The sequence below is a fragment of the Urocitellus parryii genome, chromosome 11 (assembly GCF_045843805.1).
Source record: "Urocitellus parryii isolate mUroPar1 chromosome 11, mUroPar1.hap1, whole genome shotgun sequence".
Lineage (NCBI taxonomy): Eukaryota > Metazoa > Chordata > Mammalia > Rodentia > Sciuridae > Urocitellus > Urocitellus parryii.
The window spans coordinates 14,518,182-14,589,614 of record NC_135541.1 but is presented as its reverse complement, the minus strand read 5'-3'; the positions used below and the strand labels follow the sequence as shown (position 1 = coordinate 14,589,614).

Here is a 71,433-nt window from a genome sequence, read left to right as displayed (position 1 = left end):
AGGGTTTGCCTGGGAGTGGGGGAGGGTGGGGGAGGGGGGAATAATGGGGCACCTGATGGGAAATGGAAAGGCCACATACCTTGAGGGTAGTGGTCGGTCCCCACATTATGCATTGTCAGAACTCATTGAACTTTGCAGTTAAAGAGGGTGTTTGACTGGAGGCCTGCATCAAGGAAGTTGAGCTTTTTGAAAAATGTTTTTTTAACAGGCTCTCTTCTGCAAGCTCTGAATATAACAACCAAAATATAACCACTGAAAGAAAGTCCCCCCCATCTAAGCAAAACCATCTCTGGTCCTAAAACGGAGGCAGTGAGGGCAGGCAGGAGCATGATTCCCAGAACTTTTCTGACCCAGACTGCAGTTTGTGCAAACGTGAAGCCGGAGAGGCGGAGGGGTGTCCCATCCTTGTTGTCTCACCAGGCCAGGGCTGGTCCTCCAGCAGGCTGCAGCAGGCTAGAACTATTTCAGGCCCAAGGGCAACATCCTTGAGAAGTTATCTGGAAAGAGTGGGGAGATCACCATGGCAACCTGTCCCAGGCCCAGGCCTGGCAGGGTTCCAAGGCACACAAATAAAGCCGCTGGAATGTGGTGCAGGGCTCAGGGTGAAGTGACTAGAAAAGCTGCCAAGTTTCCATGAAAACCAACAGTTGAAGCCTCAGCTCCAACTGTAGGGAAGCTCTGTAGTAGGGAAGCTCTGTAGTAGGGAAGCTCTGGTCCTCATGGGGTGGGCCCAAGGTCAACACAGCACGTTCCTGGACACACAGAGCACACCTCGGGGTGCCACACACACGTGTGCATAGGCGCACACATGCACAATCCCTGTCAGAGGACGGGGGCACTGCTTCTGGAAAATGAGGTTTGATCTGAGGGTATAGCTCAGTGGTAGGGCACTTGCCTAGCATGCACAAGGCCCTGGGTTTGATTCCCCAAGACAGGAGAGGGAGGAGAGAGAGAGAGAGAGAGAGAGAGAGAGAGAGAGAGAGAGAGAGAGAGGCTGACTCTCTTGTTGAAATGAGAGCACTTGCTTGAAAGTTGATAACTCCAGTGCCCACCAGTCAGTTCCTAGTAACTCCAGGCAAGTTTCTGAAGGAGTTACCCACAAGGGCCACCCCCACACCTCCTCCATGTCTTTCTTGCTCCAGGGTCATCTTCTTCACCAGACCTTCCATGACCACCTTCAACCACATTGCAGCCTTCCCTTAACTCCCTAGTTCCTGCTCGGCTTAATTTTTTTTAAGGCACTTAGCACCACCTCACATGCTTCACATCTTGACTTTTTTTTACCATGTTTATTGCTCTATTGCCTTCGGCTCTACCAGGGCTGTGATTTTTGTCTGTTTCATTCACGGTCCACTGAAGCTCCTAGAACAGCACCTGGCATATAGTAGCTGCTCAAGGAATATTGTTGAGTGAATGCATACACTTCTCTGAACATCCACTTTCCCATCGGTAGAATGGGAATAGTTCCACCCTCACAGGCTTCATATGAGAATCAAAGAAGATTCTATGGGTCAAATGCCCAGCCCATAGCTGGGGCCCTAATGTCATTTCTGGTTTTAGCCTCAATCATGAGCAGACCCCTCATTCTCTCTCTTGAGCACCTTGGTCCACATTCCAGAGCATGATTTGCCTGGGATCTTACCTTCTACCTGGGTAGAGGGTCTAACTGAACCCTAACCCTAAATCCTACAAAACCACTGGATATTAAAGACAATTAAGTTAGATAGTCAGTCCACAGAAAAACTTCCTGTCTCCAGATATTTGTTAGGACACCGAGTAAAACTGATTTTTCATTAATAGAAAGCCAGGTCTTCAAAAATGTAAAGAAGAGCTGGCGTGGTGGGGTGCACACTCCTGTAATCCCAGCAACGTGGGAGGCTGAGGCAGAAGGATGGCAAGTTCAAGTCCAGTCTGAGCAATTCAGCAAAATCGTATCTTGAAATAAAAATCAAAAGGGCCTAGGGTATATAGCTCAGTGGTAGAGCACCCCTGGGTTCAATCCCCAGTACTGCAAAAAGAAAAAAAAAAAAAAAGGTAAAGATTCAAACAAGCAGGAAATGTTCAAGCCATAAAAGGAGAGCACAGGTCTTCTTGTATCCTGAACATGGCCGGGTGGTGTGGTGGGCACCACACAGGACTTAAGTCATTTTATTCTGCATCCACCTTGTAAGGAAGGATCTTAAAAATGAAGAAACTGGGCAGGGGTTGTAACTCACTGGTAGAGCGCTTGCCTAGCATGTGTGAGGCCCTGAGCTCAATCCTCAGCACCATATAATTAATTAATTAAAGTATTTAAAAAAAAATGAATGAAAAGAAACTGCTGGGTGTGATGGCCCACACCTGTAATCCCAGCAGCTCAGGAGGCTGAGGCAGGAGGATGACAAGTTCAAAGCCAGCCTCAGTAAAATCAAGGTGCTAAGCAACTCAGTGAGACCCTGTAAAAATAGGGCTGGGAATATGGTTCCATTATTAAGTGTCCCTCAGTTCAATCCCTGGTAACCCCCCCCCCCGAAAAAAAAAAGTAATAAAGGAACAGAGGTTGAGAGATTCATAAACGGGCCTGAGGTCTCCCCACATTAAGTGGGGAGCTTGGGTCTATTCTACAGGCAATTCTAACAATAAAAAAGCAACTGAAGGTGAGTATGTGGGATTGACCAAGGAAGGAGGAATTACTCCTTCCTGAAGTTAATCAGGGAAGCTCCAGAGAGGGGCTGACACTTGAGCTGGGCCTGCTGAGTGCTCTGGGCCTGTTTCTGTCTCCTGTCTGCAGAGGTTATCCCAGGCTTTGGGTTCTAACACATGACAGCAAATAGCACTTTCTACCCAGACAAGTTTTCCGCCCCGTCACATTTCCACAGGGCATTCCTTTGGGATCCTTGCATTTTATTTTTAGCCTTTTACACAGTCCCGTGGCCCGAGTTTGGCATGTTCTGGCAATGGCTACTTTCGAAGGGGCAGGAGCCTCCAGCACCACCTTTAGGAAGAGATCCTGGAAGTCTCCTGAGAACATGAATCAACAATGTCCAAGTTCATGACTGTGCCTAGCAGGATGGCGGGGTCAGCTTGGACCAGCACTTATGTTCAGAGGCTTCGCACAGGGAGCCTGATCAGCCAAGGGTGACCCATGCCACAGAGACCACAAATGCTGCAGATCCAGCCCTTTCCCCTCCCCCTAGATGGCTACTGTCACACACTCACCTGCAGGCTACCTCTGACCTCTTGAAGTCTCACCTGCTGGGAAAGAACAAGAGAAATCCTGGAGCAGAAGTCAGAAAACATGAATTTTGGCCTGGTGCTACCATAGACTTCCTGTAAACTCTAAGTTATGTTAACCTCTTTTGGCCTCAGTTCCCTTATCTAATAAATGTAGAGGAAGGATAGATTCAAAAACCAGGATTTCTAAGTCCTCAGTTATTCCCCTGAAAGAAAACAGCTTAGAGAGGTTTCCAACTATTTTCGATAGAAAAAATAAATTAATTTCTCTGATAAGTCCACAAAGATTAATTTCATAGATTGTGGTCAATCACAAGGGTACACTAGTATTCCCAGGTATTCAATCTTTTTTTTTTTTTTTTCTTTTTGACACTGGGAATTAAACCCAGGGATGCTTTACTACTGAACTGCATTCTCACCAAACTACATCCCTGGCCCTTTTTATTTTATTTTATTTTATTTTTTTTAATTTTGAGACAGATTCTTGTTAAGTTGCTGAGGTAGGCCTTAAATTTGTGATTCTCCTGCCTCAGCCTCCCCAGTTGCTGGGATTACAGGTGTGCATCCTGTGCCCCAGATATTCGAGAGACAGGAGGATCACAAGTTTGAGGGCATCCTGAGCAACCGTTTCAAAATAACATTTTTTTTTAAAGGGCTGGATGTAATCCCAAAGGTTTAGGAGGCCAAGGCAAGAGGATCTCAAGGTAACGGTCAGCCCCAGCAACTTAGTGAGCTCCTGTCTCAAAATAAAATATAAAAAGGGCTGGGGATGTGGCTTAGTGGTAAAGCACTTGCAAATCCCTGGGTACAATCCCCAATAAACAAACAAAAAAAAAAAAGAAAGAAAGAAAGAAAGAAAAGAAAAGAATGAATAAATAACTTGTGTTTGATGGTGAAGATCTTTCAAAATGTGAAACCAGTAGAGGATGCTATAGTTTGGATCTTGAATGTGCCCCAAAGCTTCATATGTTGAAGACTTGGTCCCCAGGATGATCGGTAGATGGTAGGGCTGAGCGGGGGTCCTTAGGTCACTGAGGACTTGCCCTTGAAGCACACTGTAGGACCAGGCTTCTTCCTCTTCCTGTTTTGTTTCCTGGCCAGGAGTGAAGAGTTTTGCTCTGCCATGAGTTCCCACCATGATGCGCTGCCTGACAAGGTCCAGAGCAACAGCCCAACTGATCACGTACTGAACCCTCCAAAACTGTGAGCCAAAATAAACCTTTCTTCTTTATAAGTCAATTGTCTCAGGAATCTGTCATAGTGAGGGAAAGGTGGCTAACACAGAGGAGAAGACAACAAAAAGAGACAGCCTTCTGTTTTCCTCAATGGATCAAGCACCCGAAATGTGCCAGTCACCACGAGGCACCGATGTCACGTACTAAAATGACCCAGCCCCTTCCTGTGGGCAGCTCACAGACTAGGGAGGCAGACAGAGGAGCATCACAGTAAGTGGCATCCATCCTCTGACGGGGCAAGAGCCAGGCTTTACAAAAGCATTCAGCAGGGGCACTATGTGAGGAGCTGGGGACAGCTTCTTGGGAGAAGGAACATCTCCCAGGTGGAAATGAAAGCCAGAGGTCAGGCAGTAGGAACAATGGGGCATTGCAGTCATTGAGAGTACCAGAAAAATCTAGGACAGGGTGAAGCCGTAAGGGCACAGGGGGGCGTGTGTATGGGGTAAGAGGCTTCAGAATCCATCTTGGGGTACTGAGAGGCCCCTGGAAGGTGGGTACACAGGGGAGTAACTGGAGCTGAAGAAAACTGCTGGAGAATGAATGGAAAGGAAACAACCCAGGAAGCGGGAAGACCATTCTAGAGGCTCTTGCAGGATCACAAGAGCCTGGCGACCGGGGAGAGAGCCAGTGGATTAGAGAGTGCTGCTCTCCTTGGGCTGCAGTGACCGAGGGCCACAAACCAGGCACCTGAAAACAACAGAAAGGTATCTGCTCCCTGTTCCAGAGGTTACAGTTCCCAGGTCAAGGTGTCAACAGGGCACCTAGGGACTCTGGGTAGGATCTTTCCTCCCCTCTGTGTATCTTCTGGTGGGAGCCATGGTCCCTGCATCCACATTCACTCCAGTGTTGCCCCTGTGGGCACACGGCCTTCACGTGTCTGATACAGGCACACTGGATTTTAGGTCCACCCTGCTCCAGTATTGCTGTCAGACCGTTCGGGCTACGGTCACAAAATGCCATCGAGACTGGGCTGCTTATAAACACAGGAATTTATTTCTCAGGCTGAGAAGTTCAAGATCAAGGCATCAACAGATTTGATGTCTGCTGAGGGTCCGTCTTCTCATAGGCAGCACCTCGCCACTGTGTCCTCAGTGGAGGAGGGGAAGAGCACTCACCCTTTCAAGAGGGCTCCACTCCCACCACCCAGTGACCTCCTAAGGCTATCACCTCACGGGGGGGGGGGGGGGGGGGGGAATATGTCAACAGATGAATTTGGGGAGTAAGTATAAACGTTCAGAAAATAACGATGACTTCCTCTTAACCAATTACATCAGCAATGCCACTTCCAGGTAGGATTGTTTGTGAGATACTGGGGGTTAGGATTTCAACGTAAAAATTGGGAACCAAAATTCACCTCATAACAGAAAGATTTAAGAAATCGTATCAAGAAGACTCAGAGATTGGTTATGTATGGGGGGAGGGACGATTAAAGACTAGAGGTCAACATTCCCAGAAACTCGAAGCTGATGTGTCATTTGGCCACCTCTGACTTCAAAGGAGGCTGAGAAACACATTATTTTTAGCTTCTTAGAGAAGACACTCTCCAATTTCTGAGTAGATGAAGGTCAAACACACTGACCGGGAAACATCAGAAGAGAAGGAGATTTCAAGGAGATGCATCTTGGATGTGGATCAACTTAGGAATTTGTTCAGTTGCAAAAACTAAAGACCCTTGGGGCTGGGGCTGGGGCTCAGCGGTAGCACGCTTGCCGGGCATGTGTGAGGCACTGGGTTCAATTCTCAGCACTGCATATAAATAAATAAAATGAAAATCTATCAACAACAAAAAAATTTTTTTTAAAAAGCCCAAGACTGAAACAGATATGGACTGACTCATGCATCTCCAAAATTTCAGCGTTTGACATTCTCTTTTTTTTCAATATATTTATCTTTTTTTTTTTTTTTTTTAGTTATAGGTGGACACAATACCTTTATTTTATTTTTATGTGGTGCTGAGGATTGAACCCAGTGCCTCACGCATGCTAGGCAAGCACACTAGGTGAGCACTGTACCTCTGAGCCACAACCCCAGCCTCCTCCACTCCCCCCACCCCTATTGACATTCTAACCCTCACTTAGCAGGTGACTGCAGGGTGGCAGAATACGCTACCTCGAAATATGTCACTTTGGCCTCAGGATTATTTTACTTCTTGAGAAACAGCAGATGCCAGAGGCGTGCTCCCAACCCCCTTTTCTTCTTAAAAGCAGGAGATGAAATTCCCAGGAATGCTTCTCTTTGTTCAGCCCAGTGCCTGGCCACTGTCCTGGGTCGTCCCTTTCACCTGGACCTCCCGTGCGCGTGTAAAACCTGAGTGCTTTTCTCCTGCTGAACCACAGCAAGCTCCTCTCGTGGGCCTGCCCTTTACTTTTGTTCCAATGGGACTCAAGGTTCAGAATCTGCATGGTGAGAAGGGACGTGAAACAGAAGTTGGAATCATTATAATTAACCTGAGCATGTGGGAAACCTAGGAGAGGCTGAATGTTACTATACACAGCTCATGACACAACGAGGCTGAGCTAGGTGTTACAAAAACAGGCAGCAAGGTTTGGGCAGAACAGTCTCCAACAAATTCCAAATAACCAATACCTGGTTCATGGGTAGTAGCTACCATGCCAAAACCCCATTTTCCCCTCTCTGGGATTTTGACCCATGAAGCAGGGAAAAATTATTCAATTTCTCTCTAGGGATAATATAGTTTGGATTATATCCCCTTTAAATGTGTATGTTGTGTTCAAACCAGTACCTTAGAATGTGACCTATATATGGAAATAGATCTTTTTTTTTATTTTATTTTTTTTAAAGAGAGAGTGAGAGAGGGAGAGAGAGAGAGAGAGAATTTTAATATTTATTTCTTAGTTTTTCGGCGGACACAACATTTGTTGGTATGTGGTGCTGAGGATCAAACCCGGGCCGCACGCATTCCAGGCGAGCGCGCTACCGCTTGAGCCACATCCCCAGCCCTGGAAATAGATCTTTTTTTTTTTTTGTTCTGGGGACTAAACATAGGGGCGCTTAACCACTGAGCCACATCCCCAGCCCATTTTCATATTTTATTTAGAGACAGTGTCTCACTGAGTTGCTTATAGCCTTGCTAAGTTGCTGAGGCTGGCTTTGAACTCTTGATCCTCCTGCCTCACAGCCTTCTGAGCTGGATTACAGGTGTACAACCCCCTGCCCCCCAGCTAGAAATAAGGTCTTGATAGAGATAATTTGATTAAAATGAGTTTGTTAGGGTGAGGCCTCATTCAATATGACTAGTGTCATTATAATAAAGGGAAATTTGAACTCAGACACACACACAGGGAGGATGTCACATGAAGACAATGGCAGAGATCTGCAAGTGAGAGAATGCCAATTGCCAACAGCGCACCAGAAATTAAGAGTGAGTTATGGAACTTTCTTTTACAGCCTTCGGAAGGACCAACCCTCTGACATCTTAATCATGGATTTCTAGCCTCCAGAACTGTCAGGCTATCAGCTTCTATTTAACCCACTCAGTCTGTGTTATTTTGTTATAGCAGCCATAGGAAACTAATACAGAAGGCACATGCAGCAATGAGATTAAATACGATTTCCTAGGAAGGTCATGTTGATGCAGAGAAGAGGCAGGAAAGGAGGGAGAAGGCTAGTACCTGAGTCATGTATTGAAGGGAAAGTGTCTCTTCCACAGTAGAAGAAATGAGGGAGACCTCATTGGAGATGACCTAGGTGTTGACTGTCTGAGATTGGGTGTCTCAGAAGCCATCTCTTAGATGAGCATTCCTGCACAGTGAGTTATTAGAAAGTATTCCAGAAGCTGGGCGCATACTGTAATCCCATCAATTTGTGAAGCTGAGGCAGGAGGATTGCAAGTTCCAGGCCAGCCTCAGCAATTTAGTGAGACCCTAAGCAATTTAGCAAGACAGTCTCAAAATAAAAAATAAAAAAGGCTAGGATGTGGCTCAGTGGTAAAGTGCTTCTGGTTCCAATCTCCAGTATAATATATATATATATCTCCTAGGAAAAACCTGTAGTGAAGTGGAATAAAAAACCAGGAAGGTAGAGAGGTCAAGCAAGCATACAATGACAGCAAAGTCCCCTGAAGGGTAACTGACTTGGGCTCATCCTTCAGGGGAGTCTCCTGCCTCAATTGCCCAGGTACTTAAACCCATCAGTGAAAGGGTAAGAGCCGCCCTGGAGGAGAGGGAAGATGTAAATTGGAGCCACTCTGGTTCTCTGAGTTTGGGGACCTAAGGACAATCCACAGACAGGGACAGAGTGCTGGCTGCGGAGAGTGAAAGCACAGAGGAACTGTGTGCCCAAACTATGGCTCTGATGGCCCCTACTACCCAGATGCCGGCCAATGGGGATTGGCAGGACACCAGGTTAACACATAGGAGGTCCTATGGGACATCTGAGAATGAAGAAGATTTAAAGGATGAAAGAGAAAGTTGATTGGAAGAACAACAGGAAGCTCCCCAAGGGGATAGTTTAGAAATGGTTCAGAGGCATCCCTGAAAAGAACTCCTGAGCTTGGGCATTTGAGAAGTGGGCACCTAGGCACATCTTCATGAGAGAGCGGTTGAGAAACTCAGAGAAGTTGGGTGTCTGCTGGACAAGGAGGTAGAGGGGAGCTTCTAGGGAGAGCTCGCATTCCTGATAAGCTTGGTATGGGGTGAGGCTGCAGCAGGTGCAGTGGAAACTTGAGAGGAGCAAAGCAACAGGAAGAGGCAACATGGAGCAGAATGCAGAGGAGGGTGTGGAAGAAGACAGATGGCGGGGAGACCTGTGTTTTGGAGATTAAAGCAAGGATCTGAGGATTGTGGGGGAAGGCAGACTCAACAGGCCACAAAGCTTCCACAGAATCCAGGAAGTATGTTGGTGGGAAGGGGAGAAGTTCAGAACATTCTGGAAGACATTGGTCTTGTCCTAAGTTGGTGTGCTTTGGAAAATGCTTTCATCAAGGCAAACTGCCCAGTGATCATCCTATCTAGTCGCCAGGACTCTATTGGCAGTTGGATACAGCAGGAAGCTGAGAAAAGCGAGTGGATATGACCCAGCCCTCCAGGAACAACCAGCAATGGCCAGCAGTGGCTGCAAAGATTTGTTTCTAGTGGAATTGCATAGCCTGAAAGTCCCTGGGCGGGAGAAACCATGTTTACTCAGCTCTGAAACTGAGCTGAATATATCAGATTCCTACAGCACACACTAGATGTCACCTCACTAAAGTGTTTGTTGATGAAATAAATGAATAAATGATAGATATGTTTTATATTATTTGTGATGGCAGTTAGCACAGCCATGTAGCAATGTGGAGTATTATAGAGTGATCAAATTCAAAAGAATAAATTTGCTTTAAGACTGATCAATAGTCACCCCCACTCCCCTCCAAAATCCTTGGAATAAAACTAAAAGAGGTAAGAGGTGGCAAATGAATAATATATTGATTGTTGGGAAGAAATGAAGACTGATTACATGATGGGGAAATATTCAAGGTAAACTGACATTTTCAGTGAAAACCCTCTTCATTTGGTGTGTTGGGTTTGGAACTCAGTCTGCAGTTACTCTAAACTACATTCCCCAAGGGGCCCAGTAAAATACTAGACCTTCTATTTAACACAATGAAGCAAATGCAACAAAACATAGTGAAGACATTATCATTAAGGAAAAGTATTAAGTAAAAAGTATTAAGTAATAGTAGTAGTTTAAAAGTTGCCATCTGAATTATGCAGCTATTACTCATGTTAATAAAATCCTTTAGAGACATGGTAAGATGCTTTGCAAGTAATGCTAAAAGAAAGACAAAGAAAAGCCAGATTTTTAAAAATTGTATAATATTCTAACTGAGCACAATACTGCATGCCTATAATCCCAGCAGCTTGGGAGTCTGAGGCAGGAGGATTGCTGGTTCAAAACCAGCCTTAACAACTTATAAGGCCCTAAACAACTCAGAGAGACCCTGTCTTTAAATAAAAATGTTAAAAAGGGCCAAGAATGTTGCTCAGTGGTTTAGCACCCCTGGGTTCAATTCCTGGTATAAAAGAAAATAGAAAAAAAAGTCTATTTTGATACTAGGGAATGAGGTTGATCAAATTATGTTATGTGCATGTATGAATATGACATAATAAATCCCACTATTATGTATAATCATAATGCACCAATACAATATTTTAAATATATTCTTTTTGGGGGGACATCCTAGGGATTGAACTTAGGGATGCTTTACCACTGAACTGCATCCCCAGCCTGTTTTACTTTTTTATTTTGAGACAGGGTCTTCCTAAGTTGTTGAGGGCCTCACTAAATTGCTGAGGTTGGCCTCAAGCCTGCAATCCTCCTGCCTCAACTTCACAAGTCATAAAGTATATCCTTAAATTTTTAAAAACATTTATAATACCTCAATTCTGGAAACTCTAACAAAATATTGTTAAGAGAATTTAAAGAAGACTTAAATAAATGAAGATATACCATGCTCATGGACACAAATAATATCATTGGAGTTCTTTAGTTACCTTAAAACCACGAATCCCTTCCTCAGGAACTTATTGTTTCAAATGGTGGTTTACATTTCATTTTAAACATCTGAAAAGTATAAACATTTTACTGTTCTTTCTTGAATTTGATTGATTTTAGGCGGGCTCACCAAAAAAGAATATTTTTGAATCTGCAAAGGAGATAACCAGAACCTTGACTGTGGGACTTTTTTTTCTTTTTGGTACCAGGGATTGAACTCAGGGGTGCTCAACCACTGAGCCACATTCTCAGCCCTATTTTGCATTTTATTTACAGATAGGTTATCACTGAGTTGGTTATCACTGAGTTGTTGAGGCTGGCCTATATTATAGGGCTGTAGATTATATGGGCTGTAGATTATAGGGCTGTATTACAGATAAGGCTAGTTTTTTTTTTTTTTTTTTTTTTTTTTTTTTTTTTAGTGCTGGGGATTGAACCCAGGGCCTTGTGCATGCAAGGCAAGCACTCTACCAACTGAGCTATATCATCAACCCTTAAGGATAGATCTTTAGGATCACTGGAAAGTTAACTAACTTTTAACATGAAAGATCACTAACAATATTCATGCCCAGTATTTGGAGTCAGACTTAAGAGTGGCATCTAGCAAGAGACTTCAAAGGGACATCCAGAAGGATGGAAAGAAAGCCTGGTAGTATCCTAGAAGCCAAATGAAGAAATTCTGTAGGTACCAGACTAATCAAGATCAAGAAAAGGAAAAAAAAGAGTAGATATTTTTTTTTTAAAGAGAGAGTGAGAGAGGAGGGAGAGAGAGAGAGACAGAGAGAATTTTTAATATTTATTTTTTAGTTCTCAGCGGACACAACATCTTTGTTGGTATGTGGTGCTGAGGATCGAACCCGGGCCGCACGCATGCCAGGCCAGCGCACTACCGCTTGAGCCACATCCCCAGCCCAAGAGTAGATATTTTAGATAGAATAGATTAATAATGGAACTGGTGACAAGAATATTAGAAAGAACAAAAGAGGGTGTAAGGGTCTGGCGAATCGTTGGAGAAAGAGACCACAAGTGACCAGCTTCATGCAATGAGCAGGAGGGAGTTTATTGAAGAGGATCCTAATTCAGCGCGCTAAGGCTCAAGGCTCACTCAGGAAGGGAGAGCGGCCCAGAGCCCAGAGAAGAGGTCAAGCAGAGCTTAAGTACACTTTCTGGAGAGGGCGGTGGGCTTTGCATCATCATGAGGCGCGGGAAATTTGAACAACAACTCTGAGATGTGATTAGCACATTCATTGGCGGGAACAGGTCGAGCAGGGGTGATTGGTCACTCCTAAGCAGGGTACACATTCAAATTGATTGGTTCCGGCCCTGTGACAAACTGCACAGGGCCCTAGGCTAAATGGCCAGTAGGGCGTTGTCTTAACAATCTCAGGAAACTGGGTGTAACAGAGGAATTTAATAATACCTAATCTTTTACATTTTAATTCAAGCTTTCCAGCTTAGAAACTTTATCCTTTCAAGGGGAGGTAAAGGATAGAAAAAAATTAGTAAATTCAGGAAATCACTATCAACCTGGGACATAAGAGCAAAAATGTTTCCAAAAGTGCTGAGAGCCATTGCCAAGTAGGAATGAAGCATGGAAATTTCCTTGCCAGCGTACCCCATGTTGCTTAGAGGAAGGACTCGTGGAAATGGACATTTGAAGTGACATTGCATGTATGTTTGAGAAAGGTGACCCTGCTCAAGGACCAGGGTGGATCCGGGTTTAAGGAGGATCCTACTGGATTAGGGCGGATCAGGTTTTAGGGCGTATCCCGCTCCTTGGGTTTAGGGCGTTCCTGGTTTAGAACAATCTGGGTTTAGGGCGGTTCCAGGTTTAAGGTTATTCCTGCTGGGAATAGGGCGTATCCTGCTGCCTGAGTTGCCAGTTGAGTTCTCGTGGAATTCAGAAAGTATTTGGGATTCAAAGCCTGGTGGAGTACGTGAATTTTTTGGCAGAATGTGAATTTCCCTAGAACGTGTTTGTAGAGGGCCGGCGTGAGTTCGGGAATAAAGAATTGCTGTTTGAATCTACAAACCTGTGAGTGGCTCGTGATTTTGTGCCCAGCTAGACTGCGGCACAAAAGCTCACAGGCGGAGCTGGGGTTTTGGCTCATCGGTAGAGCACTTGCCTAGCACCTGTTAGGGGCTGGATAGGATCCTCAGCACCACATAAAATAAATAAATAAAATAAAGGTATTATGTCTAACTACACCTAAAAGAAAAAAAAAATGCGGGCTGGGGATGTGGCTCAAGCAGTAGCGCGCTCGCCTGGCATGCGTGCGGCCCGGGTTCGATCCTCAGCACCACATACCAACAAAGATGTTGTGTCCGCCGAAAACTAAAAAATAAATATTAAAAAAAAAAAATGCTCAGAGGCACAGTGTCCCTAAGGCTTCTGTTTGCCATTGGAGTTCAGGTGTCTGAGCAAGAACCTAGGAGCCTATATTTCCAAGTCACTGTTCTGTCCCTGTGGCCCACTAGAGCCAATTCGGTCATCATCATTTACTTCTGCTGCCAAAGAGGACACCAGAATCCAGAGGCAGAAAGGGAGTGGATCCTCTCCTCCTTGCATTTTTTAGTTATCACACCCACGCCTTCGGTGTGAACCTAAACAAAAGCCAGCTCACAAGGGAAACTGGGAAATACAATTTGACTTTGTCTGATACACAGCAGAGTGCAGAAAGGGCAGATGGGGGCTGAGAGCAACTGACAAGTGAGTAGCAGGCTCCCCCGGCATCCACATCCATCTATATTCAGCGTCGCACAACAACTGTAACAACTTCATGCTTTCCCAACTAAGAACAGGCGACCATCCCTCCCACAAAGACCCATTCGCCTCTCCCCCCTCCCCCCCGCCAAAAAAAAATGAATCCATGCAATATTTCTCTCTGGATGACTTAAATCCTCCTGAGCCCCATCTCAATCCCATTTGGATAGTCTGAATTGGAGTCAGACACCCGCCTTGTCTTATAATGTTCTTATTCATAAACCTTTCATGTCTCCCCGTTGTCTTCAGAGAAATGATTAAACCCCTGCTCTACTTTGGAAAACCCCCCCTAGGCCACATGTTAAGGCTTGGCCCCTAGCCTGCAGCGCTGCGGGAAGGCGGTGGCGCCCTTAAAAGGCGGGGCCTAATTGGCAGTGAGGTCACGGGGGGCGTGCCCTCGAAGGGGATCTGCAACCCTATCCTCTCTCTTTTTGCTACCCAGCCACCTTTAAGTGAGGGGGTCCTTCCTCACCTGCTCTCGCCATGATGTCCTGCGCTGCCCCCACTCTTGCCACGATGTCCTTTGTTGCCACAGGCCCCAAGGACCGTGGGCTGAAACCTCTTAAGCCCTGAGCCACAATGAACCTCGCCTCTTTAAATGTTGACAATATCAGGGTTTTGTTTTGGTTTGGTTTGGTTTTTGTCACAGAGACAGAAAAGGACACAGCCCTGTCGTTGGAGACCTAGGGACCTACCCAGCTAGACTGAACTTCTTTTGGTAACTTCTCACTACTGAAACGACATGCTCCGTATCCTGTTTCCCAGACACACTTCCTAGGGTTCTTCCTCTAGGTCGTTAGGCTTTGTCACCTTCTTCACCCACAAGGCCTTCCCCATCTCTTCTTTTGACTCCTCTGCTCCAGATCCGCGGCTGTCAAGGCCTGGCTCAGGGTGGATTCCGCCACACTGCCCTCCCCCAGAGTCGCCAGCCCTCTCCACGAGGCTCCCTGGGGTGGCTTCTTCCTGGCATGGGCACAGCACGCTGGGACACGCAGGGCCTCTCCCGCATATCCATCTACTGACCACTGTCTGGCTGTGGAGCCTGGGGAAAATGAATCGGCAATATGCAGCTGGCTATTAATTTGAAGCCCAAGGCACTTAATTCCCAGCAACAGCAACGGCTTCCTGTGGCCTCCCATAGTGCCCACGCAGGCTCTGCTTGATTCTGAATTATAATTTGAAGCAATCTGTCATTTCCCCATTGCAAACTTCAAAGGACTTCAGCAGGCCTCCAGAGACACTGTTCTCAGATTACTTCCAAGCTAACGACCCGCTAAACCACACAGCTTGTCAGCTAATGTCAGGACAGAAGCAAACAAAATGCTTTCAAGGGTTTCCTTGAACAGGAATTGTTCACCCTGAGAAAATTTGAAGTCGCTGAAAAGCAAAGACCCAGAGCTAAACAATTTCTGCATAGGCATCCTGGGATTGTTCCTGACAAAGATTAGAGGAAGCAAAATAGTTGTACATTTTTCTTTTCTATAGAGGCTTTATGATGTGATTTACAGGGCTGGGGTGTAGCTCCACAGTAGAGCACTTGTCTGGTTGATGAGAGGCCCTGAGTTTGGCCCTGAGCATTAAAAAAAAAAAAAAAAAAAAAGCAATTTGCAGTGCTAACTCCTGCCAGCAGTGAATATTGTTCTTAAACAAAAAAGGAAATTAGCAAAGAGTCTATAACCTGGAGGTTTTATTCTGTCCTGAATGAATCATGGCACTTTCTCTCACTAGATCTTCGGTTTCCTTAACTGAAACATGAGAGGTTTGAACTAGATAGATAATCTCCAAGGGACCTTCTATCATAAAATCCAAAACCACCTTTAATGGCTTTCTGCTCTCCTTGTTACAAAACATCCAACTATTCACTGAAGACCATTTATTGCCTATCAAAGTAGGGGTCACCACATACAACTACTAGAGTTGTGCACTGGACAAATCCAGAAGTCCCATTCACAGTATAATCTACATAAACTAAACTCCTATGTTGTGCACAACCAGACAGCCATAGGTAACAGTTCTGATTAAGCTCAATTTCATACACATGTAAGGTTTCATCTTTATTTTTTAATACCCATTATTTCTTGAACTTGTATCTCTACAAACAGAGATGAAACTACTGCTAGGCGTGGTGGTGCACACCTGTGATCCCAGCAGCTTGGGTTGCTGAGGCAGGAGGTTCAAAAGTTCAAAGCCAGCCTCAACAATGTAGAGATACCCTGTCTCAAAACAAAAAGGGCCAGGAATGTCACTCAATGGTAAAGCACCCAGATTGAACCCAGTGTGTTCAATCTTTGGTACCAAAAAGGGGGGGGGGGAGAAAAAGAAACTACGTTCTACAAGATTTTTAAGCAAACTACAAGCCAGCAAAACATTTGCCATGAAAATAACTGGAATAGTTATCCTTACCATAAAAAGAATCTTCAGACTCCTAAGAAAAACATTTACAAAAAATGAGCAAAAGAAGAAATAGAAGTGGTTGATAAGCCAAGAAAAGCCATCATATTCATGAGCAATTGTGTAAACATAGATTTGTTTGGTTAGTTTGTTTGTTTGGTACCGGGGATTAAAACCAGGGGCACTTGACTACTAAGCCTCATCTTTAGCCCTTTTTATTTTTTGAGACAGGATCTCCTGTTGTTTAAGGTCTCGCTCATTGACTGAGGCTGGCTTTGAACTTGGTGATTCTTCTGCCTCAGCCTCCTGAGTGTTGGGATTTTAGGCATGCTCTACTGCATCTGTATCAAGTTTAGTTTTAATATTGAAAGTTGGAAACAGTCAAGCATTGAACATTCAATAACAGATTATCTTTTTTTTTCTATTTTTATAGAAATTGTTTTTTAGAATTTTGGTAAAGTACATATCACACACAATTTACCATTAGAACCATTCTAAAGTGTACTCTCAGGGGGCAGTCGTCTTTATAGTATTATGCAACCATCACCTCTATCTGGTCAGAACTTTCTTGTCACCCCAAAAGAAAATTTCTTGCCCCTGTGTTCTTTCTCCCCAGCCTCTGGTGACCACCAATCTGCTTTCTGTCTCTGTGGATTTTCCTGTTCTGGATACTTCCTATGAATGAAGTCATATAACACAGGTCCTTTGGTGTCTGACTTTGTTTCACTTAGAATAACTTTTTCAAGGTTCCGTCCTGTTGTAGCATGTAACAGAGCTTCGAATCCTTTGTGGATGAATCATACTCCACTATATGACTACACCATATTTTATTTAACCATTCATTAACTGATGGCCCTTTGGACAGTTTTCACCTTTTGACTCTTGTGTATAGTGTTGTCATAAACATTACGTCCGGGCTGGGGATGTGGCTCAAGCGGTAGCGCGCTCGCCTGGCATGCGTGCGGCCCGGGTTCGATCCTCAGCACCACATACCAACAAAGATGTTGTGTCTGCCGAGAACTAGAAAATAAATATTAAAAATTCTCTCTCTCTCTCTCTCTTTCTCTCCCCTCTCTCACTCTCTCTTTTAAAAAAAATAAATAAATAAATAAACATTACGTCCAAGTTTTTATTCAAACCCTTGTTTCCATCCCTTGGGGTACACACCCAGGAGTGGAATGGTTTTGTCATATGGTAATTCTGTGCTTCACTTCTTGAGGAACTGCCCAGCAGTGTTCAATACCTGCCTCCCACTGTCAACGCATGAGGGTTCCGTAAATTAACATATTATTACATGCCTGGTGTGACAGTGTGTGCCCGTTGTCCCTCAGGAGGCTGAGGCAGGAGGATCCTTGAGCCCAGGGGTTAGAGACCAGCCTGAGCAACACAGCAAGATCCTGTCTCAAAGGGAAAAAAAGGTTGTTGCCCACTTTGGCTGTGCCAGATTGTCCCGTCATGAATAAAACAAAGTCCCTGCTGCTACTAAACTTACTTAAGAGAGGACTTGCCTCCCATGCATGAGGCCCTCCCTGGGTTCCAACCCAACACCACAAAAAAGAAAAAGAAACTTACATTCAACAGGAGAAGTCAGGTAATGAAGACAAAAAAAGAAAGATTCATCTTTAGATTTTTTTTTTTAACTTCTTAAAAAATGTAAAACCCATTCTTAACATTAAAACCATACAGAAGCAGGCTGCATTGGATTCTGCCTGGCTATACTTTTCTGACTCTGGTATAGACTCCCACTTACTAACACTGGTCTAGCTGCTACAAAAAATCAATGCTGAGCCCCTATACTATTCCTCATGACCTGTCGCAACTGGCCCTTGTCAGCAGAAAGAGGTAGAGTTATTGTTCTGTTTTGGGGACTATCTTTACCCTTTGGCCAACTGCACAGCAGGGGATGAGGACAGAAACTCTGGCCTGAGAAGGAAATAAGGGAAGCAGAACTTCTCTCTCAGGGTGTCCAGCTGGTTCTAGAAATCAAACTGACATTAGACAGCTAAATAGGAGAAAAGCACACAATTTTTTTACATAAACATAGGCGCCTCCACAATATAGATTTCTCCTACCCTTGACCCCCACCTCAAGTGAGAAGAATGTTTTTTTCCTCCTACTTCAGGAAGCCATCTTTCATACCAGAGTTTCCTCTCTGGCTTTGAGGGAAGGTCAGAGAGCCCCACCTGCACCTGATGCTTTTCAAGTGCCTTTAGCTCAAAATAAACTTTATGCAAAAGAGACATTTTTTTGGGGGGGTGGTGGCATATCCTACCACTTCCAAGGCATGGTGACCAGGAGCTCCCACCACTACCAAGTAAGACATCAAGATTCACAGGAGTGCCAGGCACAGTGGCCCACACCTGTAATCCCAGCAGCTCAGGAGGCTGAGGCAGGAGGATCATGAGTTCAAAGCCAGCCTCAGCAAAAGCAAGGCGCCAAGCAACTCAGTGAGACCCTGTCTCTAAATAAAACACAAAACAGGGCTGGGGACGTGGCTCAGTGGCTGAGTGTTCCTGAGGTCAATTCCCGGTACCCCTCCCCGCAAGAAAAAGATTCACAAGAGTGACAGGAGGTAGTGAGGATAATGGAGAACTGAGAGCATGAATACCAGTTGTGATCCGAGACCAAGGGCAGCTATGGGAACTGCCGTTCATCCCACTAACCTCCCCCTTCGAGGAGAGACTCATGGGACCCACCCCCGGAGGGACTGCTCCCCAATCATAAAGAGAAGTGGACCTGCATGGAGCAAGGCGTGAATTCTGGCTGGCTCTTAGGTATCCCTTCAACAAGAGCCCGACCAGGAGGTGTGTAGTCAGCTAAGAGCACTGCTGCGGCATCTTTGGGGTCCACCGGCACATTTGGACTGGGGCTATGCTCCTCCCTGGCAGCCCAGCCAGAGATTGAGGGGGTCCTGGGCCTGGCATTCCTACCCAGCCTAGGACTCCTCACTGGGTGAGCTGCGCTGAGGGCTGCCTCTGAGTTGGTGAAACCTCCTTAGAGTTGTACCAAACCCTGAGGGTCCTGCACACTCTTCCTTCCTCCCCTCCTCTCACAGGTCACATCTGGTCTGAAGATCTTCCCTCCTGTCTCCTGTTCCCTTTCCCCTTTTTATTTCGTGGGCATGAACCTCAGTAGGTCTCCTGAATTTCTTTCTCCCTCTGGGGAATTGCTTCCCAGAGGACTCACCACCATGCAACCTGGTAACTCCACCTCTAGATATTTACCCAGGAGAAAGGAAAGTAGGAATCCACAGAAAGACTGCAAGGACGTAATGAGAAGCTTCATTCACAGCAGCCCCAAACTGCAGACAAGCCAAATAATGTCCAGTACCAGGTGAGTGGATAAACAAGCTGGAACACAGCCCTATGCGTCAGTCAGAGTTGCCCCAGAGAAACAGAACCAGCAGAATGTAGAGATAGACATAAAGAGATTTATTATAAAGCCAGGTTCAGTGGTGCACACCTGTAATCCCAGAGACTTGGGAGGCTGGGGCAAGAGGATCCTAAGTTGGAGGCCAGCTTCAGCAACTTAATGAGACTCTGGGCAACTTAGACCTTGTCTCAAAATAAATAAGAAGGGTCGGCGATGTAGCTCAGTGGTAAAGTGTTCCTGAGTTCAATCCCCAACACCAGAAGAAAACATGAGAAAGGAAGAGATTTATTACAAGAAATGGCTCATGCATTTATGGAGGCAGAGAATTCCTGAGATCTGAAGACAGACCCAGGGGAACCATGGTGTGGTTCTTGTCTAAGGACAGTAGACTCTCAGCTCAGATAGAGTTCCCCTTTCTCAGCTCTTTGATTCTATTCAGGTCTTCACTGATTGGATGGGGGTGACTCTCTTCCACTGATTCTAATGTTAATGTCCTCCAAAAACACCCTCAAAGACAGAGAGAAATGTTTCACCAAATGTCTGGGAACCTAAGGGCCAGTCAAGTTGACACATATAATAACCACCTCTCTATACATTGGACCACTTGGCAGTGGAATAAATTAAATGAATGACAGATATGTACAGATCAATGGATGGATCTTATGCATGTGCTGAGCAAAACTCAAAAGAACAAAAATACTGTATGATTTCATACATACAAAATGTCATGAAAGGTTAAAAAAAAACATAATAAATGAAAGTATATTTGTTGTTCCTTGGGGCCACAAGTAGAAGGGAAATTGAGTGGGACATAACACAGAGGCTTCTGGGGCAACAGGAATATCTCACATTGCTTTAGGCTTGGTGGACTGGTTTGTAATCCCAGCTGCTGGGGAGACTGAGGCAAGAGGATCACAAATTGGAGGCCAGCTTGTGCAACTTAGTGAGACACTGTTTCAAAATAAAATTTTTCATAGGACTGAAGTTATAACTCAGTGGTAGAGCACTTGCCTAGCATGTTCGAGGCCCTCGGCCCAATCCCAGTGTAGGGGAAAAAAAAATCCTTATTTTTATCGAGATAGCTTTTACCCAGGTATAGAAATTTCAAAACTCGGGGCTGGGGATGTGGCTCAAGCGGTAGCGCACTCGCCTGGCATGCATGCTGCCCGGGTTCGATCCTCGGCACCACATACAAACAAAGATGTTGTGTCCGCCAAAAACTGAAAAATAAATATTAAAAAATTCTCTCTCTCTTGGGCTGGGGATGTGGCTCAAGCGGTAGCGTGCTCGCCTGGCATGCGTGCGGCCAGGGTTCGATCCTCAGCACCACATACCAACAAAGATGTTGTGTCCGCCGAGAACTAAAAAATAAATATTAAAAATTCTCTCTCTCTCTCTCTCTCTCTCTCTCTCTCTCTCTCTCTCCTCTCTCACTCTCTCTTTAAAAAAAATTCTCTCTCTCTCTAAAAAAAAAAGAAATTTCAAAACTCTTTGAAAGGTATGCTTGAAATGTATGCAAGCTGTCATATGCAAACTACAGTTCAATAAACTTAATGTTAAAATATCTAATTTTAACTAAACTCATCACAAAATGTTTAAGGGCCTTTACAAATTTTCTTCAAAGAAGCTGTAGTTTGAAGTCAACATGAATATGTAGTTCCAACAACTGGCTGCCAGTTGTCCCAGAACAAACTCTCCTACACAGTGGTGTACAGCTGGGGTGTGTCCCTCCCTTTTCTGGGATCCTATTTCCTTGCCTCTAAAGGGGGGTGGAGGGCTTGAACTAGATCTGTGGCCTTTTGGACTACAGAAGGTCCCAAACAGGTATGGGAGGAAAGCCCCCCAGGGATGGCTTTATAGATTTGGTTTCTGATAAGAATTTATATAAACCAGCTCTGTGGCTTCGAAAACGACTAAACAGGGTGACCTCTAAAGCCACATTCTATGACTTCTCTGGCCAGTGGCTTGGGCTTTATTGCACAATACAAGTTGTTACATGTCAGCCTAGATAACCAGTACCCCTTGGCAATTCTGTAATATCTTTTAACACAAAAGTTCTTGCCCTTTTTTCCAGCCCCGCCCATTCTCTAAACCCTCCCTGATCCACTTTTTAGGAAGACCAGGGAGACGTTTCAGGGCAAGTCAGAATCAAGCTCCAAAATCAGATTATCTTGCTCCACCTAGGTTCTAGCACTTTGGAGCTGGGAGCCATGGCTCTATTTTTTTTTTTTTTTTTTGGGGGGGGGGCAGGAAAGTACTGGGGATTGCACTCAGGGGCTCTGGACTCCTGAGCCACATCCCCAGCCCTGTTTTGTGTTTTATTTAGAGACAGGGTCTCACTGAGTTGCTTAGCGCTTTGCCATTGCTGAGGCTGGCTTTGAACTTATGATCCCCCTGAACTGCTGGGATTATAGGTGTGCCCACCAGCACCTGGCCTGGCTGCGTATTTTTTGCTCATGGAAGTGACCCAGAAGAGAAGGGAAATCGATGATGCAGGAGAAAGAGGAGTTTAAGGGGAACAGTGCTGGGGAAGCAGTTGGCCTTCCCTGTCAGGGACAGTCCCTCTCTGCAAGAAAAGGACAGGCAGAGGACGAGGGGCTCCCGCCCTGGGGGTGCTGTTGGTGGCAGCAACAGGAGCTCCTCTGCCCCTGTTTCTATTTTCTTGATGAATTTAGCTGAGAATGAAGAGGATGCAGAGAGCCTTGGAAATCTGAGGCTAGAAAGAAAGGAAAGAGAATCCTGGGAAACAGGAGTGATTGGACTAGGGAAATGCCCCAGAACCTTCTGGCTGTGCTGAGCCCTCACTTGGGACTCGTGCCCATAAATGTAAAGTGAGAGGCCAATTCCTGTGATGTGGGTTTTCTCAGGCTGGAGACAGGCAGGAAGACAGTGGTGTGACGGGAATGAGGCTTTGCTGGGGCAGGGCCACCCGGGGACTGGGAAGTCAGAGAGTGCAGGGGACCTTGGCTAGGAAGCCATCATGGCCCCTGTGGTCTAAGCTGGATACCAGGGAGGTGAGCACTTGAATTTGACTGCACTCACTCCCTGCTCCTGCTGTCAGGGAAGGGGAAATCAGTGAAACTTGAATTTTTGTGTTTGTTTCAAACAGTCTCTGACCCCAGGCCTAGGGGCACTCATAAAAGGAACAGATGCCTTTCAGTAAACCCAAGACAATCCTTTGTACTTGACCTGTGGTTACCCTCTGAGGTTGGATCCTAATCACCATAGGCAGTTTAGCGGTATTAAAACTAACCATATTAGGGGCTAGGGATGTGGCTCAAGCAGTAGCGCGCTCGCCTGGCATGCGTGCGGCCCGGGTTCGATCCTGGGCACCACATACAAAACAAAGATGTTGTGTCCCGATAACTAAAAAATAAATATTAAAATTCTAAAAAAAAAAAAAAAAAACTAACCATATTAAAATTGGTGAGTGACCGGAGCACAATGGCATCCGCCTGTAATCCCAGCAACTCAGGAAGCTGAGGAAGGAGGATTGCAGGTTTGAGGCTAGCCTCAGCTACTGAGCAAGAACCTCAGCATCTTAGTGAGACTCTATCTCAAAATAAATAAAAATCAAAAGGACTGAGCCTCTGTGGAAGAGCATCCCTGGCTTCAATTCCAAGTACTGGGGAGGAAAATGGCAAAGTGAACTATGAACTATGGAAACCTAATTTAAAATAACTTGTTTACAAATAACATGTTCTTTGCTGATGCAAACACACCTTGAAAACACAGGAAATCTCTTATCTTTTATCCCCTGAACCTTATATATTATCAGAAAGCTTCATAGTGTCTTTTTTTAATTATTTATTTATTTTTTTAAGAGAGTGAGAGAGGAGAGGGGGGGAGAGAGAGAGAGAGAGAGAGAGAGAGAGAGAGAGAAATTTTAATATTTATTTTTTAGTTCTTGGCGGACACAACATCTTTGTTGGTATGTGGTGCTGAGGATCGAACCCGGGCCGCACGCATGCCAGGCGAGCGCGCTACCGCTTGAGCCATATCCCCAGCTCTTCATAGTGTCTTGAAGACTTTTTTTCTTCTTTATAATGAAGTCATAGTTCCTACTGCAAAGTAGTGAAGATTAAATGAGACAATGCAGATAAGATAGTTAACACAGTATTTGGTATGTTAGTTCTTATTCAATGTTACCTTTTATTTATCATCATCATCCCCATTTCTATGTAAGTCAACAATAGAAGCATGACATGAAATGTACCCTTTTAGTCTGCTCAAAAAATCCTCCCCTTCTTTCCTCCTGCTAATAAGCAGAACTTTGATTTTGTTGAGGGTAACGGTGGTTAGCTTCTCTTGAGTATAAACTGGGTCATGAGGCTCAGTTCTGGTCAATAAAGTATAAGCAGGAATTGTTGGTGTTCCTTACATATAAGGGGTAGATGGTGACTGAGCACCATGTACCTTTTGCACCCTGTTCCTATTCTTTCTCTTTTCCTGGGATATAGATGGGACACCTGCTGCTCCAGTAGCTATCTTGTGACAACAAGGCAATCTGAATATAAACTCCAGAACAGAGCTGATGAAGACAAAACAGAAGCTTGGATGGAGACTGAGCTGCCATACTAGTCTTGAACTCTATTTTTGATTTCTCATTATTCAAAAATAAACAAACAAACAAATAAATCTATCTCCTAATTTTATTTAGACCTGTTTCCTCTTCTATAAAATAAAAAGAATAACAATAATATAGCTTATAAATTTGTTGTGAGGATTAAATGGGTTAATATATGTGACTTAAAAAAAAACAAGGCTGTGCACAGTGGTGCACACCTGTAATTCCAGAAACTCAGGAGGCTGAGGCAGGAGGATCTCAAGTTTGAGGTCAGCCTCAGCAACTTAGTGAAGCCCTAAACAACTTAGGGTGAAATAAAAAACATAAAGTTCTGAGAATGTGGTTCAGTGGTAAAGTACCCCTGGGTTCAATCCCCAGTACCAAATAAATAAATAAATAAATAAATAAATAAGGAAGGGTCAGGCACAGTGGTACATGTCTATGTTCCATTGACCTGGAAGGCTGAGGCAGGAGGATCACTTGAGTTAAACCCAGTTTGGGCAGCAGAGCAAGACATTCTCCTTCTTATTTTTTGCAGTGCTGAGAATGGAAGCCAGGCCCCAATGCATACTAGACAAGCACTCTACCACTGGGCTACAATCCTTGCCTCTTAAAATAACAATAACTGAAAGCTATGAACAGGATGGCCTCCAAAGCCATAGCCTCCCACTACATCTTGGATCGCCATCCTCGCCCTTTGGGTAGAAGAATGCCTGGCATCTATGTTACCGGGCTGGGTGGTTTCTCAAGTTCTCCATCAGAAGAATCGGATAAAGATCCATTCCCCATAGGACAGACTCTTCATTGGGATTTCTTGTTAGAGAAAAGAGACACAGCATTGACCTTGAACGTGTCTAAATAATTCTGGACAAAGAAGGGAGCTGGTTTTTCTTGCTGTGTGAGGACTGTTGGGGTGGGCTGGAGGCTAGAGATTCTAATTGGCTTTGGGCACGTTTTCTAATGCAGGTCCTAGGCAAGTATAATTTCATACTTGTCTAGTATGCTTGGAGAGAGAGGGGGTCCATCCGGAGGTGCATAGTCTGTCTTTGCCCTGTGATAAGGATGTGTCGCTGCAGCTGCTAAGAGAACACATAGTTGGGGCGTGGAAGAAAATGCAAGTCGTGCCACCAAGAAGTAAAGGGCCCTGGGAATGTGCTGTGTTGGTGGCCCTTTTCTGTCCTTTGTGTTGTTCCTTGGATAGCCTCCATGGTGCACCTGGCTTCTGAGGCTCATGGGCTGAGAGTGAGAAGGGAGGGAGGGGTACCCCTCTCTCTTAGTAGCCGGCAGCTAGTAGCTAAGGTCCTGGGGTGCATTCGCCCTTGGAAGGAGCTGTGCCCTTTAGTTCTCCGTGTTAGCTAACAGGATCAAGACTATTATTCTTCCAGGATTTTGTTGCTAGAAATTGAACTCAATTGATAGTTGATACAGCCACTATGAACCCATTATGTCCCATTGTCCCATTTAAGGAACACCTAAAAACTTAAATTAAGCAACAAATTTACCACTTATGGTTACTTTGAAGTAACCCTGGTTTTAGAATTCTGTTGTTTAGAGAAAAGTAATAGGTGAATGATTAGCGATAATTAATAACAGTAATAAAATTGATAACCATAGTCATATTAATAATGATTATTTAATAATTATATCAATGAACATTATATCATTAATATTAGTGATGATGAATTATATAATAAGCTGCAGGCTATAATTTCAAATGCATTTTAATTTACCTGTATCAATGTCATTGAAATATTCATAGAATTTAAAACTTGGGACTTCGGGGCTAAAAATTATATTTATTAAACTATTTAATGGCCAGGGAAGATATTTTTCTTTTCATCTTTTTATTGAAAAATATGGGACACTTCTAGAATTTGCCATCAATCTTGGGTAGGAGCTAAGCTAATCTTCTCTGTATAGTTCCAACTTTAGTGTATGTACTGCAGAAATAAGCACGGGAAGACATTTTTTATAAATATGGTTGGGGAAAACGACAAAACTGTACATGTAGTATGATTTGAATTTTAACAATTATGTAAGTGTACAGAAATACATCCAAAACACATATTAGTAATTAGCTCTGCGAATATGATCACAGGTGATTTTCTTTTTCTTTAAATTATTCATTCCTTCTGGGCACAGTGGCACACACCTGTAGTGCCAGAACTCAGGAGACTGAAGCAAGATTGCAAATTTGAAGCCAGCCTCAGCAACTTAGCATAGGCCCTCAGCAATTTAGCAAGACCCTGTCTCAAAAAAAATTTTTAAAGTAATAATAATATAAAGGGCTGGGGATGTAGCTCTGGGGTAAAGCACCCCTGGTTTAATTCCCAGTACCAGAGGGAAAAAAAATTGTTTTTAATTCCCCAAATCTTAACAATAACCATATAATACTTATACCTAGGAAAAATCTTATTTTGAGACTTAGGGCATCACTAAGTTGCTGAGGCTGGCTTTGAACTTGAGATCCTGCTGTCTCAGTCTCCAGAGCCACTGCCATTACAGGTATGCGCCACCACATCCAGCTACAATTCTGTTTCCTTGCCACTAAAAAACATGTAACAAAATACCAGAGAAGATTAGCTCAGCAAGCCCTTCCTGACAGCCCTCTGTTTTAGAAGTTAAAAACAAAACAAAGAAACCCATTACCATTTCCTTCATATTGCAATCTGCAACTACTTTAGTTGTTTACCTGCTTATTTTCGGTTATCTATCCCCTAGCAACATAAGTTGCATGCTGTTTATCACTGAATTTCTGGCGTCTAACATAACATATGACAATTAAAAGGTAACAATAAATATTTTAATAAATTACGTGCCAAAGCTTCTGGGGAAACATCAATGTAGAAACAATAGCTCTGCTACAGAGCTCTATACCACCTGTGTCAAGTCACTTAATTGCCTTGGATACTAATTGATGCAAAAATAATTCTTTTATGGGCCTTTATCTAAAACAAAAGTTCATTTAGTTAAAACTTGAGTCCCTGTTATCTGCTTGGTCCTGGCATGCCAGGGATTTTCTAACAAGAGGCCCCTCCCTCGTGTCTGATAAGAGTAGGAATAATTCTCAGGAGTTCTCCAAAGTGAAAAGTAGACTAAATATTATTTGCATTTTTCATGCTCATATTCTCCACAAATGCAGAATGGAGTTTTTCAGAGGCTACATATGATGTTTGATGAAGGGTAGTGGAATGTGTGTTACCATGGCTTAACACATTCATTTTAAATTCAAATTCGGTAATTGTAGATACAACAAACCCTTAACATGGGGGGAGGGTGTGCTGGGGTGTAGCTAAATAGTAGAACCCTTGTCTTGGGTTCAAGTCCCAGAACTACAACCAACCACCAGAAAACAAAAACAACAAAAAAAGAAACCTCTTTGGGGTGTTCCGGGTGTGAAGGAGCCCAACAAGTTTGAGAACCACTACAACACAGGAACTTTGCACACCCAGGAAGCCATTAGCAGCCAATACAGTCTACATGATAACAGAGATTAGAACGTAAGGACTGGTCGGCCTAACGTCAGGAGGAAACTGCGGGGATAGGTGGAGACGACAGAGAAAGGTGTGGGCTGCACGCAATCCAGCACCGCTGCGCGGGGAGTGTGCCCAAGACTGCAGACAACAGCATTCACCTAAGTTCGCACACTCAATACAAGCGATAAATTTCGTATCTTGGTGGTCAGGAACCCAATAAAAGCCTAGGCATAACAGGGCAGTCTCTCTGAATTTTAAAGCTAAAACCTCTGTCCATTTAGTAATAACTGTAAAATTTGGCCTAGGGGCCAAGCCATTTGTTTCCTGGGGGAGGAGAAGGCGGTGCAATCCAGTAAAGGCGGGAAAAAGAATCACTAAAGAAAGAAAGAAAGAGAGGGCTGGGAAGGGAGGGGAAGAGGCTGAGCTAGAAGCCAATGAACGAGACCGAGGCTGCAGCTCGCGCTCCAGCCCTCCGCATGCGCAGGCGCACGCCTGGTAATCTCGCGGGAAAGAACCGTTGCCGGGCCCGGCGTTGCGCCGTGGTGGAAAGAGGAGTGGAGGCGGGAGTGAAGTCTCGCGAGAAGAGGGTGGTTGCCGTAGCGGAGTCCTCTGGCTGTGTGTGTGTGTGTCTGTGTCTGAGGAGGAGCCGCCGCCGGAGCCGCGGACGGTTTGCTGAGCCCGTTACTGCCTCTGGCCAAGACTCGCGCCGCCGTCATGTCTCGCTACCTGCGCCCCCCCAACACGTCTCTGTTCGTCAGGAACGTGGCCGACGACACCAGGTAGGTACGGGGCAGGTATTCCGGGCCTGCGCGAGGAGGCCGCGGGCGCACGCCGAGGACCGAGCGGCGGCGGGCCGGGGAAAGGGCGGGGTGAAGATGGCGGGTCCCGCGCCCGCTTTGGCGCCCGAACTAGGCCGCGCCGAGCGAGGCGGCGCCCTGGGCTGTCGGGCCGGGCCGGGCGGCCGCAGGGCGCGCGGGATGTGCGGGCCGCGTGGCGGCCCGGCCCCTCCCCCGCCGCGGTGGGCCTTCAGCCCGCGCCGTCCGCGCGGCCTGCCCGCCGCCCGCTGCCTGGGAGCTCGGTTCCGCGGGGTGCACGCCCCCTCGCTCAGCAGCCGGGTGGGTTGATTTATTTTAATTAAAAAAGAAAATTGCATTGAAATAACGGGATTGAGGGAGAGGAAAGCATTTGCTCTCCATTTTCCCCCGCCGCTGTTGTGCGTGTATTTGTAGTGTTTAGAGACTGGGCTTAAATAGGCTTTGTTTTCAGCAACCCCCTTAATTGCTTCGAATTGCCTAAAGAATTTTTTTGGAGAAGCTATTATTACATGAGGATGTTTAATATTTGACAAATAACCTGCAAACAAAGTGTTTTTCGGTTAGCGTTTTTTGATTTACTTTCTTCTGTCTTAAAAATGTAGGGGAGAAAAGCAGTAATTCTTTTAGCATCTAGAAGAATCTCGCCTTTGTCATTTTCACAATGTTTAAAAGTTGTTTTTATTTGAGGCTTTGTTTCTGCCCCCCACTCACTTTATCTACAACTAATTAATTGACTCACTATAATTTGGGGGTAATTTTGTTCGATATTTTCCAGAGTATTAGAGTTGATTTGATACCGTTTAAAAAAAAAAAAAAAGAAAAGAAAAACCAAAAACCCAGAGCCTTACCGCTCTACCTTTTGTGAAAAATGAAGGCTGTAGATTTAAGAATTCTGATTGTTTCCTTACATGTCTTTTCTGTTGTGATGTAAAATAATAAATGGACTCATAAGCTGCATTTATCTTTCCAATGCTTGGATCCTGGCTTTCCTTTATCAAAAAGATATTGCCATTACATTTTATGTATTACAGTTGGCTTTTTTTTCTTCTTCTTTTGTGGTGCTGGGGATTGAACCCAGGCCCTTGTGCATGTGAGGCAGGCACTCTACCAACTGAGCTATGTCCCCAGGTCCTACAATTGGCTCTTAATGTCAAAATTTAGAAAGCTTGTCTGTTTCAGGTCAGTTAGGGCAGGGATACAACTGAGACCCAAAGGTCACACAGTGTTACTAATAACAGTTCCTTATGTTAAGAATATTGGCAAATAATTGGGCATGAACATAAAAATTTGAGTTCTTTTCATGATGTTTTAGGTCTGAAGATTTACGGCGTGAATTTGGTCGCTATGGTCCTATAGTCGATGTGTATGTTCCACTTGATTTCTACACTCGTCGGCCAAGAGGATTTGCTTATGTTCAATATCCTTTCTTCAGATGCTGATTAGTGAGGGGTGTTGAAGTTTGAAATTCAAGTTTATGTAAGTGGTAACATCTAAAAAGCAGTTTATTTTTGTCCTCTAATAAATGTCTTATGTCTTCAAATTTTTGAAAATTAATTCTGACTCACATTGCTCTTACTATTTTCTTATTAATCCAAAAATAGTTAAATATTTAAATTCCCATTCATGATGCTGAAACTCAAATCAGTGATTATAATGTGTGATTTAAATTTGAATACACTCTGGTTGCTACCACCTTTAATGTAAGTCAAATTAAAAGTTAATATGTTCTTGTGCTTAGCAATTAAAGTTTAGTATTCTTGTTTGTTAATTTGAATCACTTGATCAAAAACAAATTGTATAAAAATGAGGTAAACTTCTTTAATATTGTCCCCTAATTTGCTGTCCTCTGTTGTTACCTCAGAATGTAAAGCTGTACAGTTATGGCGACCCCAAAGAGAAAGCATGAAAGAACCTTTAGAGTAGAATTCAACACTTAAGGCAAGTAGACAAGCCAAAGACCTCTTAAGGATCAGGCTTGAAGAGAAGGGAGAGTTTGGGAAAAGAAAAAATACAGAAAAGCTGGAAGAAGGACAAGCCTAATGGGAGACAAAGCCTCGCTTTATCTACAAAGGGGGAAAAGGTTGTTTTTCAAAGTTAAAGATAAAGCCATCTGTCATATTTGGCCAAGCATCTCATGACAAGTCCTTCTGACAAGCACTTAAAGAGTTAAAGGTCAAGATGAAGTTGAATGATGGCCAAGATTAAAGGAGTCATACCTGATGTATCCTACAGAATAACTTTTCCTTTTTCTTTTCTTTTTCTTCTTTTTTTTTTTTTTAATGGTTTATAAGCAGTTAATTTTCAAAAGTTATTTTGGTTTGGTCTAGTGACAAAACCTGTAACTTGATTTGTGTGGGCCTTTGATGTTGTGATTGTGGTCTTGTATAAATGCACTCTCTCTTAGCTTATCAAGTTAAAGTGTAACCAGATGTAACATTGTTAAGCTTAAATTTGGCATATTTTGGTTTTGGACCAGGTGGTCAGAGGCTCTTTGAAGTAGCATGAATTTCTGGGCTCAAGCCACAGAGCCCTGCTTAAAAGGGAGACAAGTGCATGCATTGGGAACTACCTAGAAACAGCTCTGGTGGTCACATACTGTCAGATCCACTGGAAACACCTTATAGATTTTTAAATGGCTTCTGGGAACATACAAATTCCTAACTTCTGGAGCTTAACTCTGAAGCTTGCAGGCCCTGCACTGCTTTAGCACATATGATCAGTTAGCCTTGAATGGGTTGCAGAAGGCCTTCTCCCTAGTATGGATACCTAACCAGGATGTATGGGAAATCTATCCTTGACCCAGAGTTTCAGGTGACTTTGCTTCTTCCCTTCAGTGAAATCATCTCCCTGCAAAAACAAAGGTTTGGGCTGTGGACTTGAGGTCAGGAAGAATTCTTACTACTAAAATATTCAGTAAGTCCCTTAGAACTTTCTAGTTAGAGTCCTAGTAAGTATTAACAGGGAAAAGCCAAAGCTACTCCTGAAGGGCTAGCAAGTGTGGAACTTAGTTGCAAAACTGTTAAAGAGAAGATATATCTATATATGGATGGCTTGGTAAATAAAGGTAGTGATGCATTCTGACTTATAATTTTGATCTGATTTTACGTGGCTTGGGATGGTGTGAAAACCAAGAACAGCAGTACTTTTGACTCAAGTGGTGATATCTGAGCCTTTAGAAAAGTGTGGTTATACAAAGGAATTGAAAAGAATGATACTTTTTTAAATACATGTTCAGTTAAGTCTTGACTATGGTCTTAAAATAGTTAAAAAAGAAATACATCTCAGGCTTATCAGTTTCATGTTTGGAAAGACCCTGAAGTACAAATTTCTTAGTAACTGGCATCAGAGTGATACTTGGCTGCCCCTCCTGCTATGCTCTCTCCTATCTGACTCTTCCCAATTGGCCTTCTCTTCCTATCCGTGGCTTAACAGGAGCAGTGTAGAACCTTGCCATCCAGCCCATAATTTTTTATAGCCCTTTTTAAGTTGTTAAGTATTCTCTCTTGGGGTGGCAAAGTAGAAGTAGAATACCCCTTAGCGAGCTTATTCCTTTTGATTAGTTTGGATCCCAACTGCATTAACCTTGAGGAATGTTCATTTATAGGTCCTGAGTCTCTTCATCAGCCTTTTCATTTTGAAATGCCAGGTTATTTAAAAATTGAGCAAACCTCCTTCCATTTAACTTACACACAATGGCCCCAGGAAGAGAGATCTGGGGACCCACTACAGTCCTTATTAATTCCTTTCAGAACACAGAGAAGTCTAGTAAGTCTGAGGCAGACCATTTCATCTGAAAGTACACTCATTATCAGTCTTGAATATGTCACTTCAGGAATGTTTTAATTCTAAATAAGCTCTCCAAATCTTGTGTGCTAAGGTTTTCAAATCTAAGAAATAGAAATGGACATACTTAAGGACATTTATTTATTTACTTACTTAATTACTTATTGATGGGGTAGAATGATAATCCAAATCAAAACTTGGCTCCCTTTCCAAACCTTTTATATCAAACACTGCCTTGAATGTATATTTGACTTCTGTTCGAATAATGATTTTAGAAAAGGAGCTACATTTGAACAGAATAACTAGCCCTCAGAGTTCTGCTGACATGAGTGGGAAAGACATAGCAACTTAGCTTCTCAGATCAAAAATGAATACCAGCAGATCCTATTTGACACTGGTAAATGTTATCTTGAAATTATCAAGTTGGAAATAAAACTACTTTGCAGGAAGCTATATATTTAGTATCATGGCTGGGGCTTTCCAGTTTAGGAATCCTTATCATGTTCTGTTTTTTCTTGATAGCATGCTTTTACCATCTGCATGGATGTAATATGCATTTGGTATAGTGATTGTTTTGAGTATTGCTTGACTGTCTTGATACCTACAAGTGGTTAGCAGCCTGTCTTCCTAGTGCAGCTCAAGGAAGACAACTATGTGAAATAATAATATTAGATATAACTGGGGAAAAATAGCAATATACATTTGAAATTATGCTTTCATCTTTTCTAAGATAAGGCATATATTGCTTGCTTACACAAGAACTATTGGCCTTTTCCTTTTTTTTTTTTTTCCTTTAAAACAAATATGTGGAAGCTATTTTGGTTTCAAGAAATTTTTGGCACCCAGGATAGAATCCACTGGCTTGTTTTTCTTACTCTTTCTTGTTTTATAAAGTTAATTCTTAAAACTCTGGGAATTTTTTAATAGGATAACTTGGTGATTTAGCTCTAACAGATCTGATAACATGTATTCATGTGTTTTTTCTAAAAGATTAGCTTTAGAAAATCACAAGTACTTTTATGTTGTAAAGCATATTAATGGCTGAATCAGCCTAAGTAACAAGTAAGATTTGGTTGGTTTTTTAGAATATTAGGACATTATGAATTGTTCCAGACCTACCAACTGAACTTTGATTCATTATCAAAGTTTGCAAAATTTCCCAAGCCCCTTAACATTTAGCACATTTGAGGATGTTCGTGATGCTGAAGATGCTTTACATAATTTGGACAGAAAATGGATTTGTGGACGTCAAATCGAAATACAGTTTGCACAGGGAGATCGAAAGAGTAAGTACCATTATGCCTAACATAAGTTTAAATCATTTCTAGAAAACCATTGTTGCAATTAATATATTCTGTTCCAACCCCAAAAGATCAAAAGTTGATCAATACTATCAACTGTGACATACTGGGAGTGAAATTGAGAAGGATAAAAATTTATAACATTTTGGATCTCTTGAGCCATTTTCTTCGTTGTAGAGATCTTCAAAGGGGGCTGAGGTTGTAGCTTAGTGGTAGAGTGCTTGCCTAGCACATGCAAGGCACTGGGTTTGATTCTCAGTACCAAAGGTATTTTGAAAAATGAAGCTTTAAAAAAAGATCTTCAAAGTATAATTGTTATGTGAGTGCATGGCTACGGAAGTGAACTGATAGACTGGGAGGGGCTATCCAGATTAAACCTAGAATAGATCTTATTTTAGTATTCTGTTTTTATTATTATGGAAGGCATATACCAGGTTTTAGCTGTATTTCAATGAGGTAGGAGTATAGACTGGGGTGAAGTAGACTTCCTTGTGGCTGAACCATTATTTGATCCTGGAAAAGATACTAGAGGATACAGATTAAGGTAGCTGCTAAAGGGCTGAGGTTGTGGCTCAGTGGTAGAGTGCTAGCCTAGCATGCATGAAGCTCTGGGTTTGATCCTCAACACCACATAAAAATAAAAAAAAAAAAAGATATTGTGACTACCTAAAGCTGGAAGAAAAAAAAGCACTTAGGTAGTCATAAGTTGTTAATTCTCTTGTTCTGGAATGGGGTGATAGGTTCCTAGATAGTCCCTGTTTTTTATATATACATATACAATCATACATAAAGTTTCTATGTAGAATTGAGTGAGATAAGAGTTGAGGGCCGAAGATATAGGTATAAATAAGGCATAAGCCAAGGAAATTATGGTGTCATTTTTCCATAAAGTAGTCTTGTGATACACATCTTTGAAAATAAATACCCAAGATTAATATTTATAACCTTGACCAAACCCCAAGAAAGAAAAAAAGGCTCCATCAGTCATCTTTCAGATCTGCATCTTACCAAAACTAAAGGGATCTCTAAGACAGATTGCAAAACACATTATTCCTTTGTTTTGGTATTAGAGAAGGGAATGTGGGCTTGTTTTTTCCCCCCCTACAATTTAAGGATGTAAATAATAAATTTCAAATGTTTCTGAATATTTGTGTTCTGTGTATTTCCTAGCACCAAATCAAATGAAAGCCAAGGAAGGGAGGAATGTGTACAGTTCTTCGCGCTATGATGATTATGACAGATACAGACGTTCTAGAAGCCGAAGTTATGAAAGGAGGAGATCAAGAAGTCGGTCTTTTGATTACAACTATAGAAGATCTTATAGTCCTAGAAAGTAAGTTTGTACAGTGATCTGTTTTTAATAAAAAGATGTGTTCGTGGTCAGGAATGGGGGCATGGACCTGTAGTCCCACCTACTGGGGAGGCTGAGGCAGTTGGATTGCTTGAATACAGAAGTTCAAGGCCATCCTGGGCAATATAATGAGATCCTGTCTCAGAAACAAAGAGGGTGTGTTCGTTAGCATTTTTATCTTTTTGTATGCTTTATGTGTTGAGTACTTTGTTGAGACTAAAATAGTGTTTTGATTGAAAAGTTTTAAGACCTATAAGTAGACATTTGTCACTGTTTGCTTTTTCTGATATGCTTTTTAGCAGTAGACCGACTGGAAGACCACGGCGTAGCAGAAGCCATTCCGACAATGATAGGTAAATAACTTTGCTTTGAAAAAAGACTCATGTTTTTCAATTCAGAGTGAACTTTTGCTCTAAAAATAACAAATTTGATTAATATAGAATCTAATTTTTACTCTAATTGTATCTCTCCTCTGTTTTGAAAGATTCAAACACCGAAATCGATCTTTTTCAAGATCTAAATCCAATTCAAGATCACGGTCCAAGTCCCAGCCCAAGAAAGAAATGAAGGCTAAATCACGTTCTAGGTCTGCATCTCACACCAAAACTAGAGGCACTTCTAAAACAGATTCCAAAACACATTATAAGTCTGGCTCAAGATATGAAAAGGAATCAAGGAAAAAAGAACCACCTAGATCCAAATCTCAGTCAAGATCACAGTCTAGGTCTAGGTCAAAATCTAGATCAAGGTCTTGGACTAGTCCTAAGTCCAGTGGCCACTGATAGTATAAACCATGATAATTTTTAGGCATGTATCATTCATTTACTCATAGTTTGGTATACTTAAATTATCAGGAATACAATGTTGCAATGATGCGTAAAAAAACACTTGTTAGTTTTCCCTGTACCAGGCAATGGTTATAATTAAAATGATATGCTGTTGAGAAGCCACTCTTAAGAGTCCAGTTTGTTTAATGTTATGGGCAGCTACCAATTTGTGGTGTCTCTGTATATTTTTGTAAAGATTCTCATTTTTTTATGCTTGAAGTATTTGGTGGAAAGATGTTGGTTGACCATAATTTGCAACATTGTCTTATTAAAAATAAACTTTCATATCCATATTTGGTAGAACTGTTAACCTAGAAATGTAGCTTGCTAATAAGATGGAATGATACAAAAGTGAAGTTGTAGCCACAGTACAACACTGACTGCTCAGACACATTTAGGTTCAGGGTGGACCTTTATGTCTTGTCAAGATGTCTAGGCCCGTGATAATAGTTTATTTATGATACAGTGTGGAATAGTTCTTTTGTTAACCCCACTGTCTTGGGGAATGATGCCAACTTGGTTAAGTAACATTTTCAGGGAGATTAAGTTTTTGACTGAAACATGGAGCCTTCACTGCTTTTTTTTTTTTTTTTTTTTTTTTTCCTTTCTGGTTTCTATGAAGGTTTGGAACATGAAAACATCAGAAAAGCTCCCCTTAAAATTTGAGCAGGTCAATGATGACAAATAATTTTTAAGGGGAAAAGAATGTTCTTAATATAGTTACTCTAAAATTTAAGAGGCATTGTTGCTTGGTTTTCTTACTGCTGTTAGGTGCAAGTAAATTGTTTCAAAGTAGGGGTGTGTGGGTGTGTGTGTGTATGTACACGTGCGTGTGTATAGCATAAAAGAATGAATTTTGATGCTTAGAGCCATCGTCTTGTGCATTTGTATCAGAATTAGCTTACCTCTTTATGAGGGACGCTTGCTCTTCACACCTCGGTTTGTTTAATGTGAGGCAAATTGAAAGAGAACACTCCCATTCTAGGCAGATGATTCTGTGGTGCCATGAAATTTAAAATAATTTTGGAAAAAGGGTTAGTTTTAAGCAAGAGCCACCTCTTGAGTTTTTGATTATCAATGTCATACGTGACTAAAAATGGAGAAGTAATATCATTAACTATAATTTCTAGTATTTCTCTGAATGATCATTTGGAGGCAATTAAAAGTGACTTGAAATGTCCAGTCTCATTTCAGAGTAAAAAGCTAGCATCTTTTAAAATCTCAGATTGCTTGCTTGCAGAAGTAAGAAGTATTGTGGGGAAACAATTCCTTTAGAGGATTATTTTCTTCAACTTTGGTTTTAGAAATCTAGGCCTAGCCTGTAAAGAACAAAAGAGATGGTTTTTAAATACTGTTTGTGGAATGTGTTTAAAGGATTGATTCTACAACCTTTGTATATTTGATAGTATTTCTAACTTTCATTTCTTTACTGTTTGCAGTTAATGTTCATGTTCTGCTATGCAATCATTTATATGCACGTTTCTTTAATTTTTTTAGATTTTCCTGGATGTATAGTTTAAACAACAAAAAGTCTATTTAAAACTGTAGCAGTAGTTTGCAGTTCTAGCAAAGAGGAAAGTTGTGGGGTTAAACTTTGTATTTTCTTTCTTATAGAAGCTTCTAAAAAGGTATTTTTATATGTTCTTTTTAACAAATATTGTGTACAACCTTTAAAAACATCAATGTTTGGATCAAAACAAGACCCAGCTTATTTTCTGCTTGCTGTAAATTAAGCAAACATGCTATAATAAAAACAAAATGAAGGAAATAATGATTAACTGGAATTATTATAGTATTGGATATGATTCTAAAATAATGAAAACAGTCCTTTGTAGATTTAGGGATATTTTTATTCAGTGTTGCACTAGGCATAACTTTCTTTGGAAATGATAGGACTTATCAGAAGTCTACATCTTTTACATAGTATTTAAGGCCTCCTTGTGTATGTCATTCATGATTGCTCATTAAGCCTCTTAACCTAAGAGGTTTTTTGATAATGTTAAGATACATATTAAAATTAAATTTGGGCCTGCTAGTTTTAAATTTATACTTTCATTGATGGCTGGATCAATAATTCTCTCCCCCCCTTCCTAAACAAGATACATTGGGCCTTATGTTTATGACATGATTTTAAATCCTTTTTCATTGAATGTTGGTGAGCATTTATTAAGTGATAACCACTGTGGGGGAGTAGTGCAGGTGTTATGTGGGTTGAATTCTGGCTACTTTTACATTGATAGCAGGTAATTTATTTTATTAAGTATTTACCACGTGCCAGACACTGTTCAAGGGGCTGTGTGTTGATTCATTCACTCTCCACAAAACCCTATGAGAAGAAAAATGCTCTTATTTTCTCTATGTCACGGATAAGGAAACTAAGGCACAAAGAAAAGGCAGTAAAGGACTAGTCAGGATTACATTTAAACAGACTATAATTTGAGAGAAGTTGGTTAGAGCCTATGAAATTTTTCAGTCTGTTTAGAATTAGAAGGCCTAATGTTTTAATTTCCTTTGTTAATTTATTTTTAGACTCAACACCAATTTCTTGAGAAGCTTTTACATTATTTATTAAATAGCTTACCTAACAGCTTCACAAGGATTATACTGCATTTGAACTCATGATAGTTAGGATCTTACTTATATGTAGTGAGGATCTTTTTGTACCAGTGAGCTAATTTTGGGTCACATCATTGATGGGTTTCACAGTTATTGAGAATCTTCTGTGTCTGGCACTGGGCTTAATATTGAATAGTCATATCAACACACAAGTGAGGGCTAACATTTCACCTCTTTTTACCTGAGACCCCTCTGCATTTTTTAAAGCAAAGTAAGCAAGAAGAAAAGAGATAGTGCTACATAGAGTATGAGCTCTTAAGTTACAACCTAGGGGAGAGACCTGGGAACTACTGTACTATTCTCTTGAAAATTTGACCCAGTAAGCTGCTACATCCAGTTCAACTAACAAAATCCTGTATACCACAGAGAAGAATAAAGAAAACCAAACTGACAAACATCCTTCTTTTATTTAAGACCAAACTGCAGCTGGAATACCCAGTACAGTTCTGCTTACTACACTTCAAGAAAGATCTGAAAGCGGAAAAAGAACCAAAGAAGGGCAGTTCAAGCGACCAAAGGGTGGGTGGAAGGTGCTGCAGTATGAATACTGTACGAATATTTTGACTCTGGTCTGAAAAGATAAAAGAATTATCGAAAACTACATGGAATAATTGAAGTCCCTTCGAGTTTGAAAGTAAGCATTTTAGGACAAATAAAAGGAAATTCAACTTTGTACTTGTGGAAACTAATCCCTAAATATGAACAGGTTTATATTGATTCATGGGTAACAGGTCCATAATAAATTATTGGAAACTAGGATGTCTGAATATCAAGGAAGACAGCCATAGTCTCTTACAGTGCCTCTATTGGTCTGTCTCAAACTGAATTGGGTGGGAAAAGGTATGGTCCAATATAAACTTTTTCTTGGTTATCTCTTAAAAGTCAGTTCCATTTATGCCATTATTGGCACGTCTTGCCTTTGTTTATTCTGGTGCCAGTGTTTTCTGCTTGTTTGGTTTGTTGCCATCTGAGTTTATTTACTTGTACCACATGCAGTTTACATCTTCTTTAACCACTCTCTTTCCCAGGTAAATTCCAATTATACTTGACATCCAACTGAGAGGGCCCATCTCTTCTCACCTCTTTCATAGTATGTTCAGCAAATATTTATTGAGCCCTTATCAAGGGCAAAGCATTGTACTGGATAATTGGGGAAAGAATGGATAATAATTCCTTTATTCAATAAATGTCTACTGAGCACAATCTAGTGAATTGTTATAATATGGCCTCGTTGTTTTGAGGTGTATTATAACAATATTTTACACCATTCATATCCTAATATAATTATAAAGCCCAGTACACTATCAAAGATAAGTAATTTTATGGTTTTCAGCCTTTTACAAGTACCTATTTGTTTGCATCCCATTAATACAAATAATGAAAAATGTTTTAATTTGTAATAAACTGATTTATTGTGTAGTGACTGTTAATATACTAGTTACTAAATTGTTAACTCTGCCTCAATCACACACATAAGGAAGTAATCCCAAAAATAAATATTTAATTTTGCATTAGCTATAAAGGAGATCCTGGGTGCTATAATTAGATTATTTGGAGGCAGACAGCTGTTACCCCAGCTGATTTAGTATGTTCTGTAATTGAAAAAATGTTCACCAAATTATACTTTTAGTCATTTACGTGTACATCTTACAGGGGACATGTTCTGTGTATAGTGAATAAATACCTTTATAGTGTCACAAAATGTTTTGGATTCCTTAGTTCCTTATTAGGATATAAAGTTTGTCATTGATTCCCTCACATTTAATTTTCATCTTGAAATCTGGAAATGGAATTTAAGCCTTTAAATTTAGAAGAATTTTGAAAATATGGTAGACTATAAAAGCCTGAAAGGAGGTCTAAAATTGAGGTATTTTTATCCCTATAGAAAATTTTGTTTTAACTTGCCCAGGAACTTAAATTTCAGGTTAGAGTCCATAAATTCTGACTTGATTATTTTTTGTTGGAAAATGTTCTTAAAGCAGCTTTATTTTCAAGGAGATAAAAAGTGATAATGGAATTTAGAGTTTGTTTCAAGTAAAGATTACAGATTTGAGTTCTTGTACCCTTACATAATTTTATCATTAGTGTTGAACATTGAATTGGTAATTCTTAGAGGTCCTGTGTGATCTTTCAAAACAGTATCTGTGTAGTTCCTGCGTGTTTTTGTCCTCTACCTCCCTCTCCATTTCCTTTTGAATTGATGGGTTCCAGGGAGTAGAATTAAGTTGCATATTTGGTTGAGATTTTTCCCTTTACAAAAAAAAAATAATAATTAGTGGCCACATAACCTCTCTTATTTTACTAGTCTTTGATTTTGTTTTGTTTATAAGTAATGACAGTACTGAATAGCATTTTAAATGTGGTAAAACAAAAAACTCCATGTGGTTTGGGCACCTGTTGAATTACAGTGCATTGTTATATGTGATTGTTCCCATATAATATTTAAAATTTATCAATATCATCAAGCACCTAATTTGCCAAACCATATGTTTTTCATATACTGCTGCTTAACCCCAAAAACATACCTGGAAAATGAATACTATTCCCATTTTGCAGGTGTGAAAAAGTTTGTCAATTTACAGAATACCTTCCATGTGATATAATTTTGCATACCCTGCTTCATTTCTCAATTTTGTAATCTAATGGTAACTTTTATATATTAGATTGCTATATCTGACAGGCTCTGTGGGTCAGACTCATCATAGCCTGACTTTCCAGGTTCCAGTCTCAAAAGAGATTTTTCATTGTATTTTATTTTTCCATGTTATTGTTTACAAAGTCCCAGGATTATATTTTGAAATGGGAACGCTGTGACTTGAGCAATAGTTTGGAATAAATTAATGACATCCTACTAAGTGGACCTTCGGGGCTTTTAGGAACCCCAGGTGTGAACAATACTCATTTTTTAAATAGTGATGACTTAATAGGTGAAGTAAGCAACCTGTTTATCTTCGGCTGTTGACATCTGTAAGACATTCTGCTAGTCCTGGAAAAGGTGCCTTCTGGGGTCTTTTCCTCTACCCGTTCTTCCAACAGTGTTGGTTATCTTTATGATGTTCTGTGTATTTGTAAAGCAGTTTCACCCTTGTGTTAAAAGATGGAGTTTTTTTTTTCTTTTGGAATAAAAAGTAAGGCATGTAAATTCATTTCATTGATAACAGTAGTTTGTAAAGAAGTAAAAGGCCTTTGTATCTAGTTTTTGCAGATCACATTTCTTTGAATGCTGGAGAGTGAAATAATAAACTGGTCTAGGAGCCAACAAATCTTGTTTTTTTTAGATTTTGCTCTGCCTTACAGATACAACTACCGTGGTAGACGTTCCCCTCATTTGTTTTAAGAAGTTTTGGAGATATATTCTCTTGGGTTTTAAGAAATTGCCTATGAGAATTCAAATAAAACACACTGGGGGAAACTTGCCTAAAACCCTTTATCACCCTACTGCCACTTTATGCTTCTTTGGGGGAAGAAACTACTTGGGATTTAAAGGTAGGTTATGGGCCTGAATTCCATTGAAACTTAATGTACATGCCCACTATCAAAACATAAGACAAACTGGAATTAGATGTATTAAAAGGCCCACTGGAAGTATAACTGAATCTGTAAACTTGTTTTTTGGTTTTCACATGAGCTTTGATATTGGTTTCATGCCAGCACACTTTCTGAAGGTTATCCACTATTAGTATTTTCTAACTAGCTCTAATAATATGAAATGTTCATATTATCATCGACTTTTTATTCAGGTTCCCGCACATTATTGAGTCTGCTAACCCTATTTGCAGTGCTGCATCAGAGAACTTGGCAGTTCTTGGCACTATTTTTCATAGAAATTATGCACAAACAAAAAGAAAATGAGTACCTTACTTACAAATTTGTTTACAGCTGTGCCTTTACTGGGATTGTTCAACTAGTTTATAGGTTGGGAGCCTGTCCATTAGAAAGCCAATTCAAAGGGTTCCTTCACATACTTAAAAACACATGGATGGGTTCCTGCCAATTTGAGCTCTTTTGTCCTATTTTACTCTGGAAACTGAAAACATAGAAAGATCTATTTTACTGGGCTTTCAAAACTTTTGCATAGTTCCTGCAAGTACTGTTTTGGGGGCTTGAGTCCAACTAGCAAAAATTGTGTAATTGTCACACCAACAGTACATTAGACTCTTCAAGTCAACATTTCTATCACATTTCAGTTATGTACATTCTAAGATTCAGCAGTCATAACAGTTTTCAAGATAATAACGAGCCACTGGGGAGAAAATTTTTATTTTTTAATTTCATGTTTCAAATTCGTATCATGTACAATAAGTACTACATAAATTCTGCCTTTAGTATATTCAATATTTGACTTGGGCAATAGTTCATCTAAATTCACTTAGTGAAATATAACATAGCCTGTTATATTTAAAACATCAAAGACGTGAAATTAGAAAGTAGGGCATTATCAGGACTTTTTAATTGACCCATGTACTTTTCTAACTTGCTATTAGGCTGTCATATTTAGCATTTTTCCCTTAAGATTGGTGAAAACGCGCCTAAAGGGGTGTTATGCAAGAGATTACATCTTTTGCATTAAGCGGTTTCCTGGGTTGTACTTACTATGACCAAAAAAAAAAAAAAAGAAATTAAACTCACTGGCACCAAATACAATTTAGATTTGTATCATTGGTTACAAGAACTGGTGAGAGCCAAAATGAATCTTTGGGTTTATAGACTGGAGGGTAGAGGAATCCTGTACTGCATTTTACATCTCCTAAAAGTAGGAAATCTTCTAGCAGCTTAGACTTTTTTAGTTATAATACAAAACTTAATTACATTAGGATTTACTTTGTAATATAGTTTACAACCAAATCAATTATAACACATACACTGGCACTTTAGCATGAGGGCAAACTTTAAAAACAATTCTGGACCTTTAAAATTAGGCCATAGTATAAAAAAACAGTCCATGGTCTTACATTCAGCAAATTCATACTAAAATATCCTATTTTTGTAGGCCAAGAAGACTTTACATATATGCTACAAGTTTATTACATGTATTTACATGGCTCTTCTCCCCTAGGTACTTTGAACTTTCACATTATACAACTCCCCACTTTAAGCTTTGCAGAGATATGAGGCCAGATCACTGTCAGAATAGCTTTGCAGTTCTGTAATACAAAAAAAGAAGTATTTTTTGAAAGCTATCAAGTGCTCAATAGTTTTTCTATAAAAATGGTTTGGGTGCATCTATTGGCAGACACCTATCCATTGCAATTTAAGAAACAGGGCACCTTATACTGTATACTGTGTCTCATTCTAGTAAACCCCAAGTGCCCTTTACACATTCATCACTGTGCAATTTAGTAAAATACAACTATTAAAAATTCACATTCTCTCGGCAGTGCATTATGATGTTGGCGTGTTACTAGTTTGGCTTTCTGGGACATTAAACTTTCAAATGTCCTCCTAGTTTTCAATCCTTGTCTCATCTAGATGCTTAATCTGATCCACTACAAGTAAATCTTCTAATCCATGAATCTTTTACTATATTCCCCCAATAAAAATATAAAAAGTTGATTCCTTTACCATTCCCAATATAAACTTGGTTTTCACTTAAAAGCTATTCAATTGAGAACACTTATCAAGTTCAATTATTTTAAGTTGCACTGATAACCACCATTATATTACAGTGCACACAATATGTAAAACAAATGAGATGAAATTTGATTAATATTCATACATTAATAAGCAGTTTTACACAAATTGGTTAACTCCCTAGTGAATCTGTAATTTGTTTCAGACCAACTGACAACTTTTTATAAACTAAATTTAAACATTAGTACTTTATATCTTATTTTATACTTGGACTTTAAGTAAGGTTTTAAGTTGAAATGTCATTATTTCCTTGTCTGAAGGATTAAAGTTCACAGGAACCCAGTGGCTTGGTGGTTTAGGAAGAACACTTGGTGATGGTGGCTCACTAAATTTGGCTCCAGCATAGTTCTGATTAACTTGAGACTTAAAAAGTAGGGTGGGACTTGATAAGCTAGCATTCCAATTTTGATTACTTGGAAAATTTTTGTTCTTCCCCCCATTTTGCATGGCCTGCCATGCAGCTGCTGATGAGTTGTAACCATGTCCTCTTTCTTTTTTCTTATGAACAATTTTCATCTGGGAATTCTGATCCTTGGTCTTCTGTCTATTAAGCTGCTGTTGGTTCTTACTACCATTTCTAGACTGAGGGGTTGGAATGTTATACCTCTCTCCACCACCCATCTTCAGCTTCTTTGTCACCTGTAAGTGGAAACAAATACTGAGTCAAAGTTCAGTAAGAAAAGTTCAAACACTAAGAAGTATCTTCAAGCTCTTTTAACTCCAGAAATCTTGGGAAGGATTGAAAATGGGTAAAACATGCTTAAGGGGATGTTACAAAAGAGATTACACCTTTTGCATTAATTGGTCCTCTGGGTTGTACTTCCAATGTTTTTAACTCAAAAATTAAAGCAAGCAATCCCACGTTATTATATGCACATCCTTTCCTAAGAAGGATGAGCTTACCCACAAATCAGTATGAAAACCTGTTCAAAAAGTATGGTTTAGGATGGGTTCATCATAAAACGTTTGCTCCATTATGATGTGAGCTTTATACCTTTCAGTCTGCTTTTCCGATTGCAGGATTTCCACTACTTGTCCTCTTCCTTGCTGCCAAGCCCAAGATAATAGGTGTTGTTTTCTGACGGATCCTTTCCTTTGTCTCAATACAGAAGTTTTCATGGGCCAATCTGCTGAGTTCAGCCTAGGAGCTGAGGCCAACATCTGAGTCTCCTCAGCACACAAGTTTGAGAGAAGTCCTAGCTAGAAAAGTAAAGATTACTTGATTACTTCAATTCAAAAAAACAAGAGAAAGTGATAATTTAAATTCACCAAACTGTTTAAAAGAATGCTACTTCGTTAACAAAAAGTTTTCAAGAAAATAATCTGTCTCTGAAAATGGTTTTCCTCATTTTAAGAACTCAGAAATTTTATAAGTGTTGGTGCAAGTTCACGACCTTTTGTTTTTATCTTCTTCCCAGAGAAGATTCACTCACGTATTTGTGACCAAAATGTTAGAGTGGCGTTGGCCACACCAGGACACGCTTACGGGTGATTTTCTCAAGACCATGCTTCTGAAGTTCCCTGGGGCTGGCCTGGCGCTGCGAGGCCCGGGCTCCCTTCCCGCACCGCAGGAAATAACGAGTTCCAGTCCCGGTCTGACACCACCCAGCCGCCCCTCCGTCACCGTCTGCACCATGAAACAAGGTGCTTCCTTTGGCCATCACTCCCATAACTAGTTTTCCAAGCCACAACGTACGTTCACACACGTACACACGCGAGTCCACCAACAGCTGACCCGGGCTTCACTTCCGTGTGACGGTCCGGGAACCAAGTTACCAAACCGCCCCTTCGTTCCACCAGGGTGCCAGGGCCCTCCGGTTCTAATAACCTACATAAACTACAGTTCCGGACAGGGTCACTCCCGGTTGCGGCCCGCTCGGCCGGGGCGGTGGGGGGGCTGCCCCCGAGCCCGCGGGTCCCCTCCGAGTCCGCGCCGCCAGGCTCGCGGCTCGCTCCCCGTCCCGGTCCCCAACAATGGGGTGCCCGGCGGCCAACATGGCCGCGCCGCCGCCACTCACCGACTTCAAGCTCGGACTGCGGCGGCTCCCTCTCGACGTCGAGGCCTCCCTCCCTTTCCAGGGAGAGATGAGGCAAGGATCGAACAAAGCCCACGAGAGCCGACGAGCTGGCTGCTGACCACCCTACGTCTGAGAGCCGACCTCCTTCTGCCTCTACCAACAAAATGGAGGTGGCGGCGAGCGCAGAAGCGGGGCCGGAGCTCCGCGGCCAATCGGCGCGCGGCGGCGCGGGGCCCGGCCAATGAGGAGCGGGCCACCGCCTGTTGCTGGGGCAGGCCGGGGGCGAGGGCGGGGAGGCTGCTGTGAGGGTTTGAAATCCTCCGGGAGGAGCATGTCGGGAGTAACTGCCCGGCCGCGGCGGCCTCCGCGCGTGGGACCCGGGCCGCTGGCTTCCCCGGGGCGCACCCGCCGCCTGCGCAGCCTCCCGGAGGGCCGCGGGAGGGGATCTGGCTCCGGAGCCGAGTCCCCGCGTCGCGGAGGGACTAACATAGGCGGGAGACATTCAGAAAGCCGGTCCCTGCGGCCGGCGCCCACAGCCTCTCCTGTCCCGCGGTTCCTGCGCGTCCCGAAGCCCGCGGCGCCGGGCCGTGCGGAGGCGTCGGCGACGCTCGATTGCGCCCTTCACTTCCTCCCGCGGGTCCGGCCCGATCAGAGCCCTCATCTCATTGCCCTGCGAGGCCCGCGGCTGCCCCGCCGCACTCCTCCGGGGCGAACCCGGGGGCCGTTCTGAGCTCCGCGCCTCGAACTGCGCTCGGAAAACCGCCGAGGCCAAGTTACTGAGTGTGCCACCAGCTGTGGGAGGGTGACGGCTGCGCCCTCGTGACCTACGCTGCCTCATTTTTTTTTAGTGAAAAAGAGGGAGAAAGAAAATATTGCGTTGATATGCCAGCAAGGTGCCGGGAAGGGCAGAGGGCAACTTGTTTGTGATGAATTTATAAGTAACCCAAAGTGAACGTTGTAAAAGTGAACTCTTAATCTCTACGAATATGAACAGTTTTGGGGTGAATGGTCCAAAATTAACCTCACCACTTTATAATTCGTTTGTGAGGGGATGTGAGAACACGCGTATCTAGATAGAACTACAGTTTTTGTTTTTGTTTTGTTTTTTAACAGAATTTATTGGTACTGACTTATAAATCCCACCCCACCTCGCAATCTAACCCAGACCCCTATATTCTAGCCATGGCGTTTAAGAAAAGTTACTGCATCTCTAATGATGAAATTCGTTAATGTAATTTGGTAAGACAAGATATTTTTGAGATATTTTAAGGGAATTTCTGGTGTTAATCATATTCAAATAAGATATAAACCGCAAAGCAACTACTATTTTAGTGAAAGTGTAATCTGTTTCCCCCCAATTCAAGAAGCTTGCTTAGACATCCGGCCAGATAACCAGCTTATATTTAAATAGTTTCAAGACTAACATTGGCCAGCTGTGAAGGCGCACACCTGTAATCCCAGTGACTCCGGAGGCTGAGGCAGCAGGATCGCAAATTCAAAGCCAGCCTCAGCAGTTTAGCAAGACCCTGTCTCAAAATTGGGGAAAAAAAAAAAAAAATCATAAAAAGCCCTTACAACATTTTTTTTTTAAAGAGAGAGTGAGAGAGGAGAGAGAGAGAGATAGAGAGAGAGAATTTTTAATATTTATTTTTTAGTTCTCGGCAGACACAACATCTTTGTTGGTATGTGGTGCTGAGGATCGAACCCGGGCCGCACGCATGCCAGGCGAGCGCACTACCGCTGAGCCACATCCCCAGCCCCCTTACAACATTTTTAGTATAATAATTTTTATAAAGTGGTCAGTCTGGTTTCAGTGTGAGTACTTTATTTTTCTAAGTCTTTTTTACTCAAGTATCTCTCAAATGTATCCCCATGTACACAATCCTGCCCTTTCTACCATCCATTGATCTGATTGTGATCTATTGATCTATTCTTTTTAAAAACACTGAGTGACTCCAAATTGTAATACAGAATAAAACCTAAACATTTAGAAAATTATTCAGGTCTGTTGCCATCCAGAATAAGTCTATCACCTCTTCAATCACCTCTGAATATTACATGCATGAACACATGTGTAACACATTGGCATCTTACAAACACCTATCAGACTTACTCTGCTTCCCGCCCTTGGCCAGATTTTTTTTGTTTACGCCATTTCTTTTACTTCTCACTTTTAGGTATATGCTGTTTTGATCACTATAACATAAGAAGAAACTGGGGTTCAGACACTTTAAAACTGAAAGCCACACACTAAGACTCCAGAGCCCAGGTTCCATATTCCCTGTAGAATCTGTCTTCCCAGCACCTAAAAGGTGCTTTGTGGCCAGCCCAGAAGAACTGACAGTTGCCTGGCTGCCAAAGTCAACTGGGTAGAATGAAGTCTCCATCCTGCCATCTGGCTGAACCAGGTGCTCTGCCACAAGGTCAAAGTCAGATGGCCCTCAGGAGATCATTGTTAAGGATTTTAACATGTCCCACTTTCCTAGCACCTTCTCAATTAGCTTGAGCTCATTCTTTAATATTTATCAGGTACCCACAATAGCTCAGAGCTGAAGAGATGGCAGAAAAATAATACCCTCTTCAGGACATCCAATATAGCCTCTGCCTGTCCCCTGCTGCTCTCTAAAATCAGTTCCACCAACACAATCCAATTAGTAGTTCTCAGTTCAAATAGGAAAACATACAGCCTCAGGGTGTAGATCATCAATACTGAGAGCTAAATGCAGAATAAATATGCATGTTTAATACAAAACATTTATTTAGCAAAGATTTATCTCAAGCCTCCTTTGTGCCAGGCCCTCTGCCAAGCCCTGGGGACACAACAGTGAATGAGGCTCCACTGGGTCCTAAAGGGGATCAAAAGCTGCTCCCTTAACTCTTATTTACCAGAGAGGGAAGCTGGTGCCTGGGGATTGATTTCCTCCATTCTTCCCTGAGAATCAAGCACAGGCAATGCGAACAGTAAACACGCAAATCAACCTGCTAACTTGGAATTAGAGTTAGCAGGTTGGAGTTAGAAGTTAACTGGGGATGTGGCTCAAGCGGTAGCGCGCTCGCCTGGCATGCATGCGGCCCGGGTTCGATCCTCAGCACCACATACCAACAAAGATGTTGTGTCCGCCAAATACTAAAAAATAAATATTAAAAAAAAAAAAGTTAACCTGCTAATGCTAAGGAGGTGCAGGTTATAGACATTGTGACCTCTGTCCCCATGGAACAGAGTTAAAAGGAAGGGACTCACGCACTTGATAAAATTTTTCATAGGAGAATCTGTTGTGATTATGTATCAGTGGGAGTCAAAATCTATGAAACTATCACATCAACATTTCCTAGTCTGTAAGTAGAAGCCAGACACAAAGGGGCTGGGGCTGGGGCTGGGGCTGGGGCTGGGGCTCAGTGGAAGAGCACTTGCATGGAACCCATGCAAGGCACTGGGTTCCGTCCTCAGCACCACATAAAAATAAATAAATAAATAAAATGAAGGTATTACATCCAACGAAGGAAGGAAGGAGAGAAAAACAAAAAAGTTGGACACAAAGAAATTGTTTCTAAAAGTCCAGCTTTGGAGGATGGGCAAGTTGCAAGCTGAAGCAAGTTGCAGTGTTTGTTATTTGAGACACCACAAGTGCCAGGTTGTCACACCTTGGTATCTGATCTCTGGTCAGGCTAACCAGCTTTCAGGCTAGGTCATTTCCCTGTGAGTGTGTCTATTTCAAAATAAAGGCTGGTTTGGTCCTTTTTCTTCTTCAAACTCATCTATGAATTTTGAGTGTCAACTTTGAATGATTGCAAGTCTGTCAGCTGATGGCTTATTTCAGTTAGAAGCAGCAAATTCTTGGAATCTGCCAAAGGGTAAAATGGAACACCTGCCCCATATTTGGATGAGCTTCAGGGCTTGGGTTCTGTTGCCAAACTGGTATCAAAACACACATCCCTCCCCACATTACGAGTTTGTTTCCTGGGGAAGCATCTGTGGCTCCCTTCTATAAGCTCACTCACTGAAGAAGTTGCAAATCTGTTTTTGGCCATGACAATCATCTCAATCCAATTACTCCATGGGACACAGGAAGTCTGTGCTCACCTCCCATACTTCCTGTGACTCTGACCCAGGAGTTCAACATTCAAGATCTTTAAAGGATTCTGAGGCTCAAACACCATCCCAGAATATCAGAATCCTTGGGGATGTGCACATGGGTATTTTAAGTCACTACTCCCAATGTTTTTGTTCTAGTTGCAAACTACTGCTCTAAGCTTTTCTAAGGGTAATTTGTGCAGTGCTGCATATATGAGAAAGTCCCTCTTCTGTAATTCTCAAACAACAAGAGAGTGACAAAATAGCTCCTGAACATCCTGGGTTATTTAGACTATCCCCCACCCCCTTTGCTGGAAATTGTTCACAGGGGAACTCTACCCCTGAGCTATATCCCCAGTCCTTTTTATTTTTTATTTTGAGACAGGATGTCACTAAACTACCCAGGCTGGCCTCCTGCCTCAGCCTCCCAGGTCACTGGGATAACCACCGGGCCTGGTTTAGATTTGTTTTGAAAAGTGTTAATCACAGAGGTGAACTCCCAGGCTCTGCATCAGGCTCCTTGCTAGTCTGTTGTCTCAACTGTTCATTTTTTGACCCACTTATGATTCTGAGCATCTGGCCCTTCAGACCAGAAGCTAGGTGAGCCCAGAGTTGGGCAGTAAACTTGAGAAGAATGACCAAGAAAAACTGAGACTGGCAACTAGGTTGGTAGAGGGACAAAAATGGAAAAGAGGAGTCATCTACTTATGTGTAAGACTGTGACAATGCCTGTCTCCCACCTGTTCATACCTACGGCATGAAGGAGGACACATGCAATCCCCAGCGCAGGAATAATGGGGCAGGGCTGGGTGTGCAGCGCAGTGACAGAGCACTTGCCTAGCATATGTGAGATCCTGGGTTCCATCCCCAGCACCGAAAACTTTAAAAGGTAAATTAAGAAAGGAAGAAAAATAAAAGTGGGAGGCACCAAAGAGAATCAAGAAGATGTGAAACCACTCAAGCTTCCAGTGTTTGCTCAGCATCCATCTCTGAATTCTTGGAAACATATTTGCTTATCACTTTCTACTTAATATTGTAATAGCCCCTGTGCTTTTAACCTGCTCTCAATCTACACCTTCAAAGTGCTTTCATATCCATTATTTTATTCTGTCCAACTGGTAGCTCTACCCAATAGTGTGACTGCTATTCTACAGATGAAGAAACCGAGGCTCAGAGATTCTTTTTTTTTTTTTTGTATTTTAGTTGTAGATGAACACAATATCTTTCATTTCATTTTTATTTATTTTTGTGCGGTGCATGTGCTAGCGAGTGCTCCGCAACCCCAGCCCCTCAGAGATTCTGGTTGAAGTCTGCAGCAGAAATCTTGTATTTTAAACATTTTCATTGAAGTTTTGCCTTGTTAAATAACACTTTAACTATAAAAAGGCAGATTAAAAATAACATAAAACTTACACAACATATCGTCTTCCAGATATAACCATGGTTAAACTTTTGGGTGTTGGGGGCGGTGACAGAGGGATACTGGACAGCCAACCAAGGGCCTCGTGTATGCTCATCATGAACCCCACCACTAGATGCACCTCCAGCCCCATTGTTGGTGCTTTGAAGAAATGTTCCTCCAGCATTTTTTCTGTGCTTAAAGTGGCACCCCCACACCCCCACCCCCCGCTTTCTCCACAGAAAAGCCTGCTTCTCCATGGCTGATTTTAGGACTGTCAGCAAAAGAGTCTCTGCAAAAGAGTTCAATGTAGATAAACTTCCTATTTTCCTGTCGCCCTCTTTACTTGGCCACTGGCTGAGAAGATACCAGCACTCCAGGTGCTGGACACCCCCTTACTAGTTTTCACAAACATATCCAGTATAGTACTTTGTAGAAATGTGCAAAACAAGGCCTCTGGCCTTGAGCTGGGCTTCACAGAGATGTCTACATTTTTAAGGTAAGTTACAACTGGGCCCATGGTAACAGCTGGCAGGGGGAGGAAAGAAAGGGGAGAAGAAGCTCTCCCCTCCTCTGGTGTTGTCCTTGAAGGGTTAACTTGCCCAAAACAGTGAAAGAAAAAGCTGCTTTTATGTGAACTTCTGCAGACTGTGAACTTCTGAGCCCCTCTCCTTACATGCCTGATATAAAACTCTGAAACTCCCTGAACTCGGGGTTCAGGGGATTAATTGATTACAGCAAAAGTTGTGCCCTCTGAGCCTGGCTGCCGCCAAATAAAACCGTTTCCTGCTGTCTTCAATGCCTTGCCTCGTTTGACCCTACAACATGCTGAGAGGCAGCATCAAAAGTGTTGACTGAACTCTGAAGCCTGTTCAGAATCCAGTCTTAGCTCTGGTTTCCTAACATGTAACTTCTCTATGATTCAATTGTCTTATCTGTGAAGGGGGGATAAAAGCAATACCTAGCACTGAGTACCATTTAGTGTAAGGATGAACTGAATCAACCTCACTTAAGTACTCACAAGATGCCTAGCACATAGAAATCCCTGGATTACTGAATTTTTTTTTTCTCTCTACAAAACTGATAAGAGCTGGGTGCGGTGACACTTGCCTGTAATCACAGTGGCTTGGGAGGCCAAGGCAGGAGGATGGAAAGTTCAAAGCCAGATTCAGCAAAAGCAAGGTACTAAGCAACTCAGTGAGACCCTGTCTCTAAATAAAACACAAAATAAGGCTGGGCATGTGGCTCGGTGGCCGAGTGCCCCTGAGTTCAATCTCCGGTACCAAAAAAAAAAAAAAAAAAAGAAGAAGAAGAAGAAGATAATAAATGGTATGAATTGCTTGTTACTTGTTTTTGTTCACTTTTGAAGCTCCATGTATTGTGAACGTTTCCATGTATACATGTGTATGTGGTTGTGCACAGAACTTTCTGTTATGACTATCTGTTATTTATTTTATTATCTTCCACTTTTCCAATTTTTGCTATTACATGCTAAGTGAAATATCCGTATAGATAAATCTTCATTTCTTTTTGTTGTTGCTGTTATTTTATATTATTTTATTTTTAATTAATTAATTTTTTGTTGTAATTTGTCATACATGACAGCAGAATGCATTTCGATTCATAGTACACAAATGGAGCACAATTTTTCATTTCTCTGGTCCTACACAAAGTAGAAATATTCATTTTTTAAAATAAATTTCCTTTAAACAAATTCCCAAAGGTGACATTACTAGGTCACAAGGTAAGTAGATAAGGAAGTAGGATTTTGATAACTATTACCCAAATATGTCTTCTTCTAGAGACTACCTATCCACAGAGGTCCCCATCATCTGGGTATAAATCATGTCCCAGTTTCCAGCTTTGAGGATGCTGTTCCCCTCCTTGTTATTTATTACTGCTTCTCTGACATTGGATCTGTAAGAGAAGTTGGTGAATGCGTGTTAGCCCGGCATGGGGGTGCATACCTGCAATCCCAGCTATTTGGGAGGCTGAGGCAGAGAATCTTAAATTCAAGGTCACCCTGGGCAACTTAGACCCTGTCTCAAAATAAAAATTTAAAAGGGCTGGGGATGTAGCTTAGTGGTACAGTGCTTGTGCAAGGCCCGGGGTATAGTCAGCCCCAGCACTCCCTCCCCACACACACAAGATCATGTTATACATGGTCCTTTTATAAAATATGCCTGTGGGACAAATCTTTCTTCAGGGTAACATGGAGCTAATAATGTCTACTTACTTATCACAGTTGACAGCTTTCATAGCTGTCAATTTGGCAGTTAATGAGCCACAAACATCTGGAATTTTCCACTGACTCAGGCAGGCCAGTGTTTGTCCTCTGGCTCATTGCTTGTGTTTGGGAAGAGGCTGTGAATAAGCTTCCATGGCCCAATGGCCTGTGTTTTGTCATAGCAGAAACAAAACAAAACATATTGAGGGAGCTTTATAGATGATTAAAAGCCCTCAGTCTAGTAGACACCATGGTGTGATTTCCACCCCGGGGACTTTCCATCAGCCAACAGCTTCTAATGCACCCGAAGGTGAAGGACAGTCTGATCTCTTGATTCCAGTTCACTGGGGAAGGAGTTTTACCTGTCTCTTTGCCTTTGACCGGCATGTCTTTACTTTGTTAAAACTGTTACTTATGCAATTCATAAGATCCGTCTTCCACATATTACAAAGGCTGCTTGTTAGATAACAGCAGTAAGTACTGAGCACTTTACTAGGGGCAAGACTAAGCAACTTGTGTGCATTCTTACCTCATTCTCACCACACACCCCTGAGCTCAGCAGTATTGTTCTCCTCATTTAACGGAGGACAAAACTGAGGTTCAGAGTGGTAGTTTCAGTGATTTACCCAATGTTATGGTTTAGATCTGAGGTGTCCACTAAAGCCTCGTGTGTGAGACAATGAAGAACACTCAGAGGTGAAATGATTGGTTTATGAGAACCTTAACCCAATCAGTGAATTAATCCACTGGTAGAGATAAACTGAGTGGTAAGAGAAGGCAGGTGGAGTGTGTCTGGAGGAGGTGGGTCCCTGGGGGAGGCCTTTGGGGTACCCATATTTTGTCTGTGTAGAGGGAGCTGTCTCTCTCTCTGCTTCCTGATCATCATGTGAGCCACTTCTCACCACCCCATTCTTTTGCCATGATGTTCTGCCTCACCTCGAGCCCGAGGGATGGGGCCGGCTGTCTAGGGACTGAGATGTCTGAAACGTGAGCCCTAAAATAAACTTTTCTTCCTCTAATTGTTCTCGACAGCTCTTTTGGTCACAGTGGTGAGAAAGCTGACTAAAACACCCCAAATCACCCTTTCTCTCTTCCCCTCTCTCTCTTTCCTTCTCTCTTTTTTTTTTTCTCTTGATTCGGGGTCTCACTGTGTTGCCCAGGCTAGCCTGGAAGCCTGGACTCAAGGGATCCTCCCACCTTAGCCTCCTGAGTAGTGGGGACTAGAGAGGCACATGCCGCTGTGCCTGGCTGTGATACTGAAATTTTTGTTCCTAACCCTTCTGCTGCCTGAGCACAATCTTCAGAGTCACATGGCTCAGAGATGCCCAGAACACAGCTGGCTCTGGAATGAGCGAGCCACCCTCTGGTCCAGGTTCTCATCAGCCCAGTACACATATATGTCATTGCAATCAGAAATGCAACCAGTCACCATGGCTCATGCGTCAATGATTTGGGAGGCTGCAGCAGGAAGATCACAAGGTGGAGGCCAGACTGGGCAACTTCATGAGACCCTGTCTCAAAACAAAATTTTAAAAAGTTAAATTAAAAAGACTGGGGATATGGCTCAGTAGTAAAATACCCCTGAATTCAATCCCCTGTACCACCAAAAAAAAAAAAAAAAAATTAAAAAGGTAAGGGAGCCTGTACCTCTGGTCTGCATGTCCATCTTTAACCAGTACCACACTGTTTTGATTATTGTAGTTTGTAATATTTTTGAAATCAGGAAATAGGGGACCTCCAACTTCGGTCTTCTTTTCAAGATATTTTTTTGGCAATTTGGGGTCCCTGACATTCTGTCACTTTTGCTAGACTGTCTTTGCTAGAAGTTAGTCACTAGGTCCACTCAAAAGGAGATTTCTTTCACAAGGGACGTGAGTCCCAGGAGACGGGGACCATTGAGAGACATTTCAGAGGCTACTTACCACTGAGCTAACATTTACTGGTGATCCAACATACTGAATCATGTGGATACACACTCACGTAGTCCTCACAACAACCCCATGAATCTGGAACGATTGTTATGCCTAGTTAGTCATAGGGGATATTGAAACCTAAAGAGATTCGACTATTTACCTACGGCCTTGCACCTGCAAAATGGTAACACTGGGGTTCAAACCCAGTCTGCCCAACTCCAAAGCTGTATTTTTGCCAGGCACAGCGGGGCACTGTAGTACACTCAGCTGCTTAGAAGGCTGAGGCAGGAGGATCACTGGAGCCCAGGAGTTCAAGGCCAACCTGGGTAGCATAGGGAGACCTTGTCTCCAAAAAAACAAAACAAAAAACTCTGCTTTTTAACTGTGGCACACATAGATGCTGTTCAATATGTCAGATGAACATGAAATGTTACTAGTTATAATTTAGAGCTTTGCTCTACCTTTTGCAAAAGTCTCAGTTTACTGCTCGAAAGTACAATGAGCTTCTTCTGGGGAGCAATAGCATTAGTCGGATGGATTGGAGAAATCCCTCGATTATAGTTCAGTATCAGCTTCTGGAAGTTTGCTACCCGCTGTGGAAACGGAAAGACAAAGCCACCCGCACAAGCACATTGGGGAGTTCCCCTTCTAGCCACACTGGAACGATTTATGTTTTGGGGGGGGGGCTTCCATAAGAAGGGCCTCCGTCTGAAGGAAGCTTCTGGACCTAATTGCATGGACAGCTGCCTCCGAACTTCAAAATCTCACTCAAACGTCCTCAGAGTTTCTGGGTCAGGTCACACAAGAGAACTTTGTGAAAACAAGTTTCCACAGAGTTTTGGTTTCAAATAACTCTACCCTCCCCGTCTCCCCTCCAGTCAGAATCTCACACTTAGAAAGTGGGAGGCCTCCTTCCCGCCCTGAGGAATGTGTCAGGGAGGGTCCAAGGGAGCGGTCAAGGCTCTTTGCTTCTCTTTCTCCTCCTTCTTTGGTGACCACATCTGCAAACTCTCAAGAAAGAAAACGTTGAGTTGGATTTAAAGCCCCAAATAGAAAGCTCGAGTTAAAAGTGTGTAGGGAATGTTGGGAATTTTTTAAACGTGTTTTTTAAAGGTGATCTTGTTTTCAGTATGTTTTGATGAGCAGATATAATTGCCTTAGTGCTTCAACTTCAAAGAGGAATCTAGTCCATTTAAATGTTTTCCCTGAGCTCCAGTTGAGTTCTCAGCACTGGGTTAGATGTTAGCAAGGTTCAGAGGTGAATTAAGACATGGGTCTTGGGGCTGGGGACATAGCTCAGTGGGTAGAGGGCTTGCCTCACAGGCACAAGGCCCTCTGTTCAATCCCCAGCACCACACACACACACACACACACACACACACACACACAAAGACATGGGCCTTGCCTTTAAGGAATTTTGCCAGAAGGATTCAAAAAAGGCCCTGCCCAGTACTGTACGGGAAATTATGAGTAACCAAAAAATGTTTCCTGGCCTCTGCACACCGCCCTGCTTTCCTCTACAGAGCCTGTTCCTGGACTTGCACAATCTCTTTGGAGTTTCGACACCGGAGCTGGGGCCATGTGGTGTGGAGGGTGAGACAGCCCAGGTTTGAATCCAGCGCTGCTGTTCAGAGGATGCATCCCTGAGCACCTCTGGGGCGGCTTCCTCTTTGATAAAGTGTGTGGCCTTGATTGACTAGTTAGGTCTGCCATGGACAGGTAACTGCAGTGTCAGTATGTGGGCCTGGCACCCGGGTCCTGTGACACTGCATCTCTTTTCACAGGGGAGGATGCTGGGAGGCCAGCACCGTGAGGACCAGGATTTTGTCTGCTGTACTCACTGCTCTGTCCCCAGCACCTAGCACAATGTCCACCAGGAATGCGGAGGGTCTTGGTAAATATTTGTTGACTGAAAGAGACAGAATTTAGAAGTAAATGAATCAACTCCAGGATTTCATATCTCCTAATTGCTGGCTGGAAAATGGAAAATAAGACCAAGGACATTTTTCCTAAGCTTAAAGCGTAGGATAAAATCATTTAAAATCCCAGGCCTCAGCCAGAGTGAAAAAAGGAACTGGCACCTGTCCCCCGCCCCCCCCCCCCCATGGATCAGCTGACCCCAATATAATAGCCCCAGGAAATTCCCTATGAGCATTCCTGACCCACACCTCAATACAATGAACCCCCCAAAATACTCTCCTGTCCCACCCTAAATGAAGCCTATATAACCCAGACCCTTGCTTCAGCCCTGCACCATTTTCTGCCCTGAAAATGAGCCATGCCAGATGTTCCACGAATCAACTCCTCCGCCCCCTGAACACTGAATGAAGAAAAGCTTGCTGATCTGAGGTTTGCTTCCTGTCTCTCACCTTGGTCGCTTGTGCATCATTTGTGCTAACAAATAGCATTGGGTTAGTTGCATTATTTAACCTCTCTGAGACTCACTTCGTTCCTTTATCCATTCATGTATTCATTCAGCAAGTAATAGCTGAGCACCTGCTGTATACCAAGCACAGTTCTAGACACCAGAGGATACAGAAATGACTAAAACAGCCAGAGTCAGTGGCTCACACCTATAGCCCAAGCTACTTGGGAGGTTGAGCCTCAGCACCTTAGCAAGAGCCTGTCTCAAAATAAAATAAAAGATAAAAAAGGGCTGGGGATCTCTCTTCCTGGTAGAGCTCCCCTGGGTTCAGTCCCCCAAATAAAACAAACCAAGGTCACTTGGCTGGCCCCAGGCAGAGTCAGAGTTAGAACTTTTGCCTTGGTCAGGCACACTGCACTGGGGATTGGCAGTGAAGGAGAGAGGCTGGGCTCAACCCCAGAACAGCACCAGCAATAGGAACTCACAGCCAAGAAGCAGGGTAGGGGGTCGGTGGAAGGAAAGTTGGTAAACTAATGTGGGGGGGCAGGGGGTTCTGGCTGAATCGGTCTCTCAGGATCCTGCTGCAGGCCAGGGTGATGGACAGCGCCTGGGCACGGGAGTGGAGGATGAAGAACCTGAGCTTCTTGGGTAATCTTGGCCGCAGTGGAGACAAACAGAGTTCCAGAAGCTCAGGGCTAGATGGAAAAGTTCAGGGTATTCTGAGGACAGTTTGGTGGAGGACAGACTCTTTTTCCCTTCGTAGACTATGAAGTAAAACCATGAACTAATTCAAGCAATTTTCTTTTCCTGGATTTTTTTTTTTTTTTTCTCTTCAAGATAAACCTGTCTGCAGCTCCCCTAGCCAACTCTGGTCAGGAGTGCCCAGTCTGGACCCGTGGGCCTCTGTGCAGAGTGGAACCTGTAGCTGCCAAGTCCAGGGTGTTCAGTCACCACTGACACAGTCAGCCCAGCACAGGAAGCCTCCCTCTGACCCATTCCCCTCAGCGCTGTGTGGGGACTTGGATTCTGGCCTCTCTGTTCAAGAAGGTTCTTTCTGCCACTCCCTTCCATTTGGGCCAACTTTTGTCCCCAGCCCTAAGTCTCTTTATCCTCCCTCCACTTCTCTCTCCCCTTCTTGAAGGGGTCCATGTGGGGGATATAAGGAAAAGCCACCCCTCCCGATGTCCAGGGGTGGTCACCCCTTGGGGGCTGCCTTCTCCTGTCCCGTTCTCTGTGTCTTGCTCATGGTACCCACTAGGTGCCTGAGCCTCTGAACACATCTTACACCTTTTTGTCTCCCCCCAGCACCTCAGCTGCCATAAATAAATACCCCCCAGCTAAAGGGCAGCTGTGGCCAATGGAGGAAACAAACCAGTGAAAACGGATTGAAAAGTGGGATGTGTGAAGGGCAGACTTCCTGGCAGAGGAAGAACCAGTCAGGCCTGGAAGAAGTCAAGGCCAAGTAGATTGGCAGAGGGCAGAGGGCAGAGGGCAGAGGGCACTGCAAACGGAAACGAAGGTGGGAAGGTAGAAGTAAGGCAGATCAGAACCCCAGACCTAGAGAGGGGGCCCTCCAACAAGCACTTCCAAATTCCAGTTTGTGATCCATAGGTGAATAATAAGAATTATTTCTTTGGCCTGTAATCCCACAGACTCAGGAGACTGAGGCAGGAGAATCACAAATTTAATGCCAATCTGGTCAACCTAAGTGAGACTCTGTCTTAAAATAATTTTTTTTTAAAAAGGGTTGGGGATGTAGCTCAGTGGTAGAACACCCCTGGGTTCAATCCCCAGCAGAAAAGGAAGAAGGAAAGAAAGAAAGAAAGAATAAAAAAGAATAAAAATATCAAGAAAGGGACTGGGGTTGTGGCTCAGTGGTAAAGCACTTGCCTAGTATGTATGAGGCACTGGGTTCAATTCTCAGCATAACATATCAATAAATAAGTAAATAAATAAATGAATAATAAAGGTCCATCAACAACTAAAAAAATATTTTTTTTATTAAAGAGAGAGAGACTCTGAGAGATCGAGAATTTTAATATTTATTTTTTAGTTTTTCGGCGGACACAACATCTTTGTTGGTATGTGGTGCTGAGGATCGAACCCGGGCCGCACGCATGCCAGGCGAGTGTGCTACCACTTGAGCCACATCCCCAGCCCCCTAAAAAAATATTTTAAAAAATAGCAAGGAGGGGGGCTGGGGTTGTGGCTCGGTGGTAGAGTGCTTGTCTAGAACATGTGAGGCACTGGATTTGATCCTAGCACCACATAAAAATAAATAAATAAAATAAAGGTATTGTGTCCATCTATAACTAAAAATATTAAAAATAAAAAAATAGCAAGGAAAATATAGCCTATCCCACATGGTAAGACTATTGTAGTTTCATGAAATTGATGTTGCAATTTTGCAGACTATATATATATAAATCATTACTAAAATGAATCTTCATATAAAATTTTTTTGAAACTTTAATTTTTTCCTTGATGAAAATTTTCTTAACTTCCTATTGAACCCAGCCTGTTCATTCTGTAGACAGGGACTGGGACTCAGAGGCAGGGTTAGGAGAGCCTAACTCTAGGGCAGGGATCACTTGGGTCTCTCTCAGGACTCTCTCTCCATTCCCTCCCACCTTTCTGCACTAAGGGAACAGATAAGAGTGATCTCTTAAATACTATGACTTTTATTACTTATTTTTTTTAACTGTTTAAGAATACTCAGCATCTATTCATTCAACCAATATGTTCTGAGATCCTATCAAAGTTTGGATATTTGTGCCACGTACTGGGTAGGATGGAATTTTCAACAGTGATACAGGACTTACTGCCTGACATTTAGTTTTCCTTTGGTTTAATCATTAATTATTTAATTTAATTTATTTAAAGTATTTAATTATTTAATTTGATTTTAATTCTTTTGATTTAATTTGGTTTAATTAAGTCTTTGTTCAGATTGGGAATGCTAAGGAAAAATTACTCTCACTTTCTTTTTTTTTTTTTTTTTTTTAATGATAAGGAAGTACTGGGAACATAGCCCAGTGGTAGAGTGCTTGCCTAGCATGTGCAAGGCCCTGGGTTTGCTCCTCAGCATTATAAGAAGGAGAAGAAAAGGAGGAAGAAGAAGAAGGAAGAGGAGGAGGAGGAGGAGGAGGAGGAGGAGGAGGAGGAAGAGGAGGAGGAGGAGACTTTGTCGAAGGCTGTTGTAGTAGCAGAAAGACATTGGGGCTCAATTTTGGTTTTTTTTTTTTTTAAGAGAGAGAGAGAGAGAATTTTTAATATTTATTTTTTAGTTCTCGGCGGACACAACATCTTTGTTGGTATGTGGTGCTGAGGATCGAACCTGGGCCGCACGCATGCCAGGCGAGCGCGCTACCGCTTGAGCCACATCCCCAGCCCTGGGGCTCAATTTTGAATACAGCAAGGACCAGTGGGAATTCATAGCCAAGGAGCAGAGTGAGGGATCAGTGGATGGAATTCACTAGCCGTAGACATCTGGGGTTGGGGACTCTTGCTAAAGACAGGCCAAGGATTTCTACATCAAAGGAGGGGCTTGAAGAACATGATATCATGGTGGGGAGATTGGTATGGAAAGTGCAATCCTTGTTCCTGGTACAGATCCAATAGCGAGGACAAAGTTTTTGGGGGGAAAAAAAGAGAAGGAAGTTTTTATTGATTTGCCAGCAAAGGAGAAGGCAGTAGGCTCACGTCTCAGAGGCTGTGATTCTGTCTGGAGAAACGGTGGGTTTTTCAACACACAAAGATAAAAAGCTCCAAGTGTGCCTATCAGGAGTCATAATTGTCCTCTAGAGAGTCGCCTCTGCTGGTGCCAGCCCCCAGGTCTGAACTTCTTCATTCCTGAGGTTAGTGAGACAAAGGACAGATAACTCAGCCCAGGACAGAAAGATTGTTAACCTTGTTTTCCTAAAGGTTAGAGATGGGGAGAGGGGAAAGAAAAAACAAAAAAAGTCAGTTTTAAAATAAGCCACTAGTGATCAAGCAGCAAGGTTTCTATTTAAAGCATGAAGCGGACCCTGTTCCAGGATGGTTTAGCAGGATTCTTTGCTAAGATGGCTGGGGCCGGGCAGACCCAGTTGAAAACACAAGGAGCCTAATTAAAGTTCGGCCAAAGTAGAAGTGTCTGCATCTATCTTATTTATCTTGTGTTTACATTAATCCCTGTTATCTATCTGGTGCTTTCTTTTTTCTTTTTTGACATTTAATGGCTAGACAGTATAAGTATTATGAAAACTGAGCTTTACTTTAAGGACATTAAGTAACCCACAAGAGAGGCCCAGACTCTTAGCCCTTGGGCCTTGTGGACTCTCAGGGCCAGAACCTGTTTTGAAAATCCAAATTCAATCTTCTGCAGGGATCCACTTCATGCTTTAAATATAAACCTTGCTTGATCACTAGCAGCTTGTTTTTTTTTCTAGTTGTTGATAGACATTTATTTTATTTATTTGTTTATTTTTATGTGGTGCTGAGCATCGAACCCAGTGCCTCACACATGCTAGGCAAGCGCTCTGCCGCTGAGCCCCAGCCCCAGCCCCAGCCCACTAGTGGCTTATTTTAAAACTGACTTTGTTTTTTCCTTTCCTCTTTTCCCTCTCCCCCCCTCCAACCTTTGAGGGAAACAAGATTAACAATCTTTCTGTCCTGGGCTGAGTTTTCTGTGCTTTGTCTCACTAACCTCAGGAATGAAGACACCCAACCACAGACCCTTTGGGAGGGCAGGGTGCTCTGTCCTGCTGTCTGAGCCCTGTGGTGAGAGTCCAAGCTGAGAGCTCCGACTGCGCTCAGGTCAGCCCACGGTGTTGTCCCTGGAGCTGACCGCGGGGCTGGCGGGGCAGCACTACACCCACGTGTCTGGCTTGGGCAGGTTTCAGATCCTGGAAGCCCAAAGTCTGGCTCCACACTGGGGTTCCATGGCTCGGCTCTCCAGTGGATCTCCATCACCATCTCTCCTCTCCCAGGCCCCCACCAGCAAGCTAAGCCCTGAGCCCCTAGGGCCTGAGCTGGTGGCCACCAAGAGAGACACATATAAAGCTGGCTGTGGCTAACCGTCCCCCCACCCGGTGCTGACTGACAACAGGAGCCAGTTTGGGTTTCTTCCTTATATTATTTTGAAATTTCCAAAGTGTTTATAATTATTACTTCCTTATGGGGAAACTTTATTTTCTTAAGCAGACCCCTTCAGTCTAGCGCTCACCATCTTTGCACTCTGCCAGGCCCCCCCTCCGGGAACGGATTGTTTCTTTTATCTGCTGTCCTCCTACCCCCAACCCAGCTGACCCCATTTGGGGAACCTCTGGGTTGATAAGGATCCTTAACATCCTGGGTTGATCCCCAGCATGTCGAAATAAATAAGTAAATAAATACATCCTTAAGAAGTATGCTGTAGGGCTGGGGATGTGGCTCAAGGGGTAGCGCGCTCGCCTGGCATGCGTGCGGCCCGGGTTCGATCCTCAGCACCACATACCAACAAAGATGTTGTGTCTGCTGAGAACTAAATAAATAAATAAATAAATAAAATCTTTAGGAAAAAAAAAAAAGAAGTATGCTGTGGCCAGGCGTGGTGGCACATGCCTGAAATCCCAGGGATTTAGGATGCTGAGGCAGGAGGATCACAAGTTCAAGGCCAGCTTCAGCAATTTAGCGAGATCCTGTCTCAAAAAAAAAAAGGGCTGGGGACATAGCTCAATGGTAAAGCACCCCTGGGTTCAAACCCAAGTACCAAAAAAAGAAAAAAAAAAGTGCTGTGAGCATTCTCTGAAGTCATTAGAGCTCTTTTGAAGAAATGCCATTTCTAATAATTTTATTATATTCCAACATGTAGGTATACCATGACTTATTAAATTAAATAATTCTTCTCTTATTGGGCATTTAGGCTATTTCCTGGTTCTCATTATCATAAATAATACCACTGTGAACATCTTCGATCATACAATGAATTTCTTAATGAAGATTTCTGCCCATCGATTACGGATTCAATGCTAGGGACATGTTTAAAACCACTCAGGGAGTGACAATAACTTCATACACATTTTCTTACATGATACCTACATTACTCTCAAAGCTTCCCAGACAAGGAAGCTGGGGCTCAAGAGGGGTCAAGGCTGCACAGGTCACATTGGGACAGGGGAGCTGGTTAGAAAGGGGACTTTCAGGCCCATCTCAGGCCTTGCTCAGTCTGTGACTGAAAATCACCTTGCTCTCCAGGTGATTTTGATGATGGTAAACGCAGAACCCTTGACAGTCTCCAAGTTCCTCTTTCAAGGTCCAAGAAGTGGAGAGTGAAACAAAGCTGGATTGTCCCCAGCCAGCTCAGGGCGGCTGCAGGGGGAGTTCCCTCCCAGAGGTCCATCCCACGGACGCATGTACCTGGCCTCTCTCTTGCTGGGCGCCTGTGGACCCAGCTACTTGGGAAGCTGAGGTAGAGGATCACTTGCATCCAGGAGTTCACGGCCAGCTCCAGCAACTCAGTCACACACACACACACACACACACACACACACACACACACGGTCTTTCTCCCCTCTTCACATACTCGCCAATATTCTTATTGTTTTCTTTTTCCTTTTTTCCTAATTGGATAAGTGAATCACCAACATTTTTTTTTTTTTTACAAAGCTCTTGACATATCATATTTTCACCAACATTTTCAAAGTGCCTTGCCAGGCCTAGTGGTGGTATGTGCCTGTTGTCTCAGCTCCTTGGGAGGCTGAGACAGGAGGATAGCAAGTTCAAGGCCAGCCTGGGCAACACAGGCAACATAGTGAGATTCAGCCTCATAAACAAAGAACAACAACAAAATTGGCGTATGGAGCCCCTTGGAGAGGATCTGTAGCAAAAATATGTAAAGACACACAAATCCTTTTCCATAGAAACATCCCCACGAACATCTATGTTTAGTAAATCAAGATAACTAGGAGATGGAATGGAAAGAGGGTGGTCAAGGAACATAGCATTTCAGTTAGCAGGGATTAGTTCAAGACATCTACTGTACACATGGTGACTGTGGGTTAAAAACAATGTGTGTGGTGTTCTTGAAAATCACCCAGAGTTCCCCAATGGCTTGAGAGGCTGAGGCAGGAGGATCACAAGGTCAAAGCCAGCCTCAGCAATTTAGGGAGACCCTGTCTCAAAATTTGAAAAATTTAAAAATTAAAACATTTTTAAAAAGTGGGCTGGGGTTGTGGCTCAGTGGCAAAGCGCTTGCCTAGCATGTGTGAAGCACTGGGTTCGATCCTGAGCACCGCATAAAAATAAATAAAGGCATGCTGTTCTTTAAAAATAAATAAAGGCATCTACAACTACAAAAAGGAAAGAAAAAAGGATGGGAAGTACATGAGGAGATGCAAATATGTTAATTAGCTTAATTTAGCCATTCCATAATGTATATTTATTTCAAGAAATCATGCTGTCTAGGATGCTTCCTTTCTTAAAATAAAATCGTAATTACAAAAATTAATTCGTTTTTCAAAAGAGATAACAGTGTAACAGGCATTTGTTCTGTTTTGGTCTTGGGGGTTGAAGCCAGAACCTCACATACACTGATCACATGTTCTACCACTGAACCACATCCCCAGCCCTTTTTATTTATTTATTTGTTTTTTGAGACAGGATCTTGCTAAATTGCTTAGGGCCTTGCTAAGTGCTGAGGCAGGCCTCACATTTGCGATCCTCCTTCCTCAGCCTCCCAAATCACTGGGATTACAGGGGTGGCCACTAGGCTCAGCTATACTCCAAGTTTCCCCTAGCCAGCGATCCCCTGGGCTTGCAGCCTCATTTTGTTTTATTTTCCCAAAATAATCCAGGCATCAATATCCACAGCGGACTCCAAAGGGGTCAGATGGCCCAGACATGAACAAGGCTGCTTCCTGATAGGAAAAGTAGACCTCCCAGGAACTTTCCTCCCTCAGGAACCGGCACTGGCCGCCCGCGGGGCCCCGCACAGTACAGACACATCCACTAGGTGGCAGCGTCTCCCAGCACAAGGGCTAGTGAGGCTGGTTTCCTGCAGTTGACGAAACCAACTATTGGACCCTCGCACGCGAATGCGCCAAGGAAGAGACAAGAGGCTTCCTGTGTGGGTCCATCAGCCCTGCCAGGGCACTCAGGGGACCTGGAGAACCTGGGGCACCCTCACCAGCCACACTGTCTAGCGCTGCCCAAGGTGGGTCTCAGGACCGGCGGCCTCATCCAGGATCTGGTTAGGGATACAGATTCTTTGGTCTCATCCCAGAGCATCAATCAGAATCTCTGGGGGCAGGGCCCCCAGGGTGTTTTCACTGGTCCATCTCTGGTTGATTCAGTTGCTTATGGAAGTTTGGGAAGCACTTCTTATCTTCAACTTCCTCATTCTAGGAACGGGGAAACTGATTCCAGACAAAAAGAAATGACTGTCATACGAAAACTTGACCACCCAGGGACTCAGGTTCACCGTGTGTTCCTCCTTTCTTCCCTCATTCATTCCTTTGCTCATCCTGCACCCAGGCTGCCAGCGCACACTTCAGACGGCGATGGAGAGCCGGCCTTGGGGGTCCTCCACACTGTTCCTCAGCACGGGGGGCCTCCTCACAGCTGGGGTGTAGGATCAGGATCCTGGAGGCCGCGATATCTGTTAGATCTCATCCCACTCGTTCTGGTGCCTCCACTCTGCCGCTTCTACAGAAGTCAGACGGGGGCTGCAGGAGGACCCTAGTCGGTGTCTCCCAGTCTTTGTTCTCTCTTGGCACGCCAGGGCTCTCTATCCCATTCCTCACCATCAATTCCTTGCTCTTGGTAGAGGCACAAGAGCTGAGGCTTTCATAATGCACTCCCCCACGGGGAGTTAATTTATTGAATTAAAAGTGCCCCCAGCACTAGGTTTGCACCAAAGGGACCAAGGCTAGGCCTGGAGCAGGACTTCTCAACCTTGGCATAGTAACATTTTGAGCTGGGTGAGTCCTGACTGTATCAGGGTTCCCTGCACGCTGAAGGATATTTAGCAGCATTTTTGGTCCCTGCCCACTAGACAGCAGTAGAACCCCCGCCCCCCTACCAAAAATGTCTGGGAGCATGGCTAAATGCTCTGGGTAGAGGTGTCAAGTAACTTTCAATTTCAGATAAACAAGGAAGAACTTTTCCTTTGGGGTTTTTGTTTTTGTTTTTGGTACTGGGGATTGAATCCAGGGATGCTTAACCACTAAGCCACATCCCCAGCCCTTTTGATTTTGAGACAGGGTCTTGCACTCACTTAGGGCCTTGTTAAATTGCTGAGGCTGGCTTTGACCTTGTGATCCTCCTGCCCCAGCCTCCTGAGCCCTCAGATTATAGGTGTGCACCACCGAGCCTGGCGAAATTTGTTTTTCATTTGATCGCATAGCGTTTTGTTTCTGGTTTGGGGCACTGGGGATTGAATTTAGGGCCTCACACGTACTAAGCTTGTGCTGTACCTCTGAGCAACGCCTCCCAACCCCTCACATCGCATTTTTAAAAGATTTGACTTTGTACCTGATTGTTCTAAAATTAAATTTGAAATATCTGGCAGTTGGGTACTTCCAGGGGGAGGAGCGGAGGTACCTGCTCACTTAGGCACCTGTAGTCCACTACTCCCCACAGTCCCCACCACTCCCTCTTGTCCCCTGCTGGTACCCATCTCCCATTTATGGTATCTGCCTGGCCTCTGTAGGCATTTGCACTTCTAAGCTCTGGCCTCATAGGGAGGAGGTCCTGGAGTGACAGGAATGTCCTTTGGGGTGAATTAGGTAAGGCTGGCCCATTATCCCCATTTTGCAGATGAAGAAACTGAGCTCTGGCAGGCTAAGTGAACTGCTCAGTGTCGTGACTTCCAGGCCAGATCAGAACCCAAGTCCCTCAACTCCATAGCGTGGGCACAGCGTGGGCACAGGCCCCACCCCGTCCCGAGTTCCTTGTGAAAAAGAACTCAACTACTGGGGCAAGAGCATTGTGGCACCAGGGACCCAGAGGGGAAGTGGTAACAGGGACGGAAGGACCTCCTCACACTCACTCATCTGTGACAAGTGCAAATGCAAGAAAAACCTGGCTGAGGGCAGCAGCTCAACGGGACCTCCGGACAGGACCCAGGACCAGGACTTGGGGGTGAACAAAAACCAGCTCCCAGGGTCCAGCCACCAGCAAACGTGAGTCCCATTTTTAGCTGGTTTATTTTAGACATCTTTCTCATCCCAGAAAGCCTGTGTTCTTGCCTGGCCCACTCCCTCCAGAATCAGAAGAAGCTGGGTGGGCCTGTCTGGGACAGGGGGTGAGGTCACCTCAGGATACCTACAGGGTTGGTGCGTCCTCTTCAGACAAAATCAAGAGTCAGCACGGACTTTTGTCTCACCAGACCCTCACCTACAGCTGTATGGCGTGCTGGGCATGCCTCCGGGGGCCTGTCGTGGTTGGATTCATTTGATCCTCATGATTGTCCATGGTGAGCACTGTCTCTCTATCGCCCACTCTGCAGAGCAGGGCTGCCACTTACCCAAAGTCACACAGGCATCAAATAAGAGCATCAGCACACGTGATGTGATCCCAGCTACTTGGAGGCTGAGGCAGGAGAATTTCGAGCTTGAGGCCAGCCTGAGCAACTTCGTGAGATCCTGTCTCAAAATAAAAAGGGCTGGGGGGCTGGGGCTGGGGCTCAGTGGGAGAGGGCTTGCCTAGCACATGTGAGGCACTGGTTCGATACTCAGCACCACATAAAAATAAATAAATAGAATAAAAAGTTATTATTTTAAAAAAAGGACTGGGGATATGACTCAGTGGTAGAGCACCCGGGTTCAATTCCCAGTACCTCCCCCCCCAGAAAAAGGGTACTGATGAGTGCACCTTGGGACCAGGGTCATGATTGAATCCTGACCTCGCCACTAGTGACTGTGGTCTCAGGCAAGTCACTCTGCGACTGTCCCACTCCGTTTCCTCTTCTGTGAAAGATGGAACTGAGAACATCCCTCCCAGGACGTGGGGCACAGTGAGGTGATGGTGGCGGTGGGGTGGTACCTGTGCTGGACTCGGGATGGCTGTGGTGGAGATTGTGACCTCACCCCATCTGCCCTTGCTGTGGATTAGGGGTGAGGGTAAGATGAAGCCACCTCTCCCTAGAAGAGGTGGCAGGTAGATACCTTGAGGGCACGAAGCCGGGGACTGAGGCAGCACAGGGGCTGAGGAGGAGCTCAGGGAGCCCGGGGAGAGGGCCAGGTCCCAGCTCTGTAACCATTTCATGGCTCAAGGGAGGTGGCCCCCTCACCTGCCCCAAGCCACAGGTTCGGTCTTGGCCCGTGAGCTGTCCCTTTTCCCTTTGGCCAGTCAAAGTGGGCGAGATGGCAGCTGGCCTCAGCCGAGCTGAGCCTCTCGCACCAGCACCAGCCTCTCCTCTCTCCTCCTTTCTTACTCTTGCTCTGGGCCCTCAATGGACATCAAACCTTTTATTTATTCCGATGGAATCATGTTCAGTGGGAGACTTCATCCTACTGGGCTAAGGGGAAACTGAGCCTGGGTCTATGCTGGACCTCCTTCTGCCCAGCCCCAGCATCAAAGGCGGACCCTTAGTGGATACCCATTGCCCTCCTGGGCTTGATCCCCTGGAGTCTGGCTGTGCCCACTTCCCAGGCTCGCTGGGGTCCCCCATTATTTGCCAAGACTTGAGACTACCTTGCTTTGTGCTTGACCTTGGAGCTGTGTCACCCAGCAGCTCCTCCTGGAAGACGAGGTCTCCTTCTCTCTCCAGGGAGCAGAGCCTGGTCCCCAACACTCAAGGGACCCTGGCCAGTGCTCCCTCCCTGGTCTCAGGGCCATCTCTCCTTTCTCTTTGGTCGCTCTTCTCTCCCTGCCCCCTGGCACGCTGGCTTGGCCCTCCCCCTGAGCTCGGTCTCAGGAAGGACAGGAAGAGGGTTATTTTTCAAATAGCTTCTGCTTTCACCTCAACACCTACAAAAATGCCCTGAGACCAGAGATACAAAGGGACTCTTTGAAGGGAGGGAGACAGCCCTATCTCATAGATAAGGGAAGCCAGGCTCAGCAGCTGCAGTGACTTGGCCAGTGTCACATGGACAGAAAAGAGAGGAGCCAGTGTGAATGGAGACCAGCTCCTGGAGTCCAGGGCTGGTGTCATCAACCACTGGGTCACTCCAAGACCCCAAACGCCCTCCCCAGTTAAGTCGGGTGACCTCGGGCAGGTCACCTCACATTCTGAACCTCAGAGACTCCAACTCTAGAGTGAAGCTCCAGGAGGAGGCCTCGTTTTCCTCTTTCATGATTACGGATGCTGGGTCTCACGGGGTCTTCCCCGCAGCCCGTCCCTTGCAAGGCGAGAAGCTCACAGGGGCTTCAGCCTCATCCAGGGCCACACGGCTGGTGGGTGGTCTGGATCCAGAGCCCTGCTGCACCATGGTGAGAACACCTGGCAGGTGCTAAAGGTGCCATTCAGGTTCAAGGACAGTCACTGTCTTTCCTGTCCCTTCAGACACCACAGCACTGACATCCCGAGACCCTGAGCTGGGGGTGGGAGGGAGCCTAGCCTAGGAACGTGACTGGTCCTCCTCCCAGCACTGGACGGTCTCATCCCCAGGCACCCTGCGGTCTGCTCCATGCCAGGCCCCGAGGCTCTGGTCATTTGACTGAAGATCCCATGTTTCCACCGTCCGGCTGCCTGTGCTCAGGGACAACTGGCATTATCTTATGTCATCCTCACCCAGGACCTACCAGGGCATTTCCTTCTGCCCAGACGTAAACAGGGGAGTTGAGGACTAGCCAGAGGGACTTTTTTTTTGCCAAGACCAAAGAGCTAGGGCACCCAGTGGGAGGCCTGGCACAGCAGGGCACGGAGCCCCCACCTCGGCCCTGGGGCTCACCCAGGAGTGGCCTACCAAGATCAGGGTCCCGGCGTCTGCCAGCAGAGCCCAGAAGGGGCCAAACCACCTCCTTTTCCCTCCATATCCTGGGGAGAAAAAGGCTCCACCAAGTGCCCTGTCCCTACCCCATGCAGTGAAGACCTCAAATGCCAAAGAGAGAAAGTGACAGGGGCGGATCTGTGGGGCGGAGGAGAGCAGGAGGAGCCTCGTGGTGGTGCTGGAGCTGGGGGAGCGGAGGCTGCTGGGATCCCACACAAACAGGGAGGAGGGACTTCACGGCTGGGTGTCCTGAGAGCTTTGTGGCTTCTCCTCTCCCCTCCTCTCCTTCCCACTTGCTCCCACTGCAGGGGAGGCCTGGGGTAGTCTGTTTGCCCAGTGTACCAGAGACAACCCCCCACACACCAAAATCGCTGCTCTTGGTGGCTCCCCTGTCTCCCCAGGGGTTGTGGCCACCCCGCAGTTCCTCTTTGAGAACCGCAGCTGCCTATGTGGTGTTGCCTCCGGTGGGACGCACTGAGTCTGTCCTCTGTGCTTCCCTGTGGGTGGGTTTGGGTCCTGGGCAACCTGATAGGGCTGGAGGCCGAGTGGGGGTGGGGGAGGTGGGATCAGACCCTTGCTGAGAACCAGGACCCTTTCAGGAAAACTAGGGCATGAGAAATGGCCACCAAAGGGGGGAGGAGCTAAGAGATCAAAGAAAGAGGTGGACAGATCCAGGACTGCCGGAGTGCCACTCATTAAGGACTTACGGAAG

At 43.8% G+C, this 71,433-nt stretch overlaps 2 protein-coding genes and 1 non-coding gene across 3 annotated transcripts; 1 reads left to right on the top strand and 2 right to left on the bottom strand.

The window, feature by feature from the left end:
- Window positions 1–25,884: 25,884 nt before the first annotated feature.
- On the bottom strand, window positions 25,885–25,990 carry LOC113193228 (U6 spliceosomal RNA). The gene has a single exon (XR_003302116.1). It is a non-coding gene; the product is annotated as a U6 spliceosomal RNA (small nuclear RNA).
- Window positions 25,991–28,091: 2,101 nt separating this feature from the next.
- Window positions 28,092–43,106, top strand: Srsf10 (serine and arginine rich splicing factor 10). Its single transcript, XM_077791413.1, has 7 exons — window positions 28,092–28,289; window positions 29,638–29,744; window positions 33,293–33,394; window positions 34,580–34,742; window positions 35,060–35,113; window positions 35,245–35,346; window positions 38,618–43,106. The coding sequence occupies exons 1-7, from the start codon at window positions 28,225–28,227 to the stop codon at window positions 38,676–38,678; spliced, it is 654 nt and encodes a 217-aa protein (XP_077647539.1). The 5' UTR covers window positions 28,092–28,224; the 3' UTR covers window positions 38,679–43,106.
- Window positions 40,202–47,379, bottom strand: Pnrc2 (proline rich nuclear receptor coactivator 2). The gene is made up of 3 exons (XM_026403632.2): window positions 45,853–47,379; window positions 44,829–45,034; window positions 40,202–44,473 (listed from the first exon to the last, which is right to left on the bottom strand). The coding sequence occupies exon 3, from the start codon at window positions 44,453–44,455 to the stop codon at window positions 44,036–44,038; it is 420 nt and encodes a 139-aa protein (XP_026259417.2). The 5' UTR covers window positions 44,456–44,473; window positions 44,829–45,034; window positions 45,853–47,379; the 3' UTR covers window positions 40,202–44,035.
- Between the last annotated feature and the right edge of the window lie 24,054 nt (window positions 47,380–71,433).

Excerpts from the sequence above, each read along its gene's own strand:
- Srsf10 (XM_077791413.1), top strand. The coding sequence starts at position 28,225 with ATGTCTCGCTACCTGCGCCCCCCCAACACGTCTCTGTTCGTCAGGAAC. Across the intron at positions 29,745-33,292 it reads AGGATTTGCTTATGTTCAAT|TTGAGGATGTTCGTGATGCT; the intron begins ATCCTTTCTTCA and ends CATTTAGCACAT. Across the intron at positions 35,114-35,244 it reads AGCCATTCCGACAATGATAG|ATTCAAACACCGAAATCGAT; the intron begins GTAAATAACTTT and ends CTGTTTTGAAAG.
- Pnrc2 (XM_026403632.2), bottom strand. The coding sequence starts at position 44,455 with ATGGGTGGTGGAGAGAGGTATAACATTCCAACCCCTCAGTCTAGAAAT.